General features: G+C 37.4%; 2 protein-coding genes across 3 annotated transcripts; both read right to left on the bottom strand.

The window, feature by feature from the left end:
* Positions 1–1767: 1767 nt before the first annotated feature.
* Positions 1768–15074, bottom strand: DNAH14 (dynein axonemal heavy chain 14). Of its 2 annotated transcripts, none has more exons than XM_072035543.1 (9): positions 14646–15074; positions 12584–12751; positions 11191–11303; positions 9906–10078; positions 8271–8405; positions 6751–6881; positions 5548–5712; positions 3411–3523; positions 1768–1870 (listed from the first exon to the last, which is right to left on the bottom strand). In XM_072035543.1, the coding sequence occupies exons 1-9, from the start codon at positions 14694–14696 to the stop codon at positions 1798–1800; spliced, it is 1122 nt and encodes a 373-aa protein (XP_071891644.1). In that variant the 5' UTR covers positions 14697–15074; the 3' UTR covers positions 1768–1797. The 2 variants fall into 2 exon arrangements, with proteins under 2 accessions (XP_071891644.1, XP_071891643.1); XM_072035542.1 differs by having other exon boundaries at positions 9879–10078; positions 14646–15069.
* An 8894-nt stretch (positions 15075–23968) lies between these two features.
* CNIH3 (cornichon family AMPA receptor auxiliary protein 3) lies at positions 23969–71734 on the bottom strand. Its single transcript, XM_027453063.3, has 6 exons — positions 71449–71734; positions 48411–48479; positions 47243–47290; positions 33894–34006; positions 31580–31723; positions 23969–29382 (listed from the first exon to the last, which is right to left on the bottom strand). Exons 1-6 carry the CDS (start codon positions 71527–71529, stop codon positions 29355–29357), a joined length of 483 nt encoding a protein of 160 aa, XP_027308864.1. The 5' UTR covers positions 71530–71734; the 3' UTR covers positions 23969–29354.
* Between the last annotated feature and the right edge of the window lie 355 nt (positions 71735–72089).

Genomic DNA, 72089 nt, shown 5'->3' with positions numbered 1-72089 from the left:
GACTCTGCAGGGACTACAATCTTTCACCATCTTTGTTTATAGGACTAGCTCACTCACAAATTCACTCAAATGCTTAAGTTTGGAGAGCGTTGACCACTTTCTAGGTAATAAACAGGTTACTGCTTAAGGATGTATGATTTCAGGATATAAAAACGTTTCTAAAGACATCTCATTTGAATTGTACAAATCTGATTTTGAAAAAAAAAAATCTAAGAATATTCCATTGTTAGGTCATTTAAAGTGCACCAACTGAATGTTGATGAACTTGCCACCTACAAAAATTCTTCTTTTAGGGAAAGTGCTACATGTCAGCATTAATGTATGAATTAACAAACTTATCTCTGACTAATGCAAAGCATAAATGATTTTTCTTTTTCAGAAGTTGACTCATCATATATTGTTTTAATGATTAATTTCATAAATGACAGCTTTCAGATTTTATGCTTTTAACCCCCGTACTTACTCTAATACCTTTCTTGTTTCAGTAACTTTAAAATTTGACACAGAATTACTTGACAATCTATACCTTTTCTGTTTGTCTGTTCAAACGGAATAGAATGGACATAATCTTTTCACAGATCCTAATCCATATTCTCTTAGCACAATGCTAATCACTTAGAAGTCTCTTTCTAACACAAGGGCTAATTAAAGATCTGCAGGAATAATCCTGAATATAGGATACATTTTCATAAAAAGGGGAAAACAAATTTATTGTGAAAAGTTAATAAGGTCTTTTTCATCATCTAACCTATACAATACAAATATTATTTACACACCAGTGTCACAGTATCACCAAATTAGAAAAATCACAGAATGGTTGATTTTGGAAGGGACCTCTGGAGATCATTTATGCAGGGTCACCTAGAGCATGTTGCACAGGATCACATCCAGGCGGGTTTTGAATATCTCCAGAGAAGGGAACTCCATAGACCTTCTGGGCAACCTGTTCCAGTGCTCTGTCACCCTCACAGTAAAGCAGTATTTCAGTAAGGAACGCTTTAATGGGAAAAGGTGAAATGTGAAAGGATTTTGTTCACTCACTTTAATATACAGACTGAATTCCATTATTCACTCCATGTTCAGCCTTGATTCAGTGTAGCCACTCTCATTTCACAATAGAAAAAGAATAATTATTTTAATCCTATCTATAGTTGAAAATCCCTATCACGGATGAGGACCCTACTGTACTTGTACAAATATTACATTGAAGCTCAGGTTTTTCCGTATTAAAATCCTAGGCTCCTTCACAGCAAGATAAAAGTCGCATTAAAATTTTATTAGAGTGAGTCTGTGATGCCGTTAACAACAGGTTATCTAGCATTTTATAATATTCTTTGTTGCCTCATAAAATATTTAAGGAAAATAAGATATATTGATGAAGTGTTGTTACGTTAAAGGGAGTTAATAAATGATAATAGTGCTAGCAAAAGCCTATCCTGGGTATTCCTCACCAAAAAGTGTAGGTGAATTTTATCATGAAGGCATCCCTGTCTTGGTGGAGGAGAAAGAGCACAGCCCATCGAATGCCTCTTCTAGCTTTCCAATTTCTTTTTTCTCTCCTCGCTCTTCTTTTCCTAACTTTTCTGTCACTTTGTCTAACTAATGCTAACACTAAATGACTCCCTTCTTCGGCAACCTCTCACACACAGCTTGTGGACCTCCATCCACAAAGTTTGTACAAGAGAAGTGAAATCAAGCTGCTCAGCTCCCCCCTTTGCACAAGGGTGGTGTTTATCAGTGACACTAAGTCTGACTATTCTCCACAAGTGCACACCAGAAGATTCTTTATTTTCACATTCAAACTGACTTGCTCTTTTTTGTCTTACTTCTTCTAGCATTGATTTTCCAGAGCAGAAAGAATTTCTTCATTCTAGAAGCAAGAAAAATAATTATTTATTTATATGTGAAATTGACTGTCACACCTGCTGTCACTACAGCTCATTAACAGTACTTATGTTGTTGGGAGACAAGCTACAGGACAATGAACCTGCTGCAGCCTGTGGGATTTTAGTGGGGAAAGCACACATTAAAATCTTGCAGCACCTAGCCCAGAAGGAGAGGGCAAGTGTCCAGACACACAGAACATTTAGTAAATGGGCAGGATCCCCATTTGGCTTATGGTAGGTGAAGAGGCAGGACATATTCACTATAGTTTCAGCTTCCTTTGGTGGACAGGTTTTAAATCTTCTTCTCAGTCTTCTAAATATTCCCATTGTAGCAATCCTTAATTTGCCAGTTGATATATATGTAATGAAACGATGACTGCCATGACTACTTTCATTAATTTTTAAATGTCAAATGTGACACAAACATAAAAGGCAGTTTCAAAACAGGTGTGAAATTTGTGATGCTGTCATTGCAGTGATTGTTGCATACACAAAAAAACTTCACACAAATCCTATATAAGATGCAGAGTCAAACAAAACAAACAAAACTGAATCACTGAATTGTCTAGATGAAAGCCAAAATTAAATCAGAAACAATATATCCCATATAAATAAAATAAAGGTAAAATATTGAGACAAACATGTAAGAAGTGAATATTTAATATTAGTTTTGCAAGAAGTTAAACTTAAGTTGCCATGTTTTTTTATAAGTTTCCATAACAGCCAACCAGAAGAATTTGACTACTTTACCACTAAATATTTTACTCTACTTCACACTATATAATTTGCTTTAACGCATTCTATATAAGGTGAACGGTACTTGGTTTTTCATACACTCTATATAATGTGAGAGAGAAGAATGACAGAATTAGTTCACCTCTTAAAATATAGTGTGTATGAAGATGTTACTAGAGATATTCATACTTTTTTCTAAGGTTGAATAATCAAAAAGAAGCAAACAAAGAAGGGGGGAGAAAAGAGAGAAGAGAAGAGAAGAGAAGAGAAGAGAAGAGAAGAGAAGAGAAGAGGAGAGGAGAGGAGAGGAGAGGAGAGGAGAGGAGAGGAGAGGAGAGGAGAGGAGAGGAGAGGAGAGGAGAGGAGAGGAGAGGAGAGGAGAGGAGAGGAGAGGAGAGGAGAGGAGAGGAGAGGAGAGGAGAGGAGAGGAGAGGAGAGGAGAGGAGAGGAGAGGAGAGGAGAGGAGAGGAGAGGAGAGGAGAGGAGAGGAGAGGAGAGGAGAGGAGAGGAGAGGAGAGGAGAGGAGAGGAGAGGAGAGGAGAGGAGAGGAGAGGAGAGGAGAGGAGAGGAGAGGAGAGGAGAGGAGAGGAGAGGAGAGGCGACTTCTGATTCTCTTAATGATTTAGATAGGAAAACAAAAAGATTTTGAGTAATCTTCAAATATTGTAATTCTTGAAAATACTAATGCAGGAATTAACACAATATTAAGGTGGCATTTTATCATACAAAGACAGGGAAAATTATTACTGTAATTGGTAGACTTCAGTTATTTTTTTCTTATTCCCTTACCTGAAATTGGAAAACAAATTCAAGTTAAGTAACCTGTAATACAGATGTCTTTCACGCAGCCATTGTGGTACTGATGTTGCTTCCATTTCTCCTAATTTCTGATTTGCAGGAAACTAGGGGAAAAAAAAAAAAAAAAAGAACAGATACATTTTACAACTGTCTGTTAAAAGAATTCAATGTTTTCTGAATCCTTACTATCAAAGACCAAAAATGTAAATACTGATACCTTAGTGGTGGTAAAATACCCATTACTGAATAAGAGTAAAATAGAATTAGCATTGTGGAAAGATTTCCAATACACTGTGAAAAGCCATGTCCACCTGGTGGGTGCTCATCATACCACTTTTTGGCAACAAATTCCAAAATACCTTTACTTTAACCTCTGCCATATCTTTCAGGTAGGAAAGCCATACCTTATATTCAAATTAATAACATGTTAAGCAAATAGCCACATCTTATACCCAAATTAATAACATTTTAAGCAAATAGATTTTAATTGTTCAAAGAGAATGTTCTTTCCTGTGTGGAAGGATATAAACATTCCAAATTGAAAATTAGCATAATTTATTTTCAAAATGTGAATTAGAATCTGACTGTCAAGAATACAGCAAACTGGCAATGGACAGATGCCAGTTAAATATGAATCCTTATTATCTTCATTACAGAGCACATAACTTCATTATAGGAGTATAAGAGATAGAAATTAGCTGCTAAGCACTAACAAATTGTTTTGAATGAATCATTCTGTGGTTTATACAAAGCAAGCAACAGATCTTTTATTATAGACTTTTTGGAACAACTCAATTTGGATTTAAATCAAGACCATATTTCAAATTTATGAAATTTATGTACTAGTGCAGGCATCTTGAAGGCAAAGGAACAAGGTTGCAGCCATTTTTCCCAGTTAGGTTCCAACATTTATACTCTTCTTCCAAACTGGTTTTATAAAAGCTTAGTACCTCCACTGGTAGCAAACACATCTCCTCCATTTTAACCTAAGTAATTACATCAGTTTCTAAGCTATACCTATAACTGTCTGACATTCAAATCATGTATCAACAAAAAGTTTAGCATCCGGCAACAATTCAATTATGTATATTATGCAAATTTTGCAATTATCACTTCTTCCATGCAAAAGTCATACTAGTGCTAAACTTTACTGATACCAAGGAGAACAAGGAATTCAAAAATTGAGGAAAAAATCCAGTCTTTGCAAAAACATTAAAGAACTGATGAAACATAATGCACATATTCCTAAAAGGTACTGTTTTTAGTACTTCTATTAGGTATATCAGTAGTATGTGCTTCTGGTGATATAATTAGCTCTCCAGTATGACTGGAAATTAATCTGGCAATAAAATAAATACAAAAAATAAAATACATATAAAGTATTTTACTTCATTTTCAGCTGAGTGAAATGATCAACATACTGACCATGAAACCAACAATGTAGAGGGTGGCTTAGAGGCAGGCTCTCAGCAGCCTTACACAGGTTTAAACCAACCATGGATGCTCATTCCGAGGTAGAGAACAAAGTTCCAGGTTTGCTTTTTGTTTGCTTGTTTGTTGTTTTTAGGATTATTTTTTTTAAAGGAAATATTGGTAAGATGGAAGAAAGGATAACCATTAAATCGCTGATATCTTGCCTATTTGCAACATAAAGAATAAAAGAGCACAAAAATCAAAGATAAGGCATGAACATTAGAGATTTCCATATACAACCATCAGCAGAGGGTATGCCCTTCTGTGAAGTACAGGCTATGCATTTGTTCCACCCTTCTGTGAAATACAGGCTGCGTGTTTGTTCCCTGATATGCATTGTTAAGCCTGGAAATGCAGATATTTAGTGGATTACAAAGATGCTAAACTTCAAGTTAAACTTAAAGATAAGCTTTAAGTCTTCTGATACACATAGTACACTACAGTTCAAGATCCAAACAAATGCCTGAGCAAAAGGCTGAGTTGTTATGGTCAAAGCCAGCAGGGGACTCATCTTTAGAAGCGACCGGTAAACTCTTTAGTGAAGAAGGTAACATAATTGCAATGGGAATGGGACATGATAATAAGTGAAGAGCAAATTGTTCTTCCTATGGAAATTTCCAAGTTCATGTTGTCTGTGTTTTGTACAGTATACTACCTTAGACACGAATGAAGCTGTAACAGTCCAATATTCTTCACTGTGCATAGCTGTATTTGTAGAGACAGCCTGTAAATCATATGGGTTGTAGGGAACTTGAAGATTGTTCTTGTTTCTTTGAAGACCATATATATATTCCCCACTATCTTTTAGCAATAAAGGTCTCTGTGAAAAGAAGAAAATATTTATATGTAGATGTATAATTTATTTTTCATGATTGCAAGTTATATGTCTACAGATTTTACCATGAGAAGAAATATTAAAAGTACCCGAATCTTCTAATAATAAGCTTAAAAAGTGAATTGACCAGAAAACTATTATTTTATTATCAAGTTCCTCAGTTCTATTATCTCGACTCTAAATAATTATTTTTTAGTTCTACCAACAGCAAATAAATATTACTTTCTTGTTGAGAAAAGTTTCATGTAACCCTATTAGCCTATTGCAACTTTTTAATACAAACAACAAACTTTTCAGTAGTTACATTTCTCCATATTATCTTTCTACATCTATAAATACTATGGTAAGCATTGTTAAGCTTAAAAAACACCATGAAGTAACAAATATCTAACGGTTTCCAGATTTTTAGATCTAGGACTGTAGATACTGGTGGTATCTAGTTATTTTGGAAATACTTCATTACTACTGGAAGATATCTTAGTTTTGTGAACAACTGGAATGTTTCTTAAAAATTTTGCAACCATGTATGAAATCAAAAGTCAAATGACAGAGATATTATTTTTATTGTGTATCCACAATATTTCACAACATTTTGCATACTGAAAGAAACATTTTATTTATTTATTTAAGTCATGAAAATGTATATGCAAAATTACAATGAAACCAGTTATCTGTCTGTCTTTGAATGCGCCAAGAGCAAGAAAATGCAGGAGGTGTCCTGTTTGGCTCCATCAAGATTAGACTGCCCAGCAGTAATCACAGTGAATACCAGCTTTGTACTTGGTATGTCTGATCAGGACAGAAATGGTCACAATTCTGCTTAATTCTAGAAAACCTCAGCTATGGGAAGCACTGGGTAAGTGCTAATTTACAGTGACTGCTATGCATCCAGATGTTCTAAAGGAAAATCTATCGTTTTCAGAGGCAAAAACTTCCAGAAAATAAGTATTTTAGATTTGTAACCAATGTCATTTCTAGAATATTCAACTACACAGGATGTGGAGAAGGGAAAGTGAAAATCACCGTAAGTGCATATTTCTGAAGTCTGGCCATAGCAGCCTCTCTAGCTAAACATTCACACGATGGTAACACCGTTTGCCAGCCAAGTTTGCCTCGAAGTCTCAAAATATGCATTATAACATCATCAATTGGTTCTGGTACATCAAGAAAAGAAAAAAGAATCGTATTTTTATTGGAATTTTTTTTTGTCATCCTTAAACATAAATTTTTTTGATTTATTGCATAAGCCTTTGTAAGTATGGAGAATTGGTGTAGGAGGATTTATACTATGTTGGAAGATGGTGAAAACATGTATTAGAAAGTCCTTCTCAAAAATAATGAACCATCATACATTCCAGATGTATTTTGCTGTAATTGAAGAACAGTGGTTCAATTGACTTAAAAGTGATCTAATTTTCCAGTGATTTTACTCTGACAGTTGGTGTAATGTACATAGCAAAATTCAAAGTACTCACTAGAAAAAAAAAAATAAATTACTGCCCAAAGGCTTTCTCAAGTGCTAGAGACCAAAAAAATAAGAAAGAAGACTGGAAAATTCTCAAGTAAACAAAAAGGAAGTTGAAAAATAAAAGAATAGCAATAATAATTTTAATAGTAATATTTAAAATATTTTTTAAAAAATCCATTAAAACAGTGTTCATTTAGAAACCAGACCAATCTAACCTTGCATAGGAGAAGAACACTCCAGTTGAACAAAAGACTCAGTAATGTTATGGAAAACAATTTGAGAAATCCTAGAAAACACTGAAAATATGTTCCCATACTTTTAAATCCCTATTAAGAAGTTCATTAATAAAAAAACTTGGAAAAGAAAGAGAAAGAGAAAGAGAAAGAGAAAGAGAAAGAGAAAGAGAAAGAGAAAGAGAAAGAGAAAGAGAAAGAGAAAGAGAAAGAGAAAGAGAAAGAGAAAGAGAAGAAAGAAGGAAAGAAGGAAAGAAGGAAAGAAGGAAAGAAAGAAGGAAAGAAGGAAAGAAAGAAGGAAAGAAGGAAAGAAGGAAGGAAGGAAGGAAGGAAGGAAGGAAGGAAGGAAGGAAGGAAGGAAGGAAGGAAGGAAGGAAGGAAGGAAGGAAGAAATCAGAATCCAATTATGATAGGAGTCCCTCCCAGTTTTCATGCTCAGCCACAGATATTTTTAATGAAGAAATGATGGTCAAAATCTATTTTTCCCCACACTAATCCTGGAAGATAAGAAGGAAAACATACCTACTGTTTAAGAAACTATTTAAAAGAAAAAGGAATTGTAGCTAACTATAAAATACAAACAACTTTAAAACAATTATTCAAATTATGTATGAAAGTAAATTTTGGTATGAGACAGGTATTAAAAAACAAACCATCATAAGGTGAATATGGAAGATAAAGTTGTCAGCATTTCCCTAACATGTACTCTTACTCTAAAGCAGGGGAGGGATGAAGAAAAAGAGTAGCAGCTGAGTAGTATAATATCATTGTAAATCTGACACAAATAGCTGTAGATGTATAACTAAGAACACAGTCTTCCCTATGGTGCTACGACTACCTACCTGTTTTATCATATGAATAAACTTTTGCTTTCATGGGCTTTTTAGGAGATCCTTCAGCTTTTGGTTGCTCACAAATATTTTTATGACAACTCGGTTCAAACACAGGCATTTGCATTTCAGTCCTTCTACTACTATCTACAACCAAAACATTAAAAAGGAAAATATTACTCATTTAAAGCAGATCACTATGCACAATCATTTTCTAATTCAAGTTGAACTTCTATAGGTTTACATTTCTGTAACTTCTACTTCTCAAAAATGCATTCTGATGATTTTAGAGGCATGCACACACAAACACACACAAGATACTATTACTTGTTGTTGACAATACATTAAAAATTGTACAAATTGGCATCACGTACTTCAGAATGGTTGCATAATAAATGTAACACTTATTTCCTGTGTATTCCATGAGATTTAGAGACTAATATTCATTTTTGTCATTTGTTTTACAGCAAGGGATTATTATCCTTGTTCATTACTAGAAAACCTTTTTATCCATTCTGAAATTTTATCTATTTAATCCATTTGGTGGTCCTGCATGAACAGGGAGGTTTGACCAGATGACCTACAGAGGTTCTTTACAACCTCAGACATTCTTTGATTCTGTGATTCTCTGGGGGAAAAAAAAATAAAAAATATTTAGCATTCCTTTTGCATTCCTCTTATATCACATTTACATGTCAGTTTACCATTTAATTTTAATAAAGCAGGTTCAGACCTCCAAGTATTATGTTCCTTCTTTCCCTACTTCATACAGGAGTAATCAATTAAGATTTCCTTTAGGACTCCTGCTCAGCAAATCATGTAAGAAATAATTAGTGATATGTATCAAGCTAAACCCTTGGGGTGCATTGTCCTTCCCCTGCAGGCTGAGGAGAAAATGGGAGAAATGTGAGAAGACTCAGGGATGGTAGTAATAGGGAAAATTAGTTAATTAGTAGGAAAATCAAAAACTGCAGGTGCAAGCAAAGCAAAAAGAGGAATTCATTCACTACTTCCCACCATCAGGGAGGTGTCCAGCCACTTTTTGGAAAGAAGGTCCTCAGATTAAAAATCCTTTCTTCAATTTTTACACAAAGCATAGTGCAAAAATTAATGAGGAAAGAGAACTCCAGCTTGCAGAGTTGCTCGAAACCCACTAAAATCAGTCTGAAGCTTGCAATAACTTTCAAACTGCAAGTGTGTGTGCAGTTTTATTTCCCCATACATCAGACTTTGATTTTGTATTTCAGAGAGTTGATCTCACACCATAATTTTTTAAAAAGTACCCATTACACAGTCTTTTCACTTAAAAAAACTTTGAACAGATAAATCTACTCCGAGAAGAAGCATAGAATAGATAACTGTAACTTTTAAAAAGTACAATATACATATATTCTTACGTACTTTGCAGTTGGCACACTGACTTAAAGTCATTGTTGCATCTCCACTAATTCATTAAAAAATAAATAAATAAAAGTGAAGTTATGCAGGTTTCTTCCTGTGGATTCACAGCGATGAGGAAAGAACATCATATTTTTTATTACTCCACTTTCCATCATTTTAAGTACTTTGAGTACTTTAAATGTACTTTAAGTACTTTTCCATCATTTTTAAGTACTTTACCATATACAGCGGAAGAAGGTGACGTACCGAAGACTTGCTGAACTGCTTTGCAAACGGAACTTGTTTCCCAATTCTCATTTTTTGACATTAAGGATGCCACTTCTGTTATATTCCTCTTTAGCTTCATTGTCTCGTGCTCAGATACTACCGTAGGCTCACAAGCAGATAATTCTCTTTCTTCTTGATGTTTTCCTGGGTGTCTAAAATCAAACAATTGTAGGAAAAAATCTGAAGGAATTCCAGCTGAGAAAAATTCCTTACAGAACATTTTCAGGAATATCTAGAAAAGGAGTGGAGAGGTGGACAGCACTGAGCTGGATGGTGCAGCCAGTTTCTGCTTCTTTTTTAAAGCCTCTGGTGTTTTGAAGAGTGGAAGTGGGCCATATAAATGCCAAGAGATTTCTTCCTTAAAACTCTCAGTCAGCATCTTGCAAATGAGAACAAAAACATCAGTAATAATGTCCAAGACATATCCTAGTCTGAAGGAAGCAGCCTAGCAGGTCACCTGCTTACTTGCACAACCAACAGTGGTTTGGTACAAGTCTTTGTCCACACTGTACAGATGTACAAAGCTTAAAATTTGATGTGGGCAAATTAGACAAATATAAGGTTGTACTGTGAGCACTGAAACTAATGAAGACAAGGCATTTCCTAATCTGTGTTTTAATACTCCCTAATCCCTCACCAGAAATACTTCCAGCTTCAGTTCCCATGCTTGGACTCCTCTCAGCATTCTCCCACATCACCTATTAATTGAATGAGACAATAAGCAGCATGCATTGCAGCTGGCAATACTAGCCAGAATGTAGTTCCTTACTGGTCAGTTACTTCCCAACAGCTGGGACAGATACCCTTCTGCCTGCATTGGGACTGAGGAAAACTGAGGTTCCATTAAACAAAACCTCGTCAATAGCTGCAGTTCATTTTTAATTTTTAAATTTTAATTAAATCTGAAATATACTCATATTTTTGTATTTTTTTTGCAGGTGACAGTAACGCTGTACATAGGAATACATTTGCACAGGTTCCTGTAGCATATAATTACCCCATTTTACCAGAATTAAAAATAGTATGTTACTAGACTGTGTTCCTTTTACAATGACTTTGCTAGCACTTCTCCATGTTTTCACTGATGTAAAAAAAATCACTCTATTGCAATCAGCCAAAATTACAAAGTTTGTGCTGAAGTGTTAACAGGTTTCACAGAATTCACAGGGAAAGAGTCAAATAATTTGGTAGAAGTCCAGTGCAGTATCAAGTTTTAACTAGCAAAAAACAAAAAATTATCATGAAGAAAAATATTTTTACCTACATTTTACCAAAGCACATGCCTTCCTCTTTTATTTCTGCTTCATTTCTCTTTTCTGTGCTTGGTCTGTAAACTGCTGTGCGAAGAATGGAGTATTTCTTCTTTAGTGAAGATGACTGGGAACGAAGGGCATTAATTTTAATAATTATAGAGGGGGAGATCACATGTTTTACTTAAAAAAAAAAAAAAAAAAAAAGCCAGAGAATAAATGTATCTAAAAACCATGAAGAATATTTCCAAAAGCACCACCTGATAGCTGAACTTAGCTTTCATTACAGAATATTTCCGACTTTAATTATACAACATTTTATGTGCATGAAAATTTACTTATAGAAAAGAATCTTGATAAAAGACTTAAAAATAATGGTGCTCAGAGCACTAAAACAAATGTATAGTATTTTCATATGGACTGTAACATCGTTTTTATAATCCCGTTTCCATCAACCTAAGCCTGAAATAGTTAAAACCTTCAGAAAAAGAAATTTTAAATTTAGAACGATGAATCGTTGTTTTGCAGGATACTTGAGGCAAACGCTAACTAAATGAACAGACTTCCATTAATCATGGAAATTAGATTCATTTAGTTGGATTTATAGATGAAGTAGTAGTAGGTTCACATATAAAAACCATAGAGGACTGAATTTGGTTATTCCAATTATCACCATACAATAGAACATTTCTACCTCATAGGAATGAATACAATAAAGAGTTTAAAATGCATAAGAAAGATAAAAGTATAAAATAAGACAGAACATAATGCCTCTGCTTCAAATTTGAGAGCTACAGCTTACTGCAGAGAGAAGTTATTTTAAATGGTGACTACTGTAGCATATTTGGTAACAGTAATTTGGTAATGTAAAGCCTTCCTCTGAACTCCACTTTGGAAAGACAGAGGGTAGTGAGTTATGAACAAATTCAGATTATACCAACATTTATAGAATTGTTTTTAAGGAAAAACAAAACAAAACAAAAAAACACTTTTCTGCCATATCCCCACATTTTAATGGTTACTGAATACCAAATCCTCCCTCCAGGAAAAGGCCTCACAATAAATGACAGTCTGAAGTTTTACATACAAAGCTCCTAGGAGGAAGACATTCACTCCTGTGACTTCACAGGTATTAAACATGTAATCAACATGTTTTTATATAACATTTTCCCAGGCAAAAGCCAGATTAAAAAAAAAAAAAAAAAAGCTGTACGTCAAAATATTGTAAATCTAGGACTACCTTATATATGTAACAAGGTTATCCATGCAAAGGATATCTGACTACTCACTTTTTTCAGTCTTGAAAAAAAAAACAAACCACAATATCCCCCAAAGTGCATTAGAAAACAAAATCGGTTTTATAGAAATTGATTTAATATTAACACTGCTGCAAACAGCCATTCTTACCTGCTCACTGCTGTCTTCCTTACTTCTACCAGCTGGTTCACACACGCTATACCTGCCTTTTACCATAAGCAGCACCTCTGTCCTCTCTGGTTCAAACCGGAGACGAGACACTAATTTTTCTTTCAGTGTTTTGGTTTGCCCTTCCATCTGGGTTTGGCATCCTTCATCCTAACAGCAAAATTACATCAAATAAACTAAATTTGCAGTAATGACTGTTTCCCCACTGTGTCCTCAGAGTGAATTTCACACTTGAGAAGATCTGCAGGCACCTTAGAAATCAGGTGGTGTGCGGATATTTACTTCTGCAGTGTTGGAATTGAAAGTTCACATTAAAAACAATTACCTTAGAACTTAGTTTTAAGAGGCTGCAAGCTCAGATGATCACTTTAACTCAATTTCTTCTCCAGTTTCTCTGGGATACACCCTTCACCCCATGCATCATGGCTCAGTCACTTAGTGGATCTTAAAACTAGGAAATGGGCAGAAGGAGGACTTGTCTTGTCCCAGTGGCAGAGATCTCTTCTGAAACCACACAATCTTCTCTAGATCTAGCTCTATCCACAGTAGCAGCAAGTCAATATGCTCACTGAATTAATGACCACATGCAAGGTAGTAAAGCATGTGCTGAAGATGTTTACTAATACTGGTCTAATATTAATGTGGAAGTTTAATCTATTTTTGAACATTTGGTAACTATTTTTTTTCAATGATATAAAATCAACTAGTGGTGAGAAGTGGCACTTTGCTGTTTCTTGTGGTATTACTTTATAAGCTAAGTTTCTAACAGTCTAAAGCATTTTCGACACGGAGGTGCTGTGACCTGAGAATTAGTTGCTGAGGATAGCTGCAAACAAATTATGGCCATGACCTATCCAAACTGCTCCTTACTAGACCCAGGACAACCATTCACACCCCAAGAATACAAAGTTCTGAGGTTTTCTTACCACTTAGTATCCTTCAGATAGTAGCTAGTATCCCCACAATCAATAAACTTTCAGAAATCACATTTATGTTCCTCAATAAATTTAGTGCAGAACAGATGTTTCAAACCAATGCAAGAACTAACTGTGCACCAGAGTCGGTCAGTACAGTTCACAGGCAAAATTATCTCAGCCGTGGAAGTGGAGAGCTCCCACTGAGTAGTGGTAAACTCTTTACCCATTACAGATAGATCCAAAAAGACTGATACTGAAGCAGCCATACTACCAATAGCTATGCTTAAGTAATCACTACCCCTAGCAGCAATATCTCACATCTCTTCTAGGAGTCTCCTGTTAGGGGTCTGGATGGATCCCTTCCAGAAACACCTCCCAGCTCCTCCTCTAGTCTTGAGGTGTAACATCAATGGGGAAAACAAAGAGAGAACTATGACCCACTGATTTCACTCTTTTCCTTAATTTTTAAAGTATAATAAGATGGAAGAGCTAATAAAGAAAGAAAACTGAAGAAGACTGAAAACACCGTTTGTGTTTCTTCAACAGAAACAAAATCAAAATCTACCTTCTGTTCTGTCACAGGGATTAAAATTCATTAGTCAAAATATAGAGTTAATAATTTATTAAGGACTCAACTGATCAAGCAATATAAGTACTTGAAATCCAGCTGATGTTCAATCCAAATGTGTGATCTTTTCAACTGTCAGCAACAAATGTTCAGAAACTACTAAAATGCATATCTGCTTCAAAAAAAAAAACATAGAAAAACACAGGATTTGTTAGAGTCCCTATTTGTACTGTGGACACCTTAGTATCCAAGCATGTCAAAATTTAGGCGTAAGTTAAATGAAAACCTGCATGTTTGGTGCCGTGATAAGGAAAGAAAAGATATCCAAGATATATCAGTGTTATCATCTCCCTTAGCACTTGAGCATTAGGACACCCTCACAGCAATCCATCCAACAGCTGGCCCATAGACCCCACTTAAACACGAAGTTGTAGAGATTTAGTAACCTTCAGCAGCTTTTTGTTCAGCTGGTAATTTATGTATCACAAAACCCCTCCATGCAGCCCATCTGCCTCAAGGAGACACCTTGGCCCTGCTCACAATCCCTGTGACCACCAACCTGGCCGTCAGGTCTGACCATGGGCAGATGGGTGGGATGGGCCAGGTCCATGGGGGTTCTTGGAGCAGCCGCAGCCCCAAGCCCCTGGTGTCCCTTCCTGCCCGTTGGGGGATCGTTGGGGCCTGGAGGGCCGTTAGGCTGCCACTGTAGGCTCTGGCCTGTGGGCTCACGGGTCAGCTGCCCCTTGGCTTGTCCAGCCCCGATATCCACATCCTAGATGTCAACTGCATTAAGCTATCAGTTGTAAACCTGTGTGTTGTGTATTTACATGTGTGTGAGAGTGTGTGTAAGTTGGTGTTGTCATTGCTTTTTTTTTCTTTTCTTTTTTTTTTGATAATAAGCTTTTCAGTGACTCGCTTGAACTTCCCAACAGTGAAAAAGTCACAGCTGTGGTTTTTCCCCTTGCACTCTGCTTGCATGAGGCAGTCACCACCCAGATCACAACCTACCTGCTGTGATTATACCTCTACTTTAGGATGCTCGCTCTTTAGTAGTCTATAAATGGTTATATTCAAAAGCTTATTTATCACAAGCTTGTAATATACTCTGTGAGAAAAGAAGGGTTTGACCAGATTGTTTTTACGTTGTTCTGATTTTGTTTGATAAGTTCACACTAACTTTTGGATTTCCACATACAGCACACTATTTCTCCTGCTTTCAGGCTTGATGTGAGTTGTTTTAGAGATGGAAGGGAGAGAGTTGTAAGCAGCAAATGTGTCTATGTCCAGAGAGATTTGTGCAATGATCATGGGTTGTTTTTTTTCACTTCTGAGAACTCCGACCAGAAGTTGATCAATGCAACACTCAAAACCAGCCTGTAAGAGGTCAGGCAAGGTTAATTTTTGGCCAAAAAACATCTCACTGTAATATCAAGTAAAGCCAACAGTAAATGGCTCAACTAACTTCTATTGACAGTTTCCTTAGTATGGCTCTGTGTCATGGGGAGATGCTTCAAGCTGTGGGATGTTCAAGAAGACGTGAGTAATGCAAGTACTTAGGTGAACTAATCAGATGTTACTACACCCTCACCAAGCTGAATTTTTTTAAGATAAAACTATTTTGTACTTCAGTAGTTTAAAACTCCGGTATCTTTCATATTTTAGTACTTCAGTAGACTTCAGTTTGCTTTTTTCCTGAGCTCTTAGTGTATACAAATTACATCTTTCCACTTGTATTTCATTAATCATAAAATTGTTACATAATTAAAAGAACAAAGTATATTTTAAGAAATCAAAAGATAGAAAAGATAGAAAAGATAGAAAGATAGAAAGTTTGAGCTGTCAGACACCATTGGAAGTCTGTAAAAGCAAATAAAAGTCTGCTGAGAACTAACTCATCCATTTGATTTGACCATATATGGCTTTCATAAAGATTTAAATGATGACTAATCCTTTATTTGCTAATCTGAAACAGTAATGCCCAAATAAAATATGATTTTTGACACATTAATACTAATAAGCCTGACTTAGTGAATCAGTAATGATTGTCACACCAAGGCAACGGAATGGACTTCTGAATTGACTGCTGAAACATTAACCTGCATCAACAGTTCTACTCATTTAAGAGACCACAAGTGATTTGTATAACAATTGCAGCTGAGCTGTATTTTGACCACATCTGGTCCAATTACTAAAATTTTTGGAGTCGATTTCCTCTTTTTACAGCTGGGGTTGGAGTTAAACTAATTGTGGTTGGAGTTAAACTAATTGTGGTGTGCTGAGGGGTGGTTAGCAGTATTGGTCTAATTTCCTTACATGTCACATTCACAAGTTTCAAGTCCTTAGTTGGTTGGTTCAACTTGCCACAAAGCTCTCTCTGCGCCTTCTTGTGATGGTATGTCTCGTTTCTCCTCTTCTGCTGGCTCTGATTTTATGTGGATGTAATGAATCCATGATTTCATCCCTTTTACTTTGATTGCAGTGGGGGTGTGGAACAAGACAGTGTAAGGTCCTTTCCACTTTTCCTTTAGGGAGTCATATTTCCACATTTGGATCTGCACCTGATGTCCAGGTCAGAACATCCAATGGAACTGGTTGTTGTTCCTGTATATATCTATGAAGAGGGACAAAATAGTAGACAAAGATGCCTGTAATTTCATCTTTTCCTTACCTCTTTTCTTTCTTTGTTCCTCAATTATTGTAAACTTTATAGGCTATTTCAATCAATTGTGAGATTGACATTTATTGAATATTATCTTTCCAGAACCTGCACTGTCTGACTTTTTGGGTCCTGATACAATGACAAAAATGCTAACATATTCCACCTGATCCCATTTTTCCCCCCTCCAGCTAAATATCAACTGCAATACGGTGTTATAATTCCTGAATCAATTTTATAGCAATTTATATTGAGATCATCACTGATCACAATAGTGCCTCATTTTACATTTCAACATAGAGTCACCACCAAATTTAGACCAAGTTTTGAGGTTGCATCCAAGGGTGAAGCAAGGGGAGATTTTGGACAGACTGTGTGCCATTTTCTTAAATAGAAATATTAAATAATAATTAAAACTATCACTCATTTAATACATAAAAACAAACATGCACAGAGTTCTCATTCTCTTTACAAGAATGTTGAAAAAATATTGAACTGAGAAAGACACTTACCTTTGATTATTCACGCCCATCAATGTTCTTGTTCCTCTGAGCTGAAAGATGGAAGCTGAAAGTGACATTGTGACTGATACTCCCTGCCCCTGATACCTGATGGTATGGTTAGAATAACCAACAATAAAACAAATATCCATAAGATGTAAGCAGGCTGTTAATGCATAGCCCTCCCACCTTTTCTCTTCCCCTTTCTGGTCCCTTTATCTGGTGATAAAGGGCAGTAGTGTTATCAAGATCCAAGTGCTGAGTCACCAAGATGGTATGGGGAGCACCAACTGACAGGGTGATTAAGCCCATTGCCATTATCAATATCCAGGTGCTGGGTTGCCAGGAGATGATGACATCTGTCCTGGAACAGGGAAGTGTAGCAACATGGGGAGCACTGTCTATAAAATCACACAGCAGCAAGTCCTAAGTGGGACTTGAACTGGAACTGCTGCTGGACAGCAAAACCCATGACGTCTGGTGGCCAAGATTGCCTCCACTGCCATTTTCCTCCTCTGAGGACTGAGTGAATGACTCATGTTTTTTTACATAACCTGAGTCTAGGTTATGATTTTATCATGTGCTGATTGATAAGAATTTGACCTGATCCTCAGAGGATCAGTCCAGGTGACTGAAAAGCCTGTTTAACTGAGAATTCCAGAAATTCTACACAACCTTAAGCTACGCAAAGTGCTGGAAATTATAGATGACAAACTATGTAGATTGTTAATCTCCTTTTTAAAAAAAAATGTAATAACAAACCTCTAATTATAACCGCAACTCTGTGGTCAGTCCTCAGTCTGCCAGGGATACCTAATAGGATACCTATCTGCCTGTCCTCCATAGTGTCGGGTGACAAACATCGTGAATAAAGTTTGTATTTTTAGACTAAACTGTGTGTTCACAGTGCATTGGAAACATTTTTGCTTTTGAGGTAGATCGTCCACAGGAAAAGGGAAGGATCTAAGGGAACGTGAATTAGTTTGGTATTAACAGTGATGATGATGATGTACTATTAGATTAATTGTAATAACTTGTTTAAAGGAAGATATTTTCTATTGTGCATCCAGTAAAAATAAAATAGATAAAGCTGTACAACTAGTTCCAATAAAGTGATTTTAATTCTATACCAAAAGAAACTGTCTCACTAAAGAGATTTCTTTGGAAATGTCACATAAACTCACTTGGCATAAAGGACATTTTGATCTTAACAAAACAAAATAAACTAAACAAGCAACCTCCCCTCATCCTCTGAATATCTAAGCACTGTGATATATTTCCATTAACTGTAATCATATTAGGGCATCATCTGTATTCTGTCAGTAGAAGACCATTAGACCACACATTATTTTAAGCATGACACAACCTTTGTCTAACATGGGGAAGAAGAGCTCTGCACAGCCGCAGCACAGCCACCATGGTTTCTGCACTGTGCATGCCTTTCTGTTAAGTTTCATCTCTTGCATGTCCCAAACTACATTTGGGCTAATGTTATAGATACCAAGCAACCAGTAAGAAGTCTCTCCTTCAACACTAATTACAGTCCATCCTTAGACAGCTGAACACAGATAACAATATTTACAGATAAAGAGTAGAAAAAATACATGAAAAATATATAATTATAAAGAACCACCAAGAGTCAACTCTCTCCCTATTACCTAGCAAAGTGCCTTCTCCTCAATTTTTCACGAATCCCCCCTCAGTTTCAAGCTGTCAGTTATATCCGTATCTTTCTCTTAGGTGCTCTGATACAGCCTGTGGTTTATCTGAGAAGGTTTAGTCTCTGCAGTTGTGACAGTGGTTAACGCAGTGGCAAAACGGTCTCATAAAAGACAGACCATTCTCAACTTTTATTTCTTTTTTTTTTTTCTTTCTTCCTTAAAGCGAAAACTTAAGCATAGAATGCATAGCATTTATTAACTGTGTTTATAAGCTTCTTCACATTAGGATATTAGTGGAACTAATTCCCCATATGCTCTACCATACCATATCAGTTTTTCTTGTCAGAAATGACTGACGACTTGAATTACTCTTCAATAGCTCACCAAAACCTCTGCAAATATTTTTAAAGTAACTTGAATTCTCCTTTCTGTGCCTGGTAATACAGTTGTATTCATCTAGCCTTGTGCCTTGAGCTATGTAGCTGTATTTTAATTAACCAATACTCATTTTTTCCCTGTACAGGGACAATTGTAGAATCCCAAAATGCTCCTCCTTCACATTCCATAACACGCCCCATACCCTCAGGGAACGACATCCTTCTCCATCTGCTGTTACATGGAGGTTAGCATTGTGCTTTATTTTGTCATTCAGCGCTACCATTCACTGGAAATGATAGTTCTCCTATCCAAAAAGCTTATCCTTTTTGTTTATAGTTACTTCATAAATATATATATTCAAAACCATTTACTTTATTGTTTTACACAACTTTTCAAAGAACAACATTTTATCTCCTAAATAGGAAAATAATATATTACTACTACCATGCAACTTCAAAGAAGGTTAAACTGGTGCAATATCACACTTTTTTAAAGTTACACCCAAGATATAAAAAAGTATCTGTTTTAGGAAGACCAGGAAAGCAAATACCATAGTAACTGAAATAATGCAGGCTTTTGGACTTATATCTTTTAGTCAACTGAAATTGATATCTCATTGCAGTTCAGTGCCAATTAAAGTATGAACAGGAACATGCAGAGCAGCAGCAGAAGTATATAACTCTTGAATGGCCCCCTTCAGAGCCACTGCTTTCTCATGCATCAATGAATGCAAAGACTAAAGGTCAGTTTTGCATAATGGAACCTTTGCAGTTAAAAGCAGAATGTATCATATGAAATCCATAAAATATTCTAGACCAGTGTGTGCCCACTCTATTTCTCACAAATCATTGTACGTTTTTTCTCTTCTCATTAAGTTGCCTTTGATAATGACAGAACCAAATGCAGAGTAAGGGATTGCAGACCTGGGCTTAATATGAGAAAATATTTTTACAGCAGATGACCTATCTGGGGAACTAATTTTCAGCTGTAATGTTGATGGATCAGGATATATTTATATGGTTAAAAAAAAAAATAAAATAAAATAGGAGCTTTATTAAGCCATAAAAACACTGAGAATTGTTCATTTGCAATTCGTGTTAGGAATAAAGACACCAAACCTGTAAAAAGAATGAAATAATTCTGTCAGTCCAAGCAAAGAGGAAATAATAGGAGAAAAGCATATGAATTCTTTTGAACAACAAATGTTGGCTCAGTGGTGCCCATAAGGACCTAATTAGAGATATTTAACAAAAGGAAATCTGCAATGTCAAGGCTCCTGCTCAAGAAACCAATAAATAGTAACATCAGATAGCCATAGCTGCAGAGAAGTTTGAAATCCCCAAAGAGGCAAACTACTTCCACTGCTTAGTACCTTCAATTCTCTAAAATTCAGGATACATTGAAGTCAATGTCAAAAAGTACAATAAAAATAAAAAATCCCCAGTGCATATTTGTGGCAGAGATAGGCCTCATTCTCTTATCCGAGTTGTTCTTTTCCCAAAGTTGTTTCCATGTACAGATTTCTCCCTGCTAGGGGAAGACCTTGTGAGCTCCTTGTGCCTGCACATTTTCTGTAACACTTCTGAGCTGTTAAATCTGAAATCAGAAATACACTCCTTAAAGGCTGGCAATTCTGTTATATTTTTTGTGTTATTTCAGGTATTCAGATACTATGCAACATCAGCTACTTCCATAGAGAGCTAATCAAACTCATTAAGCTTAATAAAAACAAGTCAAATATTAAGTCACTGTGGAATACACATTTCTTTGCTTCAATGCATGAATAAGTCTGAAAGGAACAGGCTGTTACAATAAAAATAATAAATATAACCACCAGCAGTTTTCCAGAGAAGAAAATATAGCAAAGCAGTGTAGGCTTAGAAACGTTGATTAAAAAGTGAAAGGAAACCAAATGAAGAACAACTTTACATCTTATCTTTAACATCATATAGTGTGGAATTTATAAGTAAACTTAAAGAACAGATACAGAATGACCAGACTTCAGTCATGACAGCAAAAAGTTCCTGCGGTGCTTATAAATTCAAAGTTGTTGGTTTTTTTTTCTTCTTTTTTTTCTCCATCAAAACAGAAACTCCTGTAAGGCTTCAGCTAGGGAAAGAAAGTGATTTATTTCCTTTTTTAATGCCAAAGCAATTTGTGTAAGGTGAAACAGTCATAGTGGGAGCATTTTACACAGCGTAGATAACTAACCCACATCAAACCCTGACGAGGTGGTACGAGGTATTATCTTACGTAGATATCAGCCAAAAAAACCTTAGCCAGATAGGCCTGCACGCATGTATTTGTTTGTTTCCCTAAAAAGTTACACAGCAGCATTTTACCTCATTTTACCATTGATCCAACTCTGAGACAAACCAACGCATATAATTCCTATTTTGACTCACCTGGCAGGGGTCCTACCTACTTATGCTGTATGAGGTAGTGACCTTTATCTCTTCCCTCGTCTTCGAAAAGCATTGCACACCATAGGTCACGGCAGCAGATGCTACTGGAGTGGCATGCCCTACTCATGAGGTCTCATAAAGCGACAACAACCAGACAGATGTCCCCTCTGACTGCCCATCTCCACCAGTCCAGCACCATACCCAGTCTAGTCCACATGAATATACGTGTTGCTTGTATTTGCTGTCTGCAGAGCAGGGTGGGGCTAATCTTTCTGTCCAGCTTCCACATGAAATGTCTCCCTTAAAATGCCCCCAGCACCTCACAGAATAAAACCAGCTTCACGATGAAATTTGAGCTACTGAAACACCAATTTCCTTTTCCATGAACAAGCAGATTTCAGGTTTTGCTGCAGCAAGTGAAAATGACAGTCTTTCTTGTGCATACAAGCAAGTTTACTGTAACATGGCTTCAAACATTGGCCAAAATTTTATTTGCCTACTTTTAAAAATAGTTTATATAATACAAGGAAAAATGATACTGAGAAAAAAAAAAAGAGGTGATTACTGAAGCCGCAGGGACCTCACAATTTCTCTCCCCCTCATAACTCAGAAAGTTCTGCAGTCTTCTCTGTTCAGATGATATCCACAGGGACAGCTCCACTGAACCTAGATCAGCCACTGAATGTCACATTAAAAACAAGGCACAGAAAAAAATATGAGAAAAAAGCAATGCTCATAAGTATACATTATTTAAAATGCTGTGTAGCTATGCTGTACATCTAATTAAAGTGCGTGATCAAGCCCGTGATATCTACTAATCAGAAGAGAATGTGTGAGAGAAAGCTTTTTCAGCTGTATATTCCGAGTTTTTTTTAACTCTTCTTGATGATAGTGAAAAAAGAATATTGTGGTTAATACATATAATAGATTACTTATTTATATGCTAACAGTTGCTTCCAAGAATAAGGGCAGGGAATCTCTTTCTACTTTTATTGAAGGGAAATCATCATAAATTTATGACCAAATTATTTAAGAACCACAATAAGACCTAGAAATTACCTTTAAATAGCAAAGCAATCTAGATATTTGCTAAAGAATCTATGTTTGCTGTAATTTCTATTTGCATTTGCATTTGTGTGTGTGATACATTTGTATTTGTTATATATTGAGAGTCAGGTAAAGTCTGAAAATGTGTTAAATATCTTTTAGAAAGAAACGTGGATTTAAAATTCTTATTTCAAAAGAAATGAACATACATATTGCTAAAGCTGCTATTAACAGCACAGTTTGCACCTCCAATAACTTCACATTGTCAATAACTGAAAGAAACAGAGCAACTGCTTTAAAAAAACTATGGCCAAACTTTGCATTCCTATTAACTGCAGCACCCTGGCTATCTTCTGTCTTGTAATTTGTACTGTTTTATACACCAGGAAAAATAAAAGTGCTACATTATAGATGGAGCAGAAATTCTGGTTTGTTTGGTACTATATATTACTTTGCATAGGTGAGAGCACAGCAGGACAGTCAGATTTCTTCAGGTCTGTCAGGACACTTGTGATATTAGGGATACTTCATTAGATAAAAAGGATCAACATCTATTCAGGTTTTGGATAAAATAAGTGGTTTTAGTTCTTAATTTTTCATTCAATTTCCATAATGTACGACCTATATATGTTACTAGAAAAATAATTTTTAAAATATGTGATTTGCCCCAGAGCTTCATTGAGGGTTTGATTACCTAGAAACTTTTACTGTTTTAACATTTACTGTTACATGAGACCGCCAATTTAAAGGTAAGAAAATAACTACTTTAATTGTCTAAGCACAAAATATTTCTAGAACTGTGGTTTATTAAATTGTAGTACAATATTGTCTGCAGCAAAGTGCTTCATTCTTCGATTGAGATGTACCAGTGAAATATATCATTTATAGCATGCTCCCCGGTTATCTGGGAGAAAAAAAAGAAAATGCTGTATTTTAGAGCAGAATTTTCCCTCCTTCCCACCTACAACAGCATTCCTGTGATGAATAAAAATAAATCAGAACAATGTGTTCATGAGTAATGAATGATCAAAAAGCTCACTAGAGCAGGAATATGGATTGAGATCACTGATGTAAGGCTTAGTGCTACATGGATAGGAGTCTAATATTAATTGCTTCCTTTAGGTTTTTTATTTCAACCTTCTGATCACCTGTTTTGTTTATAGTAATCCAAGCTTTATCTAATAAGTAGCATTTTTTCTATCCAATTATTTCTATCCAATAGCGTTTTTGATTAACTAAGCTTATTGTTACTTTCTTTTTTCTTCTTCAATTTTTCATTTCCATTGTCATCTTGGTGGGAATTGCACAGTGCTATGTGGGACTCATATAAAGAGGCAAAATTTCCATTAACTTCTGTTAAGCCTGATTTTCACTAAATTGGTCTAACTTTCTGTGACAGTCTGGCACTGAAACATTACACTTCTCCCTCTGATGTGTATGTTCCTCTTCCATTAATGTAATTAAGGTAAATGGATGTGATGTCACGATCTAAAAGACAGGTTCTCTACTGGCAAAACTCTAGAGACTTTCTAGTGTCGACGTATTTCCCATGTAGCTCTAGAGCAATTCATGGGCATTATCCAAAGTCCATTGGAAAAAAATGGAAAATCTCCAGTAAATTTAAGAATTTTGGACTATGCCCTGTAAGATTATTCTTATTATTACAAAAATACCTGTGTGGAGAAAGGAAAACAATAGAGTGCTAATACTCATACAAGTGAATGAGAAATCTTACCCAACAGCAGTGTCAGATCACAACAACCTCCATGCAGTTTCTGTAGAAAGGTGTAGGTTGAAGAATTTTTTATTCTACTTCCAGTGCCTTGATGTAAAAAGAGTATGGTCCAAGGAAACAGATGGAAAAACATTTATGACAGCTTAAGTGCTGTTAATTATTTGTAGGCGAAGCATTCTGCTATCAGCATTGACTTGCTTTATTTGAAACCAAAACAGTCACAGCAGCAATGGCTTTATCCAGCATTGCTGTAATTACCTGACTATAAATAGGACAGGTAGAAGCACAGAGCAACACTTCACCAACGGGGCTGCCTTTCAAGCATCTACCCCTTTTGCAAGCAGCTTGTTCAGATTTCATCCACTCACATTTTGTTGTTCTCCTACCCTTTTCCTTTACATGTATTCAACAGTTATAGAAAAAAAAGAGAGTATTGTATGTATGGAAAGATTTCACAAGCTAGGTGTTCTACAGATGGTACGAATGAAGACAGTGAATAATCATTTAAATGTGCACTTAACTGCACACCTGTTCAAGGGAGCAAAGGGAAATGACATGTTTTCTTATGATCTTTGTGTGGTTTGTCTGTATCACCAAAGCATGTGAGAGAAGCAAACTGCTGCTCCTAAGCAATGGCATTTACCTTTCAAGAAGAGATGGGAAGTGATCAGACTTGGGAAGGAAATCCGTAGCTTCCACCCACCAAGGAGGAACTGGAGACAAAAGGGGTAGCAGAGATTATTTCTCCCCTAAAAACATGACACTGGGAAGAGACCACTTTGTGTATGAAAATCACAACATTTTTTTTCTGTTCTTCACTACTGCCTCTACTTCCCTGCAGCAATACTTCCCTGTTTTCAGTCAAAGTGCACTCAGCTTGTGTTTAGCCAGCAAGATGTCCATTTATTAAGAGGGCAATCCATACCTTTTCTCTCTTAATTTTCCTTCCTCTATTCATGCTTCTCTTATAATACGTATGGCAAGCCTATCAGCTAAAATGACAAATCTGGTCTTGAAAATATCTACTACACATGGATATAACTGTTGAGAGAGGCCAGACCCCACAGATGCAACACAGAAGAATATAGGGTAAATTTCTGGACCTTTTACAACACTGATACACTTCCTATTACAGAAAAGGGCTATTTAATTTAAAAACAAACAAAGAACCCCCCTTTTTTTTTTTTTTTTTTTTTTTTTTTTTGTACCTGTTGATAAATCCACGGCTTCAATCCCGTCATTGTAAGAAAATGATTAATCTAGATACCACTGTGAATACAATATTGCAGTCTACTTGTCACAACAGCAGCACCGCCACATAATGATTTTGTGCTGTACTACAACCAAGTGCTGTTGGTGTTGGTCTGTTGGGGTAATCTAGCAAGATGCTGCAACCTGACTGGGTAACAACACTGAGCAATGAACACACTGAGGGCTGTATCTTACTCTGCTGTCTGTGAGGCACACAGTATCAGCAACTTCTTTATACTGTCATACACCTTGGACACTTACTACTTTTGAGTTCTGGGTTGGAGATAACAGCTTTACATTTACCACATACTCTAATTAATGTTTTTGCAACTTTCATTTGTTATTTCTGCTCAGTATTTCTGCTTCACTAAATTCCAGGAAAGGGAAAGTATTCTCATATTAGATGATTTTTCCATTGACTTAAATTTAAATTTTTCTTTAAGAGAAACAAAGTGTTATTAAGAACAGTGGGATTTCTTTTTTTGAACAAGGATTTCTGTTAAAAAATGAGAAAGTTAGCTTTCATTGTCTTTTCATAGCAAGGATGAAATGGGGTAAGACATTCAGAATTCTCTGAACAGCTTTCATTATCCGCTCTTAGGCAAAATTAATTTGACTGGAAAGACAGTAGAGAAATCTTATAAAGAAGACATGGAGAATGGAGAGCTTTTCTATGGGAGGATGAAAGAAGAGACAGATCACTTCTAACCAAATAGAGGCTGAAAAGGACTGTTCTCCCTGTGCATCAGGGTGTTAAATGTCATGAGATAAGGGGTATTTAGACTAATGTTGGCTCAAAAGCAAATGGATGAATTATGCAAGAACAAGTGTTAAGCTGGAAATGAAGAAAAACTTGTGATTATGAGAGCAGCAAGATCCTGGAAACACTGACAGCAGTAGTGGGATCAAACCAACTATTCTGCTTTCAAGTGATGATTGAGAAGTATTGATGAGGTTGCCTGAAACAGAGAATTTGTTCTGAGTGACCTAGCAGGTCCGTTCAAGCAGTATGCCTTTGCAGTCATCTGAAGCCACATTCAGAAGACCTGTGAATGCAAGTGCCTCTTTGTGTACAAAGGCAAGGATTAGATAATAATGCCAGTTACAAAAACTCACAGAGCCCTGTAGACAATCAACTGATCTGCTAGTGATCTAGTTCATGCCTAAAGCTCAGGATTTGAAAATTGTCTTTTCCTGCAAAACCTGATCATAATTTCACCCATTCAGCCTCACAAAAACACACCAGGACTTTTCATGAAACTGACTTTAAAGCATATATCTAGAATGTAGAAAAGCTGACTTCAGTTTTTTCTACCCCTGATGCATTCTGGAAAGATTCAGTCACCTACTCAGATTTGAGAGCTTTATAAGGTAGCGAGATGCTTAGAAGTTATCACTGTGATGCTGGTTTTCTCTTGTGAAGTTAGCTCCTATACTTCTGCAGAACAAGGTGCTTAAAGTTATAGTATGTACAAAAGAAATTCAGTTAAAGACAAACTACAGCTTTTGATCAATTTTGCATTAATTATATCATGGCAACAGAACTTTATCAGAGTTAGCTGTGTAATGACCCTGCAAAGTTTCTTAGCTCAAGTACACTCCAAGCAAACACAGCCATACAGATTGCAAGGTCAATGTGATTTCAAGAGCATACTTAGCCACTTCTGTAGTGTGTGCAATCCAAACTCATGAACCATCAAGTTCAAATTAGCTTCCTAAGTAACCTGAATTGGCAGCCTTGTTGTGTGCTTCCCAGAAGTGGGAATGCTAGGTTGTAAGAAGTTAAACTTCATACAGCAAGACTTATTGGCTATGTCTGTACTGATAAATTAAAGAATGTCTGTGTTTGGAACAAGTTGATCTTCTAAATATTGTTAGAATGACCCCAATATACTTCTTACACAAGCCAGTTAGCACTATTGCAGGCAATGCCCAGGAGTTGGCATGGGCCACAAGCAGACAGTTTTTAATTCACCAACAGTACTTTGCAGGCTAAAAGAATTTAATTTTGTTACCATAGTCTGATTACACCAACAAAAACCTTGTCACTGTACGTATACAGTAACTCCAGCACCATTTTGACCTTGCCAGACATGAGATTACTGCATTCAGCCATTGCTTCTCCACCACGCTCTAAAACAGGTTTTGTTAGTACAGGGATAGTGCTGAATATGTGAGACTGGACCTCTCCTTCTGAAATCCCATGCCCAAAGTCCTAAAGAACAATCTGTTGGATCTCAATACCCAGAACAAATTTGGGAGGGTGAACAATGAGCTAGTGCTAACAAGACCGTCTGTAACCAAGCTGTTTCCATACAGATGGGCCTCTTTGCACACTCTGCATCTCTGCTAGTAACATGTTTTATTACCTCATTGACAATGCAAGACCCAAGCAGTTTTTGTGCGTGTGGTGGTGGTACTAGTCTTATTAGTCTTAGCAGCAGTTCTAGACATATAATGCTCCTGACCTGTTAAATCAAACAGATAAACCTAAAATATGAATAGATTGTGTTTATATAGATGTTCATTTGTATACACATATATATGAAGATATACAGAACATATATAGACAAATATAAATTATATGGTAAAATAATAATAATAAAAACCCTTTTAAATTATAAAAAAGAACAACTTCCAATACCCACCTAATATGAGACAAAAACATTTTGTGCCTTAGTTTTAGCTTAAATTTGACAGCAGAAATAAAGCTGCACAATAGAATTACAGCCCATGATCACCTACTCCAGCATTTTGTTATCCAGCATTCTAAAGATAACATTTACATTACAATCCTCTTTAACATATGCAGCTTTTATCAGTCTTTTTTGCAGTAAGAGGAACACTACTCTGGTGAGTGCTTGACATACTTAGGTCAATCTCAATGCATTTACATATATTACTGTGCTATTGATTCATCATGAATGAAATACAGAAACATACTGGACATTCATCTACAGGAATAGCATATCATTAAAAACAGAACACTGTAATTTCTAAATTCTTCTGTTATTTTTGTTATGGGTGGAAAAAAAAAAAAAAAAAAAAAAAACACCTGGAAACGATTTCCCAAGATCCAATATCCCTGTTTGAGTAATGTCACAAGAACATCCCTGCAGAATGGGCACACATCTTATCTGAATTCGTCAATGCTCATTTTCAGAACATATTGTGTAGCTGTTCTTGCTGTGTATGATGATCTTGACCTCTGCTTCCTCAGAACAGAACAGTCATTAAAAGCAAAAACAACAACAACAAAACTTTGCTCCCTGGAAGACAGTAGGGGCTACAGTTTATGATGACTGCATTTAGCTGAGTAGCATTATCCCTGAAGAGGTGAATAGTTCTGTAACTCAGCCCACCTTGTTGCATTTTTTGGTTTTGCTTGGGTTTTGAAAGCCATTTACTGCAACACACTGAGAAACAAAAGATAAACACAGTTAACTCAGCCATTCTTCATGGTACTCTGCTTCTTCTGGATCTCTCTTTCACATACTTTATTTACTTCTTGGGTTCAAAGTCTTCCTCTCTTTTTTTTTTTTTCCTTTTTTTTTTTTTCTCATGCATCACTTGGTTCACTCACCCTTGTACCTCCACAGCCTTTGTTGTTTTCAGTCTTCAATGATGGTATTCAGTTAAGAGCTCACCAAAGTGTAGATCATGCTGAATGTAAAAGAAAAACACAATATGAAAGTATCCTTTTGAGGCATACAGAGCACTTTGATTTTTATAACTCTTTACTGTCTGTTTCTCAGGTCTGACTGTAATGGCCTATGCCTTCCTTTGCATTACTTCCATCTCTCTAGAACATCTTAATTATGGTGCATTCAAGATGGGTATCAAAAAGCTCTCAAGAAATAACAAATTCATTAGTGATATCCTACTGCACCACAAGCTGTGTTTGAGCTTATTAAAGTGTGGTCTGATGTCTGAATTTGAACAGTGGAGAAACAAAACCATTTTACTTTAGCACATTTGATCTTTAGAACTTCAACCAGCAACTCTCAGCAGGGCAGGTATGGTTTCCCATGAAACTAGACTGTTTTCTTTCCATAGGAAAAATTCTATGCAGTAGAACAAAAAAAATGCAGACACTAGCTGGAGTGAATACATAGCTGTTAAGGGCAACTTTGAAAAGTGAAGAATTCATAGTGTTTTTACTACAGTTCTAATTTTCTTAATTCTCAGAAAAGCACAGCAAAAGTGAATATAATTAATACTTTTTTATTTAGGATCAGGCGGTGACCTTTGGCTTATGTAGTCACATTCCAGAACAAAGGGAAGCACAGCTCAGCACAATAATTTAGTCCCAGCAGAAATGCCACACAGCTGTCTTTGATAAGAGTCTTTTAGCCTACAGAACATGGGGTTAAAATGCTCCTTCCTCTATTCATGCCTCGCCATCTCTTCTTGCCTCTGCAAAGAGGTCTGGCAGGCAAAGACACTCAGCCCAAACACACAGAGCTACTGTATGCAAAACTCCTGCTTAGATCCTAATGTCCCATCCATCTCAGTGTGAGTTAGGCACCTATCAGATTCTGTGGGTCTGGTCCCTTCTACCTTCTTTTTTCCCCTCACAAATATGCACGCACACACACATACATGTGCATATGTGGCCAGAAAACTCTGTTGTCAGTGGTATTTAAAAGTAACATTGAGAAACATCAACCTGCAGCAATGACTCCTGAAGGTAAGATGAACAACAGAACAAATAACAGACCAGTGATCAAAGGAGAAGTGACATTTATCTTTTTCCACCATTGTACAAACCTACCATATAGAAGGACTACTGCACACAGTTCTGGCTTGAAGAGGTGTTCTATGCAAATACATTATTAAAGGAGTAGAAAAAAGGCATCTTAAAAACAACACCTCCATCTAAATTGTGTTATTCTTTGTTGTCAAGTAGTTGTATGGTGTGATTACAGGGGTGACTAAAAGCACAGGAATTCTACCAAAGGTCTTAAATACGTTCCTCACATAGTCTTCCACTGGACATTTGCAACTGTGCATTAAGGACATCTGACAACTAAAAGGGGTAGGGGAATGACTGGGGTGCAGATCTCCAAGAATGTTCTTCAAGCAGGGTTTTGCAGCACACACAGGCTTAACCTCATCATGAAAGGGAGTTCTATAGAAATGACGGCAAGCATGGTGCATCCAGCACTCCTACTCACCATCTACCTACTCGTTTGCTTACTGTCTTGAGCATCACTACACAGGCAGCCTGTGAACTGCCTGTGAGAATATGCCTGGTGAACCTCACCTGTCAGACTCAGCACAGTCTGGAAGGCATGCTTCCAGCTGTACTGAACAGCCTGTGATGCAGCAATGGGAAATACAGTTTTCAGGTACTGCATTCAGACTGGCTTATAGAAACTGTGGGAAACACATCAGCAAATGCTCTGTGCTAAATTCTATGCTAACAAGCTGCGCCAGTGCACTGGTTAGCACAGGAGGACCTCATACTCTTTTGAAGTGTAAGAAAAAGAAAAATCACAACAGAGAAATTGATCCTAAAACTGTACATTATAATATTTATTTGATAAAATGTCATATCACAACACATATTCTATCACACATCCTAAGAGACTATGCAGAAGAGCAAATTGTTTTTTCCCTTGGGTTGGTCCTTGGGCCTGGCTCAGGCTTGAGATAAATGCTTAATATTCTGTACTGAATTGTTCACAGATTTAAGTATGTGTTGCTGTAAGCGGGTATGCTTTCCTGAATCAAGATCAGAAGCAGTTTTGTAGAACTAAGGAAACAGGCCCATTTTTTTTCCATCCATTCCTAAATGCAATTTCACACATCAAATGAAAAGCAGCTGCTGTTCCCTTAGTGAAATGACCAGACTTACCAGTAAAGATAGTAGAAGAAAGAAAGGAGATAGAAAGCTAGCTTACACCAGGCCTCTTTTTGACAGTAACTCAAGGTATCTGCATTCATGACTGCGGGTGGATCATATGCTAGTTCTGAACTATCTGCTGGGCAACGAAAATACCTGAAAGAGAAGGAGAAGACACCTGAAATGACTCTGTTACATGCTGAATTAAATATGTCCTGAATTAAATATGTCACTGTTCTGATCACCATCTCAGAAGAAAACAGTCTTCCAAGATACAGGAGGAACTTTCCTCTCTTTTTCAAGCCCCTGTTTCTGGACAGTGTTAAAATCAGGATACTAGTCTAAGCAGACTGTTCTTTCAGAACAAGTGATTCATGAATGCAGACTTTCTATACTCTGTTATTTTTTTAGATTGAAACATTCCCCCTGCCTATATAGTTCTTTCTGGCTTACTCACTCACTAGAAACTTACATATTGAGTGACAATATGTAGCAGTCTGTGATCACAGCATGGAGGAAGGATTACTGGGCTTTAACTGCATCTACACAACCGATTTCAGATATGATGGAAGGTGACAGCCTCAACCAATTTATAGCTCAGTTTCCCCAATTCTGAAAAGGAAAAAGGCAATGTGGAGTAATATGAGTTGGCTGACTAGTGTTTTCTACACATAGCACTGCTTAAAAATATATTATCCAAATAATTCTTATTGCAAAATGTTTTTCTTCTTACATAGGAGAAACTTTTAATTATTCTCAGTAATGACTGGATGCTTGAGAAAATCACGATGAAATGTTTTTTCGTTAGTGGTGTTTGTGGTTCTTTTGTTTTGTTTTGTTTTGTTTTTTTAAAGGGAGTTTTTGTCTCAGTTACTTTGCAGCAAAAAGCAAAAGCAAGCCATAAAAAGAAAAGCCTGAACACAGTAAATGAACTGCTTTAAGGTTTGCACAGATCAGATGAAATACTGTTATTTCTATTGCTTTGAAATGGTAATTAACTACTGAAAATTGCTGGGATTGCTTACAGATGGATAAACAGATATATGAACAGATAAATATAAAATCCCCATACAAGTCACCAGCTGCAAACTTTGAAATCAAAAGTTCTCCTAATAACCTTGCCTTCCTCCTTTCTTCCTTTCTAAAATTTGTCACATCCACTTACAATCTCTAATAACACTGCAAAGCTTTTACGCTACAGATGAAATCCTTATTAATTATCTTCATTGGAATGAAGGTATTACACAATTATCTTCCCATGGTTTTGTGTAGAAATTTACACAATGAACCGAAAACTGTCTGTGGCTAAAACCGAAAAAAAAAAAAAAAAAAAAAAGTGGTATTTATAGCAATACATATGGAGAACCACAGAAGTATATCCAAAGAAGCATATCCATTATTTCAAGTCTGACCATTTCCAGCTTGCACATAAAATAACTTTTTTTTTTTAAATTTCAAAACAATATTATTGTCACACTTCTGTTGTTAATCTTTGAAAAACACCATGAAACACTATTATTGCACCCAACAAAAAAGGATTCATAGCTTCATTAAGCTTTCTGAGAACTTATGCTGTCACTCTAACTTTGGGATGATACACCCCACCATACGATGGTGCATTACTACCAAGTTTTGCAGAAAACAGTGTAAAAAAGCTACTACTTTTCAGTTCCTAGCTAACATACTGGTACTGGCTTCTTTACAAAATTATTCTTCAAGCTACTTCACAACAGTAGTTGCTTCAAGAGTCTCTTAGAGAGCCTTCTCATGCAGAACATAAATTCTGTGCTATACAGCAAGAAGCAACTTACTTTATAATGCAAAAACATGTAAGGGTATCAGAGCAGATGAGAAGCAAAATTCTCTCAACTTTCCCAGTCTCTATAGCATGAATCCAGTGGAAAGGTTTCCTTGCCAGGGCTGAATGAATAGGTACAAGATCTTTTGGACATGAACTGTCTTACAGCTCCTAGCCTGTGAAGCATTTAGTGCGTCACTGAGTTAAATTTCCAGACTCCAGCCTATTTCAGGTCAAGTTTTTATTTGGTTGTGGTGACGGCATCCTGACACCACTGGGAATATCTAAGTGGCTATTTAAATGTGGCTATTTAAAACCACATTTGTGTATTATGACTTTTCACATCTAATCATGCACAAAAAATATATATATTTTTTTTTCCTCTGGAAACTTTAGTCTTAGCTGCTTTTAGACAAACACTTTTAGGCCTTTCTCCTATCACTGCAATTCATAGTTCATACAATCATCATGGGGGATGAGTTGGAAAATAAGGTTAACAAGCAGTCAGCATGTAAAGGGTGGGCTTACCTCCAGAAGTGATAAAAAAGCAGAGGAACATTTAACCCCAGTGTGAGCCATTCTTGGGCACACAAAAACATTATGCAGAAAAGGCTATGGATAGAGTACTCCGGCAACACCAGCTAAAAGGAACAGAAATAACAGATGTCAGTAAAACATCTCCATGATTTTACTCATTAGTTTTGTGGAAGACAAACCATCTCTGCAAATCTCCAGCGTGTCTGTCCCCAGACATACCTCAGCTGACAGACAGCGTAGCTAAGAGCAATAAGCATGAGGCACAGTGACAGGCTTGTCCTGGTTCTAATCCTGACTGTACACCAGGGGCTTGTTGAGAGGCATGGGACAAATCTTTTGCTGTCTTACCAGGTGCTCCACATTCCTGTCTACTGAACATACATCATGTTACTGCCTACCTCACAGAAGCATTGTGAAACTAAGCGAGAACATTTCTATCAAAGAGGTCTTAAAGAGATAAGTTTTATTACTGATGCATTTGAAAAGAAAATAATTAAACCATTATTGAAGCTTCACATCTACATTGCAGGAGTATCCTTGGAAAAACAGAAGGGTACTTCTACCTTTCTGATATGTTATAAACACCCTAAAGATATCAAATCCATTACGAGGTTAGTGTTGTGAGCTAAAACTCAGTAAGACAGGAAACTCACTTCCTTGGTAAATCCATGGCTCCCCACACTACTTGTTTCAGACCAAGATGATTCTTTCTATTAAAAGAGAAAGTGAGTGGGCAGCTGGCAGAAACAGAAATTCATGTGATGTTGATTCAGAGTACTTATTTCTAAAGGCATCTTACTTTTTCCACTCTTTTCCCCTTTCTTATCTGGCTTTCTTCTGTAGTTTTCTACTGATGCCTTTTTCTCAGAAACCTGTTCTTTTATGTCTTTGTTCAAGTCATCAAAGAGACCAACTTACAGCATTATACATTTCTCAAAGCTAGACAATCCCATACACAGTGCATCTGCATCCCTTGCTGTGTCTTGAAGCCACAGCAGCCAAAGTTAAACCACAAAAAGCATTTGGCAGGCTTCTTTTGATGTCAATGTATTTTTGTCTGTCAAATGGTTAAAGTAAGCCCTGCTACTAAAAACAATGAAAAGCCCACTCTACAGCTAGTCCCAGCTCCTACCTACTCCTGTACAGCTGTGCTGCAATGAATTCAATGGTTTTAGGACTTCTTCCACTTCCCATGGAACACATTTTTTCACTTTCATTTACCTTCACTGCTTGAAGTAGTTAATACATTTGGATATCTCTATGTCTATGCCTTCCACTTAAACATTCTCAAAAGCTTATTTTATGGGCATGACAAATCATGATACAATTACATAGTGTAGATTCCAGATGGCAGTTATTTATCACTGCTGCATTTTTTTTCATTTTCAGAATGTGATTTACAACATGACTATAACCTTTACCAAGACAATGATTCATCCTTGCCACAAATTGCAGATAAGAAAGGTCTTAAAGTTGGATGTCTACCCACTAAGCATCATAGCACCTAAGAGCCTGTTACATCGTTATCACACACTTTTGATTTTGATTTTGATTTCTGATTCCAATACAGCCCACAAACTTAGCAAAAACATAACCCTGGTGTTTGATCAGGGGGCTGGCTGGTAATAACAGGGAAGGAAACCCATGGTGGAAATTTATGAGGAGGTTAAAAACAAAACAAAACAAAAATTCAGCTGTGAAGCTAGAAATAAAAGAGGGGAAGCAGTGGAGAACAGACTCACTTTCCAGTCACAGTTTCCAGTGTCTATGAAATCTACCTGTACTTTTGACAGAATAACAAATTGGTCATTTTGTCACCCTTGTCTTGGAGTGATATTTTTGCGTGGACATAAATAAATACAGGATCAATGCTGATCACAGTTTCTGAAGAGAAATCATGGAAAAAAGCCATCAAACACCAGCCTGCAAGCCAATTATAGTTTATATTCAAGTGATTTAGCCAAGAAACTAAATCTGAAAGCAAGGGAAAGTGAAAGCATAAAGCTTATAAAGACACTAACAGCAAGGCTTGTGAGGAATAGTAAGCTGAATAGATGAATAACTACTAAACCAAAAAACACCCAGACCAACAGTGCCTTAGTTCTTGGCTGGAAGGATTATCCTGCAGTTCGACCCAAATGTCCTCTGAAATGGAAACTTTCAGTCAACTTTAGCAAATACGAGATTCAGCTCCTGGAGGGAAGGAAGGTGGTTTAGAAATAAGCAACAGTCAATCCTTATCATTTCTGCCAAGGTGGTCCATTACAATAGAAATTTATGTGATATGCAGAGCAGTGCAACAGGAATCAAGATCTTTTATTCATTTCTGGGACAGCATATGAAATTGTCAGATGGTAAATATGTTACGATATAAACAGTATGATTCTATTTTGAACCAGGAACACTCTGATTCAGATAACAAACTGCTTTTTGACACAGGTCAAGATAAAGTCTGCAGACAGCTACAGAATACAGAGTTGGAGGGGAAACTGGCAAAAAAAGACTAGTTCTCAAAAGCTGCAATTTGGTCACCTTGAGCCCCAAGCTAATGAATGGCTTTACAAATTAGAAATTTACAATTACAAATTTATCACTAGAAATTCTGCTGGCTGACATTTACCTGTGGGAAATCATGGAAAAGCCTGAAAAGGCAGTCAGTTTCCAGACCAAAATTCTGGTACTCACAAACACCTTTCACTACAATGTAAGCAAGGAAAAGAAACTACTATACATTTCTATGTATGCTCTGATGTGTATATTTAAGTAAATATTTATATCAGGAAACATTAAAAATCCTTATTCATAATCCATAATTTGCATTTCAAATGTAAAGTCTTAGGTAGATACCATATCATTATCATCCTACCATTAACTGGGGACAAATGTTTTCTCCCTTATTGCTTTCTGGAATCCTGCTATTCTTCATCCAGCACAATTCCAACCTAGATGATTCTGTGATTCTGTGATCCTATGATGTGCAATTGAATTAAGAACCATGTGGCATATTTGAAGAAAATGGTCTGAAAAAGCCTGATATTAAAGGGGATGTTTATTGTAGGAGATAAATGTTCTCTCCAGTCTCAGTTACCTTCAAAACTAAGTTAAAGGCAGTCATATCAAATACAAGCAAACTTTGCTGAGTGACTGCCAGCATGTCAATGGTCTTGTTGCCCCTACAGGCAGGACTGAGCCTTGCCAGCCATGCTTCAGGGATTGTCTGGCTTTATTTAGTCATGATTTTTCTTTCCTTCTTTTAACTTAGTAGTGTTGGGGAAATGCTTTAATCTACAAGTGCTCTAGGGCTGTAAATCAAGCTTTGGCACTAGTTCTGCTAAAAGGATCTTTTCAAGGGGTAGTGGCACAGTTCTGGTCTTCTTCCTTCTTGCATTGTAATAGAAATGATAAAATTGGGACAATAAATGAAAGCAAAGTTAATTCACACTCCGTGAATTGTGGAGAAATATATTATTATTCACTTGCTTCACTAGTAAATTTCAATTTGCAGATCTGCAAGAAGGAGGGGTGGGAACTGTCCAGGCATCTGTAACTAATACCTACTTGTGTTAGAGGTTAACTGTCAGGTTGCCTTAAAATATCTGCAATTTGTAATGTTTATTAAAGGAGAATGAGGCTCTGGGTTCTTATTTTAGATGTGATTATCTACCAAAATTCTTTATTTTAGTACCTAAAAATAATAAGTACTTTAGGTACTATTTTAGTACCTAAAATTCTTTATGTTAGTACCTAGTACTAACAATTAAGCTATGAGCTTTATAAAACATGTACTTTCTTACCAAGTTTACCAAGATGTTCAAGGGACTGGAGCACCTCTCCTGTGAGGAGAGGCTGAGAAAGCTGGGACTGTTCAGCCTGGAGAAGAGGAGACTCGGGGGGGGGGCTTACCTATCTGTGTAAATACCTGAAGGGAGGGTGCAAAGAAGATGGAGCCGGGCTCTTTTCCACAGTGCCAGGAATGCCAGGACAAGAGGCAATGGGCACAAACTGGAACACAAGAGGTTCCATCTAAACATCAAGAATCACTTCCCTACTGTACAAGTGACAGAGCACTGGCACAGGTTGCCCAGGGAGGCTGTGGGCAATGTTCAAAAGCTGTCTGGACATAGTCCTTGGCAGCCTGCTCTAGGTGTTCCTGCTAGAGCAGTGGGATTGGACCAGATGACCTCCAGAGCTCCCTTCTAACCTAAACCATTCTGTGATTGTGTGAGTAAAATTCAATATATCCTCATACACAGTAGTGTATGTGCACACATATCACAGAATTTCTAGGTTGGAAGAGACCTCAAGATCATCGAGTCCAACCTCTGACCTAACGCTAACAGTCCCCACTAAACCATATCCCTAAGCATATGTGCACATGTAGGTAGTTTCTAATTACAAAGAAAATAAGTCAGGCTTTGCTGTGTGTAGACACCAAGATTTGGCTGAACTAAAGCATGGGAAAATGAAAGCTGAAGCTAGCACCTCTCGGCAGCTTCTTTGTGTTTATCGGACTACAACGTCATCTGAAGATCTCAACTGCATGAGAGCATCTCTCAGGAAGCTCAGTCCAAAATAGTTTTGTTCAGTTTCCTATTCCCTGAATATATTGTGTTGTTCTTCTACAAAGAAACAATCACATCTTTTCCTGTAAGTACTCTTCCTCCTTATTCTGTTTATTACGTGTGACTACCTTCTTCCCAAATGCAATTTGCTCTTACAGAACACTATATATCATTTTCTCATGGAATGACTCCTACAGCTTGGCTCACCAGTGAATATGGCACATAAAATACCTCTCAGAAACCAAAACTGGGAAGATATAGCAGTATGAATAGTAATCAGTGCCCTTCACCAGTGCAATTACATTCTCACACTACATAAATTGTAACAAGTGAATCAAACTGCTTTCTCAGTCACTGTTAAGTAACTAAAACATCAAAAACTCATACTCCTGTCAAGTATTTCGTTTTGGCCCAATACTCCTGAATGCAAAATAATAATAATGCTCACAGAATCACTTTTTTTTTTCTCCAAGAAGTCTCCATCTATGTAGCCTAGCCTCCATCCTGTGTCCATAAATGTACCATTGTACCCATAGATTGGCAACTGTTAGACAAAGTAATGCTGCTTTACCCAGTAGTTAGTGCTGCTGCAGCTGCTTCTGCCAAAGGATGCAGCTCCTGCAGCTTGTCTCTAGCTAGGGTCATCAGCCTATCATCTTCATCATCAGTCTGTTCACTGGAACAAGTTTCCCAGAGAAGTTGTGGATGCCCCCTCTCCGGAAGTGCTTAAGGCTAGGTTGAATGGGGCTTTGAAAAACTTTGTCTGGTGGGAGGTGTCCCTGCCCATAGCATAACCATAGAGGATCCTGAAGGGTTCCTTCCAAGCCAAATCACTCTATGAAGTGGATGATAGAAAAAGCTTTTCCACTCTGGGACGTGAAGAGCATCAAGGAATACCAGTCAGTAAGGCAGATCTGCCGTGATCTAAGATGTGGTACCTTCACAAACTTTTTTTTTTTTTTTTTTAAAGTTAATTCAGAACCTGTAACAGAAGCTGGGTTAGCGACCCTGGAGTGCTAACCTCAAATTTTGACAACACTGACATGGAACAGGGTGACAAATTCTTTCTTGCCCTACCTCACTCCTATGTTTCAGATATAACCAGAGAGTACAGCCCACAACTGGGTTATTCAAGAGTTCATTCCATCTTTAACTGTTCTCCTGAGACTGGTGAGAATAACAATTAATACCACAGCTGCTCATTAGAATCCAGAAAACCAGCACCTCGTTTCACAGATAGGTCAATGAATGCAGAAATCTTAGTGATCACTAAAATGAAGCTCAGCCATCTGCATAGTACAGGAAGGGCCCTCAGGCTTTTTCCTTGGGGTCTGCCTAAAATTGACAGTTTTGTAAATACTGAGAACTAACTGTTCACTAAAGGGCTGTTTCCATATCTGGATTTTAAAGGCTGTCAGTCTGAGGAAGTAGATTTGGTACAGTGCAGAGCTGGTAAAGAAGATTCCTGCCCTGCTATCCTAACAGCTTTATTGGAAACTTCAGCATCTGAATGCAAGGTAGGACATTTAACTCCCACTTGAAACAGTTTCTATTCATACAACAGATAAAATGCAAAATAATTCCACTATATTTTTAGCTATTGTGGTGGTTGGTTTTTTTTTTTTGGTAATTGCAAGGAGGCTTTATAGGGTCTGAATCTGACTTAAATACACAGTGAACATTCTGCTAAACATAAGTAAATTTTGATTTAATCCCAATTTCTTTAGTTTCATTAAAATGTAAATATTTATTTTATTGCATACTAAATTAAAGAAAATATGGTCTATTAGGAAGTCATATTTTGCCAGTATCTTCAACACAGCTCTGAGAGGCAGATACCCTCAGCAGCTGATAATTCTCTTCTAGGCGTACATTACAGACAACTTTATTCACATACATTTTTGCTGCATCTTCAGTCTTATTCTACCATTTCTTGTGATGTTCAGATACTGTAAGGGCATATGTTTACATATCCTCCAGAGCAGTACTGGAAAGAAGTTGAATTGTAGTGGTTGTCTATTACAAGGTAATACTTTTTTAAAACTTTGGTGATTGAATAAACTTTCAAAATATGAAAGTAACAGCAAAATACAGTGGGTTAATCTGAAATAGTTTTATATGTAAATATTTTCTTGAGCAATAACATTAAGAGTAAACATGCATATGGATATATCCAAAGGATATATCAGTTTTCATCAGGCATTGCACTGGCAAATCTTACTTCCTCCCTGGAATAAAAAGAGAGTAAAAGCCTAACTGTGACTGAGGCTTGCAGTAGGCTTACAACTTTCCTTATCATCCAGTGCTGCTTTGAACACCTGTGCAGGCACAGCAGGATATAACTTTTCGTTATCCTCCATTGAGTGCACAGACATTCTTAGGTAATGATTACTAAAAATACAATTATTATGTTCTAACATTTGAAAAATGCTGAATTCCAGAACTTGTAAATTTGACTAAAGATAGTGCTGGCAAAATTCTCATAATAAATGAATGACACAATGAACATAATAAATGAATGTCAGTAGTGAATGAATAGCCTGCCAGAAATACTATACTTCCTCTAAGTTCTTAAGTCCTATATGTTTCCTTTTCCCAAGTATCACTCTCTATTCTAGCCTTTTAAGATGTCATAAGTAGGACACTTTAACCGAGATGGCAGCAGATAAGTTTATTCAGGAGGCTAAATGCCAAAACTCAAACATAAAGGAGCCTTTCCTACCATGGTATTGCATGCTGACTAGTATTCATAGAACAGGAAGAAGGAAAAAAAAAATAATAATAAAATAAACAAACAAGAGGACAATTTTGTGTATGCTGCAATTTTATTGCAAGTTTCAGGGAAGATCACTTTGTCCCTCATATTTCAGGATGCAAACAAAACTCCACCCAGGCCTGCTGATACAAATGTGAATCTGTATCAACATGTAAACTCCATCCTCTTTTAGGCAAGCTGCAGAAAACAATTAAACCAACACCGAGCTAGTGAAAGTGTGTTCAGTTCAAAGTATTTTATTTGGTTTTCCTATATCGCTACTTCCCCTGCCAAACTGCATTTGCTTTTGGAACCTGAGAACAGCCCCACTGTTTAATAAAAAGTAAATTTAAAATTTATGTCATGCCTCTTCTTCCAAGAGATGCTGTAGCAGAATTGTTTAAAAATAAATCATCCATAAGACATGATTTCCATAAACTAAAATGTGTTTACTAATATATTTTAGCTAACTTGAAATTTTGTTTAGAGTGTAAAAAGTTACTCATTCCTAATGTAAAAATACCTTGTCAATGACTCTGAGGGCCAGAAGAAAGCTAACTTTAACATGCAACAGCAATGTAGCACTATCTTCCAAATAAGTAGTGAGCACGGAAGTGCACACTTAGCAGTTTTCTGTCTCTCACAGACTCTAATGTACTTTAAATATTCCTAGGTCACTTCAAACAAAAGAGATCTTAAGTGAATTTAGTTTTATGAAAGTCGCAGGACAGTCCAAGTCCTCACTGACAGAATCTGCACAGCATGGCAGATCACATCCTAACTACATCCTAACCAATCTGCAGATCTAAATAATGCTTTAGAAACAACAATAACCTTTATTCTAATGCCTGTCTGCAATCTCTAGAATTTATTCTGAGGCAGTTTATGAGCTAAAAAATGGTAAGCAACAAACACGAAGTCAAACCCTTCCTAAATCCAGAGATGTTCACTTTCTGATATAAACCAGCTCTGCTTTGAACCACTGAATTGCAGTTCAAGGATGAGAGAGAGAGAGATGGGAGATGATTATGATAAAATAATTTTAAAAATACATAGCTATTACTTAAATCACTTCATATAGAGCAATGCCTGCTTGGGTACAAGTACAAGCTTCTACATTGCACTGAGTCACAGGGAGACGAAGTATTGAGTATGTATCTGATCACTGCAAAATGTTTGCTACATACATAATCCTATATTCATTCTTCAGAAGTTACCCACACTATCTTTTCATTAGGGTTTATGCTCCCAATCACTCAATAGGAAGGGTCTCCTGAAAGTTTTCCTACTGCCCAGATAATTAGTCAAACTCAGCAGTTCCATTGTATTGATGTGGTAAGAAAAGAGGGAGCATTAGATACATCAAGAAATACAATATGCATTCAGAAGACAGTAACAATGATGAAGTCCTTGGTCTCTAATGAAAGCGGACAAAGTTCATGTGCTCCGTCACTGCAACAGTCACTGCTAATGGACAAAATGTCACACGGTGCCATTTTTTGTTCTCTTTGTGATCTTTCTTACAGCAGCAATCATCAGAACTCTGGACACATGAGCCTCTTTGTCCTGTGAGGCAGCATACCAGTACTATTTCCACAACCAAAATACCTCTTGACTAGGCAAGGCTGTTTTCCTCTCAGATAATACATGCACATAGACTTCAAAGACAAAATGCTCACTACTGATTGGGAGGTGCTGAATATAATGCATAATGTATGCCAGTAACCTGGTGTATACCTACCCTGCAGAGGCAGTGCAAGTATCTTTTGCTTAAGCTGAGTTAATTCTCTAGTGTGGCTATACTGAAATGTTTTTGGTGATTTTTTTTTTCCATCAAGTCTAACCAAATGGGGAGTTACACCATCTTTACTGAAGTTGTTAAAAAAGAAAAAAAAAATAATAAAAAATAAAAAATAAATATATATATAGTACAATGAAAGGCACAGCTATTGCTGCTATTCCCCCAAATTTATTTTGTAACAAATTGGCCTATTGCTGCAGCCTCTTGTAGATGGATTTGTTCTTTCAAATCCGTGAAAGAAGTATGATTCCTTCTTACATACAGATGGTTACACACCACTTTAAAAACCCCATCAAATTTGCTGAATTTATTTATACAGACTTACATTAAGCATTTTGATGAACCATGCAATAGGCTTACTGAAGTACCCTGCTAATAGCTATCAGCATGGTGACTGGCTAAAAGAATGTAACAGATCTATAAAACCATAAATCCATGATGAAACAATCAATCAACATATGCAGAAATACACACTATAAATCTGAGACATTATCTGAAGCTTGTTGGTGACCACAAAGCAAAACAATGGAAGAATCGATTAATGTAATAACCAACAAATTTACCAAGAAGAACAGAATATGAACAGTCAATTGAAATCTGCTACCGTGACACCTGATACTCTTCAAAGGACTACGTCCACTACAGCTGCTGCATGCCAAGAATGTTATGAGCTACTGGTTGGTGAAGGTCTGGAACCTAACAAAGTCCAAGTACAAAAAATTATTTCATATAACAATTGCTGTAGTGCACATTGGCCAACCTCCTTCATCTAAACTATTCAGAAAAGGTGCCAGCAGCAAGAAAAGATAGGGCTACTTACTAAAAATGCTGACTTGCCATAATATTTTCTACATGTGAACCAGAACCTCCATACTCAGAAAATTATGTTTTCATTCATTAAGAAAATACTAAAACCAGATACAAACCTTGTTTCCTCTTAACTGCTCCAGAGAACTCAAAGTTTCACTGAACAATTTATTTTTATTTTTTCAAGATCTGAGTATGTGCATTCAATACTGACAAACAGGCGTGACACAGTCACAGCATCAAGTTTTGTCTTCTTTGACATGCTCCAAGTGCAGTTAATCTATGTCAAGCTCATAACCATTCAAGAATCTGATTACTTATGCTTCTGAATTACTTCTCTTTCCATACATTTAAGTTATTTTGACTTTTTGTTTTAAACAGAATACTTACATATGAAAGAATACCTAAATAAATTGTACACAGAGACTCAAGTGTTTGGAATTATATATTATGCTAAGTTTTACTTTTTACTTACTGTATCTCAGTCTGAATTGAATGCTTTCTGTAATTGCTCTTTAAGGTAACATTGGTTTTGATAAATAACCAAAACCTGTAAATACAGTGAAAGATGATTGTGATACGTACTAGGGAGTATACTATGGAATATAAATTGAAAAGATAGATGCTGGTTGACAGCCAAGCTAAACATGAGCCAGCAGTGGGCCCAGAAGATCAAGAAGGCCAATGGCATCCAGGCCTGCATCAGAAATAGTATGGTCAACAGGACAAGGGGAATGTCTGTCCTCTTGTACATGGTGCTGGTGAGACTGCACCTCAATTACTGTGTTCAGTTTTGGGCCCCTCACTGCATGAAGGATATTGGTCTTTTTATATATAATATTGGTGAAGGATATAGGTCTTTTCCAACCTAAATGATTCTATAATTTTATTTTTGCAAAGCTGTAAAAAACAGAATTGTATCTAGTAAACACCACAACATGTACATGATACATTTCCACCACTAGTACCCTAGAAATGTGACAGAGGTACTAGAAGCTCTACTAGAGCTTCTAGCTCTACTAGAAATGTGACAGAGGTACTAGAAGAGACCAAGCATTGGCAGTTATCAGCCTCCTGACTAAAATAATAGTACTTGCTTCAAAAGGCATTAAGTGAAGATATTTTTATTTTTAAATACCCAGCTACTGATTTACATTCCACTCTTGTTGTTGCTCATGCTAGTAATGGAGTATTGAACAAGCTGTAAGTTTTGTTATTCAAAAGTTGTCCTTGCATATTTTTTTGTCTGCCGTTTTTTATTTTTTCTTGACAGTTGAAGTTCATCTGAAACATCTTTGAGATTAATATCAGCTTGTCTATCATTAGATTTCTTGATGAATTTGCTCCTTTCCACTCACTCCTTCAGGACAAACCTCCCCCCCCCAACAAAGGAAAAAAAAAAAAAAAAAAGACACCACCACAAAAAAAAAAAAAAATATATATATATATATATATTATATATAAATAAATATGGAAAATGTAACTAAATTATACAGTATCTGGTAACATATCAAGTACCTGGTCACAGTTTGTTAATAATCTTCTCCAAGTATTTTGGAGATAAAACAAAAAATCCATCCTTAAACTCATTAGTATCATTTGTATGGCATATTGTACCCCTATTTAGTAATTTCAATGAGCCCCTTCTAAAACCAGGCTATAATGAAACTGAACATATTTTTATAACCTACCTATAACCTCTTTTTTTTTTTTAAATTTACAACAGATCTTCATCATTAAGTTCTAATGTCATAAATAGTAATATAACACTATTTCCAAAGCCATTTAAAATAATTATCTGACTTCGTGACAGGGGAAAAAAGATATGTTGCTTTTTCATAGAAGGAGAAACAAACCTAAAGCCACACAATTTTATAATGAGGGATATATTTAGTGCTTGTAGATAGCATCTTAACTGCTGTCTTCCTGTATCTATACAACACTCAATTATTCACCGTTTTTGCCAGAATTTATCCCCAACAGTGAATACTTTATGCTACATAGTCTAAAGCTATTTTTAGTGACTGTCAGTTTTAAAGACTACAAATCTCTGTAGTTATTCCACCACCTTCTTCTTTCATATCATCTCTCAATTAAAACAAATGTATCCCCAAAGAACTTTGAAGACACTGAATTAACAAAATATGAGAACCAGAAGCAGCCAATCCCTTTTGAATACAGAATCTGTAATTAGTCAAAATGCTCCATTTTGCTGTTCATAAGAAGGCCGAGTCTCAATATTAATTAAATACTGATGAAGGCAGGGCACTCCCATGGGCTCACATATATTAATACATTACCACTCACCAGTTTCTTTATGGCAGATAAACTGTGACACAGCTTGAAAATGGCTGGCTGCCAATATGACAAAATGGAACGCTATTGGTGATAAGCGTATTTTCTCTTCTTTTCACATCCCTAGTGTCTTAACCATGCTAAGTTCTTAAATGTGGCTTGCTCATAATGGTGCCAAACAGATCTGTCTCAGGTTCTGACTGATCTGAGTCATTTCCTACATTCTGAGTGTGGTCACAACTAGATCTTTGGGTCATTCCAAGTGAGTATTTCCTAGCACTGGTTTTCCAAAAACTTCTAAGGATGGGGCCCTCAGCTTATTAAAAACATATCTGAATTTAGTTCTTAGCTTGATTAGGATGCAGTCAGCAGTCTGTACTTCAGTGATGACCTTTGTTAAGCAAAAACGCTGAATGATTTAGATGGCTCCATTACTATTCTGGTGAAGGCAATTTAGAGAAACTTGAATATATAAAGTTAAATATTTTGGAACTATGATTGTTTTGACTTCATTGGTACAGAGTCAGGAGAACAATGAGTGTTTAAGAAAGCCCTCTTTCAATCTACAGAGGAAAGATGTAACCTGACCACATCAATCCTACAATTTATCAGCTCCTTCAACTCTCTCAGAAACTGAGGCACTCATCATCTCTGGCCAAACTAAAATAAATGGTGTATCAACTTTCAAATTCAGCCAAATAAAAAATGTAATTATTAAATATGTAGGTAATAAAATATTTAATTTATTAAATACCAAGCCCCTGTTAAAAAAAAATAATAATCTAAAGCCTGTATTACAACACTATAAATCAAATGATAGGGCTATAAGCACCTCAAGCTGCAACTGCAAAATGATTCACCACCATCCAAAAGCATGTTCCAAAACTAATGGGCAGATGTTCTCGGGATTTATTTCTTATCTAGAAATCCTCTACTATGTCAACTTTTTATAATTTGTCTTACTCCATTCTAACAAGGTCATCATGACTTCCACTTCTGCAGTATAACTGAACCTTTCAACAGAGAATGAGGATTATTCAAAGAGCAAATGAATGTAGATAACCACTCGTTGGCTTTAATTCTCATGCAATTCACAAATCCTAGACTATTTTACACTCACTTTTCGCAGGAGGAAGCAAATACGCTCAATATTTCTCAGTCGCTCTCTCTGTCAAGAAAAAGTGGGGAAAAAGGTGGAAGATTAGGTAGTGTTATAAATTAAAGACAATATATTACAAGTACAAGGGGTCAAAATCATATTTTTTCGTTGCAGAGAAGCAACATGTTATTAATCTGAACCAACAGTATTCACTTCTAATGTACTGCTTGCAAGTCAAAGGATCTACTCATTTCTAAGTTCCAATGTTATTTTGTCATGTTACTGGAAACAGCAGTATAAAAAGGAGGTTCGTGTCTATGTTAGCCTTGAGTCAGAGGCTTCAACTTTTTTTTTTGAAGTCAACATTTGTGACTGGAGCCAATCTACATCACAGAGACTCAGCCTTGCATTTTCACGTATCCAACCTCTAGTTTTGAGATAAGTCTGAATGAAAAAAATAACTGAAAAGCTGATATAGCTGCACTTCCACTATCACTAATAGTGTGTCTGAGCAACATGTGATATTATAATTTAACCCATTAGTGAATAATACCCATAATGTCCTAGAAATATCACTTTAAACAACAGATTTATTCATAAACACTAAAAGTAACTGTAATTAAGTACTTTGAGTCAAAAGATGTTCTAAGCTTGATCCACAGAAAGAAAACAAGTCAAAGTATGGTCTTCTTTAAATGGTTTATAATGAGAAATTCACTAGTAAAATCAGATTTCTCTCTGCATAACTGGGGTTAATCATGAGGGTATGTAGAAGGACAGTGGCCACTCCTTTAAGGGTCAAAGGCCCTTTTCCGAGGCAACAAGATAGTAAGGAAGGGAGGAAATGGTGGGAACCAAGTTCAGTCAGTCATACTAAGTTATAAGAGCATGTGAAAATGTAGGAATGTTTATTTCTACATTCTAAGGTAGGAGATTCTAAGGACTTCTAAGGTAGGAGATAACTGAACTTCCAAATATTTTTTCTTTTGCCTTCTTCAGCAAAAAGGAAAGCTATTAGCATAAAAAGCTTCTGTTTTCCTAAGACTAGCCCAATAAATCAATTTTCCAAACTACAACTATCTTCACAACAGGCTTTACGTTCCCTTCCACACTCATACTTTCACTGATAGCTCAGTGCACCTACCCATCTTTAGTAGCTGTTGCTTAGCACATCACTGGATGTACTTACTGCGTGGACTGGGTTGCATTGATCTATAGGGCTTTTGAAGTCTGTCCGTAGCTCATCAAAGGCAATTATCTGAAAAACAATTTTTTCAAACATTGTAATGAATGTTAATACAAATGCTTATTTTTCTGCTAGAGGCTAGTTAGATGTGTTGCCTCCCTTCCTGCCATTTCCTGAGAAAATTAGGGAACCTAGAGTCCTAATACACTCCTTTCGGAAACAGTTAAAACAAAACGTGGGCTACTTCTAAATATCAAACCTAAAATCCATTAATCCTTCTGTCTTTCTGTAAAACCACATCTGTATCCCTTTCAGCATTATTGTTTTCCGGGTTTCTTCCTTCCCATCTTCCTTCTCATCAGCTGGAATTCTTTCTCAAACTTTCAAAAGATGTAAAACTATTTTACAAATACATCTTGATGCTTGATGGAAATAGTTACTAGCTGCTTAACACACAGAGAAGCATCAGATGCACTATTCCAGGTTTAATGCATGCACAACAGATCCTTTTAAGAAAGTTATTAAAATTACTTCAGACATTAATTCAGAATTAAGCTATATGTTTGCAAGCATATTCCTCAAAAGGTTAACTACTCTAGAGCAAAATATGTCCTTCCTAAATTCCAGTGGGTCTTAGAACATTTGCCTCAAATATCATTAACAGAGAGAGGTCTTTTGCTCAGGTCCTTTAGTTTCATTCATGAGCTGATCGATTTAGATACACTGGTAATTACTGCCTGCTTTTAAAACACAGCAGATAAAATTGCCCATAAAAATAGCAAAGTTTCATGATGCTTTCTTAGAAATAAAACAGACGTAATAGCCTTCAGCATATTTAATTCAAAGATCTCAAAGCATGTTCTTAACTTCATTTCATGTTTGTATTCTAGCAATACCTTTGATTCTGATGGCTTCACTCAAGGAACGAAAGCTCACGGTGATAAGGACTACATAAACACACAAAGTGATTCCTTGTCAGACAATTTACAACCCAGGAAAGTATTTGTACCTTTTGTAGTATTTGCAGTAAAAATATGAGAGGAGTACAAGGTAGTAGTCAGGTAATTAGTATATGAGTGCAACAGCCATTCTGTAACATATTACAGTGTACCTGCTGCCTTGCTGTTCAAACAATAACCAAGTGGGTATCAACACAGACCTGCTGTATAGTTAAAACACGTTCATTTTACAGGTATGAAATGCATACAAAGCAGAAAGTCTACAAATGATTCAGCTAATAATCTGCCAAGAGGTTTGAGGATAAAACCTAGAGCTACAATCCACAAATCTAACTACTACTCTGCATCACACTCTAATGCTGCATTCATCATGCTGAAGCAGATTTAAAATCAGGAGTGTGGCATTTTCTAAGAGCACACTACAAAATTCAATTTATTCAACCATGACAAGTAAAAGTGCCAGAATAAACCAAGGGAACTATAAAAGCATGATTATAAGTGAAGTGTTTCTCCCCATGGATGCAGTATCTCCACAAGTTAGGGATTAGGTCTGCAATGAGCTGTTTAGACTAAGGTGAAAGAGCAAATAACAGATTGTGAGGGGGTTACAGTACAACTGTGAGGGATAAGGTTGGGAATAAGGGAATAAGGAATGGGTCAATTGTTAAGAGGGTAAAGACCATGCAAGTCAGACACATGGTTGTGTTCATAATTGGATATCAATGTCAGCACTGGCTGCATCAATATAAAGGAAGAAGGATGTTCTTGTAACAGGTAAGAGAGTTGACGCTGTTCACTGATTTACTTTGGGATCCCTTAAATTCTCTTTGTCTAACTGCACCAGTACTTACAGATGTGCCTTAAAGATAGAAAATTATTAGGAGCTTTGAGTGACAACTTTATTTTTAATAATGTACTATAATGGCAAGTGTTACAAACACAGAAGTGAGCTAAAATTTTGTTGAAAAAGTAATAATAATAATAACAATTAGTGAATTTGCTGTGCTCTTCCTTTTGGTAGTCAGTAACAGCAATAAGGAGTTTGAGATAATAGTAACAGACAGTATGGAGCCAGCTCATGCCATAGCGAAGACTGGTATGAGACAATAACTTGGAGAACTGGAAATTTTGGAATCATGAGAAGAACTCTACTCTAAGGGAAGACCAGGAAAGCCTTTAAAGATTTGCTGAGCACAAAGGGTTGAGGATAGCACTGGAACATGTTTAGATGGAGAAGAATTAGGTCACTTTGAAAGACAGAATCATTAAGGTAGGGCTCTGTTGAGCTAGCTAATGCAGCTAAGAGAAGTCTTGGAGAAATCCTAAACAACAGTTTGGAAAAGAGATTAGCCTCAAATATACTATGCATTTAGATTTCCTCAGCTATCTCTCTTACCCCATCCTTCTCTCCCCCAGCATCCACAGCTCTGTAGACAAAATAAAATCTACTCTTTCTACTACTACTTTCATAGAATATCTTGAATTGGAAGAGACCCACAAGGATCATCAAGTGCAATTTCTGGCTCCACACAGGACCACCCAAAAATCAGACAATATGCCTGAGAGCATTGTCCAAATGCTTCTTGAATTCTGTTAGGCTCAGTGCCATGACTGCTTCCCTGGGGAGCTTGTTCCAGTGCCCAACCACCCTCTCGGTGAAGAACCTTTTCCTAACATCCAGCCTCAACCTCCCCTGTTGCAGCTTCATGTCCTTATTTGCCACCAAGCAGTTAATTTTGTGTTGTGATGGCATAATATCTAAGTGCACTGAAATGAATCTGAAACAATTAAGCACATTGTTTTCATGGAAACAGCGGGTCTAAATACAATAGTCTCACAGGCATCCTCCTGGGATGACTGCCAGTTACAACAATTTTGAGATAGATTTCTATTACACTGCAAGAAATAGACTGAGGACTTGTACCAAAGCACACAGGATGGTAGGAAAGTTTCTTCAGAAAAAGTTTCAATATCTCTCTGGAAGGAGGTAGACAGAAATAAATCCTCTCAAACCCTTAATATTTCATCTCCAAAAAGGTTCCGTAATAGTTTGTATTTTGTTAAATCCAAAGGACTGGAAATCCAGTGCTTACATGAAGGTATCTCCTTTCATTCATGAGAAAGTGCATTTCTGTTTCTCAGTCATAGTAAAAAATTTGGAAGTGTAATATTATGAAGGCTCCAATTAGAAGGAATATAAAGAAACTCCTCAGTTTTTTTGTTGGTGGTGGTTGGTTGAGTTTTTCAATTTCCCTCTCGTGCTGGATTTTTAAAAGTGCAGATAAGAAATGATGGAAACAAAGCTGTAGATTATTAAGATTGGTGGTTGCTCACCATAGAGTACATTACTGAGCAACAAACCGTATTGTATTACAGCAGATAAGGGAGGGCTGTGCTGCTGAGTGCTTTACATAATCAGTAAGGAAACATCTTCCTCTTTCAGTTATAACTAACCTTGTGTAGCAGTTTAATGCTCTAGGGAATTGTGTGGCTGGAGTTGCCATTTTTTTCTTACAGAGAAAAAAAAGGGGAAAAAAAATGAACTACTTGCCACTATTAAGTATTTCACAGTGCTTTCACAGGAAGTGCAGACTTCTGGCCATACTCCAAAGAAACAATCTGCTGTCCAGTTACATTTCCTCTGGATGCAGTATAGCTACCTGCTTCCCATACATCAGCCCATCAGAGATGCTGAATGCTCTGGAACAGCATTCAAGTGTGTTCAATGTCCATTTCACTTCAGAAAACGTCACACTCATCAGTATCTAGACAGAACAGTTCATTCCAAGGAAAACAATGTAATAGGTCCCAATCAGGGACAGCCAATCATTAAACCTTTGTAAATGAATGCATTTTAAAAACCATTCAGTATCTTTTTGTTATCCAAACTAATTTGATCCAGTGTGGCAATAAAGACTGCAAAACATACATATGTGTGGACATCAGTGACCCCATCTCCCCAAAGGCCAGACAACGAGCAGACTGTTCCAAAGAAAAATGACCAGCCTCTAGTCATGGTTCTAAGCAGAAAGCCAAATGCATAGCACTTCGGAAACATACACCCCGGACTGATAGCACACAGAAGATAAATTTACTTATATTAGTAAATAGTAATGTCGTATACAGCTTGCTAGAAAGAGAATGAGGACCATTTTTATTGTATTTTATTGTATTTTATTGTATTTTATTTTTGGATGGATGGTTGGTTGGTTTTGTTTTTTTTCCCCTTGGGGTTCCTAAATAAAACAACCCCCCCAAACTTCAAATCTGTTTATTTGCAGACCTACATCACATAAAAAAATCATATCATGTTTACCAACAGCTTTTATCATTACTGTAAAAAGGGGACAGAGATTGAATGAGCAATGGATGCTGATTTACCTTTTGACTTGTATAATTTTCTCTATGATCCCACACTTCAAAACTTCAAAACATCACAGGAAGTTTGTTCTTCCGCTGCCTAGCTGCACTTCTTTCTGTTGATAGAAATGTACTTGTGGGTGTTACCCAACTAATAGAACCAAAGGTCTATAAAATTAATGGTAGCATTCCCTGGTGATTCACACCATCTGGAAATCTCATAGCTACAACTGTAAATCAACAAGGAGTTTGCCTGGTTTAAGCATGCACTCAACAGATGAGATTGTGATGACATCGTATGTTTCAGTATACCTACAGCTGCAGTGATATTTATAAAAATGTGCCTCCGTTACTTGCACTCTCTGTGCCCATCTCTCCAGACAACAGCTTTGGACGATGAAGTACATACGATTGAACCTGAATTTTGTTATCTTTCTATATTTATACACACATCAGACTGAAAATGTTCACCTATTAGTGGCAGGAATGGATTTATGACCTCTCAATTTGAAATCACTGAGCTCTTACAGAAATACATTTTAATTTAGAATGTGATATTTGGGGCTAGTGGGTAGGGTTGTTGTGTGTGTTTCAATTCAGTGACAGCAAAGAAGTGGGAATTATTGCTTATTGGTATCTTAGAAAAGTTAAAATAAAACAGAACTTGATGACAACCACACTAACCACAGAACAGAACAGTAACACTTAACATATGCTTCATTGCTACCACCCTGCCAATCCTACCCTGAAGAAACTGTCTTTGATGGCTTGTTCAAACAGTTTGTCTACCCCTCTGCTCTGCTTTCACAGCACCCGTACAGGCAGTTCCCAGGCTGTCTCTGAGTCAGCACATGGACAGCAAACAAACAGGTTTAGGAGCATGCTGTGCTTGTATTCATTTCATGCCTGCCCATCAACTGCTGTATAGACATATTTACAGTGTTGAACCTTAATCATGTTTAAACTATGTTGGTACAAGCTGGGTTGGATTTTGTTGACCAAAAGCAGCAACAGACAAAATGTATGAGTGTCAGACAGTTACCAGTGCAGAAAGAGATGAAATTGTCACTGTCTTGATCTCAATGTGCATGGGGAGCCTATAGGGAGATGCACAGAGTGGTGACATTGACAAAGTTATAAACTGAGAGAAAAACGCTTGCCACCCAATTCTTATCATGACATTAAATGAATCTGAACAAGAATTTCAGCTTTTTGGCAAGCGGCAGAATTGCATTGTGTTCAGGTTCACAAGTTCAGTCTATGACCCACTGGAAGAGCACAGAATTATTCACCATGCCTACAGTTTTACCCATAGTAAGCTCTATTTCAGCAAGCCAGACACTAAAGCTTATTGACTTTAAAATGCTGGAGTTGTGCAGTGTTACACATTAGAAAGCTATTCTCATACATTCCCCCCAGTAGACATCTTTTTGAGTGTAAAAAGATCTACAATAAATCAATAGTTCATTGCAAACAAAAACTTCAATATACGGGATATCCAAAACATATCGTAGCACAAGTTCACTAATTACTAGTTACACACTCAGGGGCTGGGGAGCATACAGCTGTATGTGACAATGAATATCAGTATAATATAAACAGTTTAGAGAAAAAACTGCAGGATTGGAGGATTTAAGGCAGCAGAAAGCAAAACATAACCTAGTTTAACCAAGACATGGAAGTCAGAAACCGTACAAACTTCCAGGGAAATGTTTTAAGTCTATTCTAATCTCCTATTTCATAAAGAAAGAGCATCCATCAATGATTCTGCACAGTTGCATTTTATTGACTAGCACAAGCAACAGGATCCTCATTTTTAGTAAAAAGAAGTCTAAGGGTAAAAACTGAGTTTTCAAAATTACATATTTTCTCACGGTCAGAAGAATAAGCGTTTCCAATATTTCCAATAAACTAATCCTCAAAGAAATTCCAGACGTAAGGCAAAAAGAAAAATCTTGCTCCAAAATTAAACATTTGCTTTGAAATTTATTTTGGTTTTAGAGAAAATACATTATATGGCATAGTTCAATTTTCTATTGTATTTATTTTAAAGCAAGCACACTGCTTAGTAGAGACTGAAATCTTTTATCTTATTTTCTAGATCAAAGTATCTCATTTGTACTACACTGAAACAGCAATGATTGTAAATAGTATTAATTTATTACCACTTAATTCTCAAAACAGAATCCAGGAAAAAGTACTGGAGTGGACATCCTGGGCCATCAAGTTCAACCCCCTACTTCTGCAGACACCACAATAAAATACTAGTGATAAATACACCAAGTTTATTTTAAAAACAGGGAGGAGGCATATGGTTTCTTCTTTCACTGTTCCTTTTGGAAGACCACTTCCAAATCTGCTGTGAAAGCTGGGAACCTTCTCCTAAATTAAATTTGTTCACAAATAACACAAACAGTTGCCAAGACTGCTTCATTACAACAGCTACTTAGTAAAATGAGAAAGTTTTATTTTGAAGGAACTCACATCAAAATTGGCATGATTCCAAATACATTGCTCTTCAATTCAGCAGAAAACTCCATCCCAGCTCATGCTAGCTGACATTCATACAAACCCACTCATATACATGCAAATCTTGTGCATTACAGTACTTACACAAGAATAAGAATTAATAACAGAGCTAAATGACATTGGCACTGTATCTCTACTTCAAGTTTCTCCTTAAATGAATGAATTAACTCTTGGATACCTGGAGCTTTTTGTCCTGACACCTGCCTGATAGAAACTAAATTTAATCAATCAAAAGTCAAAACCTCTTTCCTGACAAATTTCTGCAAGAGCCTTTATACAAAAGTTACATGTCTAATTATCCCCATATTATTAACCCTTCACTTCTAGGAGCAATGAAGGAAGGTCCTTATGAACAAGAGAAAAGGGCCATGAACTATGTGGTAGCACAATAACGAGTGGCAGAGAAATTTAAAATGTTGAAATAAAGTTCCTTTTTCAGGCTTCACATGGCTATCCAGTAGGCTAAGCACTCTCTGGGTGAAGGGAAATCACACTCTCCCATTGCTGATGTAAGTGGGGACTGACTCCAAAAATAACTGTGTCTATGGCTGAAGAGGAAGAGGTGTCCCTAACAGAGAAGCACAGCAAGAATTTAATCTGAAGATGCCTCATAAGGCAGAGAAATCCACCTTGCAAGTCAAGCTGTGGCAAAAAAAAAGACAAGAAAAGCTGCTCCTTGATACACATATGACTGCATCTTAGAATCATAGAATCATACAGGTTTGATTCCCTAGAGATCTTAGAAAAAGACCTCTAGGATCAAGTCCAACCTAGCACATCCAGATCTACCACTAAACCATGCTTCTTAGCACTGCACCTACATGTCCTTTGAATACTTCCAGGGATGGTGACTCAACTACTTCCCTGAGCAGCCTGTTCCAGTGTCTCACAACCCCTACAGTGAAAAAATTTTTCCTGATAGCCAACCTAAACCTCCCCTGGAGCAACTTGAGGCCATTTCCTCCAGTCCTATCACTTGTTGCTTGGAAGAAGAGACCAACCCCCAGCTTGATACAACCTCCTTTAAGGTAGTTGTAGAGAGCAATAAGGTCTCCCCTGAGCCACACTATTTCTGAACCAAGCCAAGATGCCATTGGCCTTCTTGGCCACCTGGGCACACTGCCAGCTCACATTCAGGTGAGCATCAATCAGCACCCCCAGATCATTTTTCCTCTGCACAGCTTTCCAGCTGCTCTGCCCCAAGCCTGTAGTGCCGCATGGAGTTGTGCCCCAGGTGCACGACCCAGCACTTGGCCTTGTTAAAATTCATACAGTTGGCCTCAGCCCATCAGTCCAACCTATCCAGATCCCTCTGCAGAGCTCTCCTGCCCTTGAGCAGATCAACACTCCTGCCCAGCTTGGCGTTGATCTTAACAGCTTTAGTTTGATTAGAAACTGCTTGAGCGGAGAGACCTGATGCAGACCTGCTTTCTATCCCTGCATCAAACCACATTGCAGGAATTTACATATGGGAGGTGCAGGAACAGTCTCAAAAGTCAGTGTAGCTTTTGAATTAGTAACAGAATTAAATACATTATTTAGAAACTGGAAAGAGTTTTATATTGACATATAACGCCACTATTTATGGACTTCACTATCCCTTATTTAAGGATAAAGACACCCAAAGATAAGATGAAATCTGATTCTTTAGACAGAAGCTCAGATTCAGGAGAACAGGGAAAGCTCCACAAGCCAAATGCCTACACTATTTGTACTTCAGGGTTTGTACTTCAGACAAAGAACCTAGTAATGGAGTTAATAAATATTGCCTTCCTAGTTTGTAGAACAAGCTTTCAGAGTACAGCTTTAGCTGCCAGTGTCAGGCACAAACAATGCATCACCTGTGTCTTTTTGCAGTAGGCAGAATTCTACAAAATCTGTGCAAGTTTAAACATGTACACCTTGAAAATGTAGTAGATATATTCAGGAAAAAAAAAAAAAAAAAAAAGATTGTTAAGCTTAGATATTACTAATGTTGTAATTTTACATGGATATATTATCCAAATAGGTGATATATAACTCCAAATTGCATGTTAGTACCAAAGAATAAACCTTTAATACTTGCTTATCCGTGACAACCTTTCCTTTATTTGACTGTTTTTAACTGCTTATCTCTGAAGCACAGCAAGAGCTCTCAGATTTGTAACAGCGCTTCCCCATTAGCCATATGGGCATTTCAGTCAATGTCTCAATATTATCTCATATGATTTAGTTCCCTGCCTTTCCCTGTATGATCTCAGCTACAAACCCACCTGCTATTTTAAGTTGCCATATTGGCACACATCTGCATCTTAATTTTATTTAAAGTGAGTTTTATATCTCTCTGGAAGTTGCAATTACATGTTCAATGAAGCAAGGACAGGACATAAAGTAAAATAATTTGTAGTGATCTTTGCATTGTCAAGTATAATTTTAGTGGAAACCACCTTCCTGACTTTCAGTTATTATGAAGAGCTTTTTTCACCTTTAATAGAGAGTGACAGAATGCAGTTTCTTAAAATGATTATTCAAAATTGCGTGAATGGATGGGTAATGTGCCACAAAAGTCAAATAGTTTTATCTTTTTTTTTTTCTTCATATTTTATTCTTTGCTTGTTAAAGAATTTGCTTATTTTATTCTTTGCTTGTTTCTTTTGTTAAATATCAATATCTTAAAAAAAAAAAAAGCTCACATCTTAGTTTTCATCATATCTGCCCATGTAACTCAGTAGCTTCCCAGACCACTCCATCTGAAATGTTGGTTTTAATGAGAATCTTAATGCTCCAGCCAAGCAGAGTGCAGAGAGGAAAGTGAGATGAGTGGAAATCCTTTCTTCTTATACCTCTCCCCCAAAATATTTATTTTTCTGAATGTTAAACTTATTGATTCACCACATTTATCAGTAAAAATAAATGATAATAATTAATAATCCTTTGCAGTTGTAAATCTTCCTGCAAGGCGGTGAAGGCCTTAAATGCTAGGAAAGTATCATTTCCATTTTTAATACAAGGGGAAAAATGAATCTTGGAAATTACATGATTTACAGAAACAATGGCAGAAGAAACAGAGCCTCCAGATTTCTGCACTACATCAAATGATTGGGGAAACAAAGAATACTGTCAGTGGACTAATAACATATGAGCAGTGAAATTATGCATTTCTGGCTGATTATTATACTGTCATTCATCTCTATAGCACTGTATTGCTCTAAGCAGTGCCTTTCTAGATTAAGATTGCAAAGGGTTTTAAATCACTCAAGGGTGGAAAATTGTTCTATTCGTCAGATTTAGCAGTAATAATCGTATGGCATTTCTTTGCTCTACTTAACTTGAATTTCATATGCTGCTACTATTAAACAACTCTCCATGCAGAAATCTGAACACATTGCTAATGCAAACAAAGCTCTTGTGGCTCTATCCAGGGCTGCACAAATATAAACTGAGCAAACAGTTTTCATTTTTTTATTGAAATGTCATTAGTAAGGCAGTATTACATTTAGGCCAATACAATTTAAACTATTTAAGGTCTAACTGGATGTTTAAGATAACAGTCATTAAAATCTTACTGCAACTTCTGAAGTATTTAAACCATATCCTAAGCCTTTTCCAATAGAAATTCCTACATGTAAAATTAAAAACATGCAGTCTCTATTCCACAAACACAATTGAAAACGCTTTCCCATCTACCTATGGAAACATAGAGACATGATTATACTATTGTAGTGGGTTTATATGGCAAGGTTTTGGTAGCAGGGGGGCTTCAGGGGTGGCTTCAGTGAGAAGAATCCAGAAGCTGCCCCATGGTAGGTAAGAGCCAGTTTCAGCTGGCTCCAAAGGAACCCACTGCTGCCCAGAGCTGAGCCGATATGGGATGTTGTTTGCACCTCTGTGAGAACATATTTAAGAAAGGGAAAAAATCTGCTGCACAACAGCAGCTGGGAGAGAGGAGTGAGAACCACCCTGCAGACCCCTAGGTCAGTGCAGCAGGAGGGCAGGAGGTGCTCCAGGCACACAGCAGCAGTTCCCCTGTGGCCTGTGGAGAGGCCCCTGGTGGAGCAGGCTGTCCCCCTGCAGCCCATGGGTCCCACATGGAGCAGATCTCCACGCTGCAGCCCCCCCATGGGTGGAGGAGCCCCTGGTGGAGCAGGTGGATGTGGCCTGGAGGAGGCTGCGGCCCATGGAGAGCCCCCGCAGGAGCAGGCCCTGGGCCGGAGCTGCAGCCCGTGGAGAGGAGCCCCCGCAGGAGCAGGGGTCTGGGGGGAGCTGCTGCCCAGCCGTGGGGGACCCGTGCTGGAGCAGTTTGCTCATGTGGCACAGAGCCATGTGGGAGCAGTGCTTGAAGAGAAGCAGTCCACATAGGATCAGTTTGGAAAGGATGGCATCCCATGTGAAGGAACCCACATGGAGCAGGGGCAGAGAGGGACCATGAAAGAGTGGTGGAGACGAAGCGTCAGGGACCAACCACAGCCTCCAGTCCCGGTTCCCCTGTGCTACTTATGGGGAGGGCACAGAAAAGAGTGGATGGGGTGGAAGGTGTTTTTAGTTTTGTTGTTGTTTCTCACTTACCTAGCTTGTTAGTAATAGGTAATAGATTTCATTAATCTCCCTATGTTGAGTCTGTTTTGCCCTTCACAATATTTGTTGAATGATCTCCCTGCCCTTATCTCAACCCTTGAGCCTTTATCATCATATTTTTCTCCCTTTTTCCCTTTGAGGAGGGGGAGCAAGAGAGCAGTTGTGGTGGAACTCAACTGCCCACCTAAGTAAAAACCACCACAACTACGCTAATTAAATATTGATAAAAATCCGTAGAAGGCTCTCCTGCCGAGAGCACATGCACAAATATCCCGGTCTGCATTTGTATGGTCATACCACTGTGTTCCCCTGCACAAACAAAAACTATGTGGATGGACAAAAACTAGAAACCATATAGATGGACAAAAGTAGTAGCATTGTTTCAGTGATGGCAAGTCACATTTCCAAGCATGCAGAGAGGTGCAGAGAAACCACTAAGAATAATCATTTGGCAGTCACCTGGAAGTCCATGTATTAGTACAAGAAAGAAAAACTCCATGTTGTAAAAAAGACAGAGATTTATCTTCAGGAATACAAGCATACTGTGCAGGGTTTTGAGTACTTCGAATGGAAAGTTACTATCTCAGTGCATTACTGGTTATTATAATGGCAACCCTGCAGACAACAATTTGAAAAAGTAAACCTCATTTCTGAATGTTAAGAATAAATTTGTTTTTATTAGTTTTGACAAAACCACCAAGAGAAAAAAAAAAAAAAAAAGAAACAAAGAAAAAAAGAAAGAAAAAAAAAAACTCAGTAGCTGCAAAATTCTGTTGGGAACACAATGTTCCCAGAAGGATGATTTGATAAGCATCTATTGACAGATTTCTACAACTGCTATGAAATGTTTTTAAATCACCTCATTCAACTGCAAGGAGAAACAGTTTTACTAACAACAAGATTCTGGACACAGATTTGACTTTCTCATCACAATCACTGAAATATGTTACCCTGCTATCCTGAAACTGAGATGCGTCAACCCTCTCACATTCAGGAAAGAGAAAGACATTCCACCTATTCCCCACTGACAGAGTTCAGAGATTACCTGTGCTTGTATCACAATTGTAAATCCACTCCCTTACTTTCAGTCTAGACCAGCTGAAACTCAGACAGGAAAAAACAAAAACAAAACAAAAACAAACAAACAAACAAAAAAGAGGAAAAAAAAAACAGCTTTGTGCAGATAAACTGCAGTTCATTAAGAGAAGAAAGACAAGCAAGCAAGCTGTACAGGAGAGATGATGCTAATACAGCTGTACAGAGCCTGTTTCTGAATAGGCTAATAGTTTTGCTCCCTGCAGCTAGTACACGTTTCAAAACAGACCTCAAGTGGAGGAGGAATTTTTAAGGTGAAGAGTGCCATGTTTCCCCCACCCCCTCTATAATTTCAGTATTTTGTCACAGTTCATTTATTTTAAAACTTTGGTGCTGCTTTTGGTACAGTGAAACAGAAAGCCTAAGAAAAAAAAAAAAAAACACAGTTCAAAAAGCAGCAGTATTCTATGAACGAAACTCAACTCTTGACATTTTTAAGGGACAAAAAATATTGTTAATAATATTAAGCAAAAAATAAAAAATAAAAAATAAATCCATTGGTTTCAAAACTGATGAATACAGCACATTGTTCTGAGAAGAAAAAAAAAAAAAGTTTACATGTATTTTACCTGGAAACGTATTATTTAAGTTTAACAGACATGTTAAAGTCACAAGGCTCTGCTTCATAAATTATTCTTGAAAGGAACTGAAGCACATTTTCTATTAATTACCAGCACAAAGCTGATAATCACAAGGCTAGGAATAAACAGGATGTCTTTGCAGAATAATTTTAGGGAAAGGGTAGTAAACAGATGGAAAAATATACCAGAATAGATACGATTAGAAAAAATATTTGTTCCAAAGAAGGAGGTAAGAGAATGAGATCAAAAGACAAGATTTTTTTTTTCAATATGAGTAAGATAAAAGTAATAAATGAGAGACTTGTGAGTTGGCTACTGCTGTCTCTACCAAGTTTCCAATCTTATCATCCCACTCCAATGTATTGTATTACTTAACTTTCAAAGATTCATATATATGGTTACAAATCATCATGTTGAGATTTTTGTTTTCTTACACGCACTCTTTTTCAGGTCAATTTTCTCCTCAACTGTGTCAATTTATTGTGCAAAAACTGTTGTTTGGGAGAAGTATCTTCCCCCACTCCTTATGTTGAGTTCTCTTGCATTTCCTCACAGGTTTCATATTGCTGCTGCTACCTCTTTTCCCTCTGTCATGTTCTCCATTCTCACCAGCAATGGTTTATGTACATTCACCAAAACCCACAAAATGCATTTTTCGTGTTCTGTCCCTAGTAAATCTGTTCAAGTATGTCATGTATTACACCATACCCACACAGAAGACTCATTACACAGGCTGCCCAAAAATGTCCACCATCTGAATTCAACCATACCTTCTGGATTCAGTCATCCTTCTCTTCTCTTCTCAAATAATTGTTCCCCAAGCAAGAATTTTGCATTTTCAATCATCCTTCTTTTTGTCCCTTACTCATACACACACCATCTTTCTCCCTTGAGTCCTACTTCCCTTAGTCCCACCTTCCCTCTTCCCACACCATTCTTAACCATTACCTACTCAACCATGAGGTCCTACCAATTCTGTCTCAGAAAGAAACCTATTACAGGGTAGCAGGCAGAAGTGCTGATGATCTGCATTCCCTGCCTCCAAATGGCACAGCAGAAGCCCAGCTGGACCACCAAGAGGCAGGACAAGAGAATAGGAGGTTTTCGAGCAGGTGGCATCAGGCAGGAATGACCAGGTTCAAGATCTCCCCTGATTTTCTTTCCCAGAAAGAGGCCAGGCAGAACCTAAAGGAAGTAACTCTGAAGCCCAGACACGTTTGTGTTTGCAGAAATAAGGCATGGGGAAGGGATGCAGTAGTAATGCACTTGTTTTTGCAGAAATAAGGTGAGGGGAAGGGGTACAGCAGCCAGTAAGAAGGATCAAGCTTTTAGAGTAAAATAATCAAACAGCAACACTATTATCTTGCCTCATCTGTTCACATACCTTCCTATGACACTGACTAGTTTAATTATAAGAGCATGACTAAGGATAAGGACAGATTTTAGCATAGATCCAAACACACCTGCCACTTAAAATTAAAAAAAAAAAATCAACAAATCAGTTTTCTAAAGGATCTAATAGTGTTTAGGTAATAGCAGACCAACTCTGAAGCACATGTTTTTGATTAATTTTTGGTTGAATTGATCTTCATGGAGTCTTCATTATGCTTCCTTATAAATACCCATTCTGTGAATGTACAAAGTAGTTTATATTTACATGGTGATACAAATAACTTCAGCAAGAACTCTTAACAGGATAAAATAATAATGCAACAGAAGATTGACTAAACAATCAAACACTTGAAACAGTGACTCACAGCATAAAGATGGCTGGCATTTAAATGCATTCAAAAATCAAATGTCATTACAACAAAAAAATGGCACGTTATCAACAATACCTGGCATTTGCACAGCAACTGTTATCAGATAATTACAAAGACTATAACTTACTAATTCCCACCATTTTACTGTAGATCTTCTGTTACTGGACACCAGTTACTCCTATGATGTGCTTAGTTTTCCAGCTGTATTAAAAAAAAATAAAATCTAGCTCTGATAGCTAGAATTATACACAGCCTCCAAAAGCTTAGAAATACGAAAGGACCCACAAACAACGCAAAAGTATTTTATGATCTATTGCATAAGTGAGGAGCTCCAGGCAAAGTTCTATGGAACAACTCCTTGACAGCATCATTTTTTCATCACCTCTGTGTTCTGCTTCATGTGCTCACTTTATCAAAATGGTAGGTGCAAGTTCAGCAGTCCTTCAGAATCTTAAAGAGAAAACCTGCTTCCATTATAAATGTTTTGTGATCTTCCAGTGCCTTTTAATGTAACTTTTTACAATATTCCTAAAAATAAATCCTTGCTTTATACAGTAACTTTTTTTTTTTTCAATGGGAAGTGAAGAAAAGAGACCCTTGTCCTGTCACGACAAGGTACATTGATGTTCCTTTGAGTTTATGTGGGCACACAATGAAACACTAAGCAAGATGGAGATGCTGTGTCCCCACAAAATATTTTGTACCCAGACAGGGGTGACAGGGAAAGGATAGGCAGATTACAAGGTGAAAAACTGGCTACACCATCAGGCTGAAAGGGTAGTGGTCTCAGGTTTGAAGTCTGCCATTAGGGCTGCCCAGTTAGGAGCTACTGGGGGATCAATACTGCAGCAAGTCTTGTTTGACATATTCATTGATGACTTGGAAAATGAGACAGATGGAGCAAATTTGCAGGGTACACCACACTGGGGGGATCAGTTGACATACTGGAGGCTATGGCTGCCATTTAGAGTGGCCTTGACAAGCTGGAAGAATGGGCCAGTGAAAGCCTCATGATGGTCAACCAAGGCAACTGCAAAGTCCTGTTCCTGGGACACACTGTCAACACATAACATTGCAGCCTTCCAGCAACTCAGCAGAAAAGGATCTGGCCATTCTGGTGGACAAAAGAAGGTTGGGTGCACAAGGAGAGACTGAGGGAAGTGGTTTTGGCTGTGGGGTAGGAGATCAAATTACTGTATTCATTTTCTCGGGGTGGGTTTGACAGAAATCAGCACAAAGGTTTTCTCAGGGGGGTGCACCACTAGACCAAGAGACAAAGTCAGAAGTTGCACCCATAGAAGTGACAACTGTGTATAATAAAAACTATGTTCACAGTGAGAGTGCTCAAGTACTGGAACGGGCTCCTGGAGAAGCTGCAGAGTCTCTGTCTGCAGAGGAACTCACAACTCAACCAGGCAAGGACTTGAGCAGCCTGGCCTAACTTTGAAATTAGGCCTGCCTTGAAGAAGAGATGTGACTAGGTGATTTCCTAGGTCTCTCCCAATCTAAATCTTTTTATGAACTTGGTATTGTTTCTTTGAGCAGGAAGGAGACATTTCTGAAGGTGTAATTATTACCTAAGGAACACAGGAACCATCCTGTTAAAATTGCATCTTGCTCTCTGAAAAGCATCATGGCAACAAATAAATAGTAATAATAATAAAATGGAATTTCCAACTGTAAAACACTGGAACAAGTTGATCTTGTAAATAAAATACTATTTGATGTCTGCTTTTGCTTCATGAACAGACTCTGTCCTGTGACTTTAGGTGACTATCCCTTTGAAGAACGGCAATAATAACAGTACTTACTTGTTTCATATTGGAAAGACTCTTTGTTTCCATAGAAAGTGGATGTGTTTTCAAAACCACCAACCTACAAACCAGTTAGTCCCTCAGTATCCCCTAATTTTAATTTCTGTGAGACAGAGTTTGCTTGCCTGACGGAGTCACTGCTAGCTGTCAGCAACAACACTGATTATAAATGAACTGCATGTCAGAGACACTGAAGAAGAGGAATGGGTCAAAGAGATATCTAGATTCTCATTCTCTGCTCAGCTTCCTCCTCTTCTTTCTGAAAAACATTCTGATAGAAGGGCATTCATGCTGGGAGGGGTGAAGGGGGCAAGGGAAGCAACTCAGCCAGAAGTCTGAGTGTTGAATTTTAAGGGTGATTGAACATAGTATTTGGTGACTGAATATACAAATGTATGTAATAAGAGCTAAAACCTCATGCCTCAGACTCAATCAAGAGAGTGGCACTCACAGTCTAATGAAATATGACAGCTATATTGCCATGCTTATCAACAAACGTAGCAGTTGAAAAAAGCACTACAAATATATTATTTGCCAATTTTGAGATAAAATCCCTTTAGTAAGTAGATTTTCCAATTAACCTTATGATTAACAACAAACAAACAAAAAAGATTGGATATGTGACAACCAAATAACATTGAAACAGTTCTCTGCACATTGCTGAAGGAGGGAGGCACAAGACTCCATAGAGTAATTTATTGTACGTTGATAACAGTGTCACTGTGACTTGTGAAGCATCTGGAGTTACAACCAGTGGCAACCATTTACAATGTAAAACCCTTCTCCAAATAAATCTCATCATGACAATTCCAATATATAGAGAGATCCATTTTAATCTTTTTACAGCTTTTAAATCTGTGGCACAGCCAAAGACTTATACCATTTTTTAATTAATACTTAAGCATGACAAGGCAACTAAACTGAAATATATTTACTTTTCAATACATAAAGTATATTTTGTTAAGTAGCCTAAGCTGCCTGGCCTGGTATCTGTCTGTCAGCATTAATGTGACTAACTTCTGAAAGCAAAGTGTACGGGAGCTGTCAAGCTATGTTATAGCCAGACACATCAGACTTACTCCTTAAGCTGTCACGACTATGAAACCTTCAGGGACAATGTGCTCAGTCGCTTAGAGAAGAAAAAATCTTCCAGAAATATGTATAACATAACAACAGTGTTTGTGTTCCTGCTCCTCAAACCTTAATTTCATTCTATTTTTAATCACGTAATTATCCAATATTCTCAGAAAACTGAATTAATGACTCATTAAAGTACAGAACTGAACTTCAATGACTGAAAGAATATTCAAGCTCAACCAAGTCTGCAAGGAAATTACTTTCTTTTCAAGGCAGGCTCTAAAGTATTGTACGGAGAAATTGAGCTGACCAGCAGCCTTTGCTGAAGAGAAGTACAGGTTCAAGTGAGCTTACAGCTCTTTTTACTGGACTCTGATAGAACAGCCAGCTATCCTCCAAACCACAGTTACAGATAAACTAAGCTACTGATACGCAGAGAAAACTGATAGACTAGCCACCAGTTTGTGGCCAAAGTGCTTTGCTCAAGTGATTTGCCATCAGCACAAGCCTTAAATAATTATCTTGTGTGCTTTTGACTTATCTTTAAAACTAAGGTTAAACAATTTATCAAAAATTAGGCTAACAATTTTATGAGGAAGCCTAACTGAGATGGATACTGAATATTCACCAAATTCCATTTATGTAACTCTTGGAGAGCTTTCGAATTTTTCTACCTACACTACTGCAAATTGAGTACTGATAAAATACAGTCCACATCAGCAGGACCATAGTGAAAAATAGCAGAAGTGGCAAGGTCTTCTACGTACATAGCACCTTCTGTTGGAAAGCAAAGACATTTTAGGGATATATGTGAAAAGATGTCATGCAGTACTTGGAGTTCAGTTCCATTATCCACACATAGTAGATGAGAAACAAAGAAAATTTAAGCCATCTGCTAAACATAACAAACAAAGCCAATAGAGGAAACAGCACACCACATAGTTTCCAAAGGCTTCCTTCCTTGGTATTCTCAAAAAAAGTAGCTAATTAGAAACTAAAAGTCCATCTTAGCCTACAATACTTTTTTTCAGTCACTGCCTCCCACTGGTTTTAAATAGAACTGTGATCTGGTAACTGTTAATTCAGGCCAGTGTCATATGAAGGTAGTTTATCATCATTAACACTGTCTTCAAACTCCGAAAGGATAAATAAATAAAACAAAAAATATATACTCTGCTATTTTATTCTTATTATTACATTTAGGTAACTACTACAGATTTCAGCTCATATTACTCTTGCCATGACACAATTGTTTCTAGAATCAGTTGAATTCACAACTATATTGAAGAACTGCATAAGCCCAGCTGATGTGGTACAACTCCTTACGCCAGCACCATTCATTTTTTCTCTGGCCCAATACTCCTAATACTTTCTGGCAATCCTTAAGTATTACTGGTTATTAAGCAATTGCACACATTCACAGATACACTGGTATTAGTTCAAAGAGATGGTCCACCATTTGAATTAATTTTTCAAACAGTAATGTCCTTGCTACTTTGTTTTGTTGTGGTGTTATAAAATGGAACACTTTGAAAAGCTCTTTTCATAAAACTTTTCTTAAAATAACAAATCTCAAAGCAGTTAATTTCATCTTAAAATACAAAGTAAGGGAACGACTGTCTTTCATGTAGTCAGATTACCCCCAAAACAATGTATTTGTAGAGAAAAATAGCACTGCAGGACTTTATACAAGCACGTCATATATTAAGTGACAACACATAAACCAGAATTTGGTCACTTTCAGTCAACTTCAGTTCAGACATAATTGAAATCAATGGAGCCATACTAGAAAAGAACTTGGTATGTCAAATCTTACTGGGAGTTCAAAAAGACCTGACATGGCTCGCTTAAATGTTAACAGGAAGCTAAATCTTAGTTAAAATAGTTTAGGAATTGAGTAAAACAGCGTATGTAATTAAAATGCTGTTTATAAAGAACAATGAGAATAGCTGAAGATAGCAAAACAAAGTGTCTATGATATTTAGTAAGAAGACCATATGCTCTGTTTTTGAGTTTATAGCACGATCAGATGCAGATATAAAATTATGCAGTTGACAGACCAAATCCTGCTGTTAGCTGTACCATGCAACCCCACCAAAATATGCTCAGCTGTATTAGTCCAACAGAGAGGACACCTTGGTCAATATGCATGTAGATGATACCACAGCTAGTAATGCAAATAAAGTGCTATCAAAAGTTTATGTCTGAAACAGCTTACAGTCACATGCAAGATATACATATACACACATAGAGATATTTTTTTTCCCCATAAGATATTTGCTCACTGAAGTTTTCTTAACATTTTGATGCTAACTTCTTTTGAAGACAAATCTCATTTAACTGATACACATTTGGCAAATACTGCTTCAAGCAAAATCAACTTTACTAAACTGTGTACCTATGAGAATCCAAACACACTCAACACATTGAGACCTCAGATGAAAAAGTTTTATTAAATTTAGAAACATCTAATTCACAGAGTTATGCAAAGTTTACTCCAAACACTAGAAACAGCCTATATAGTGTTTGAAACAGCCTTTGTAATTCCATAATGGGAATATAAGGCTTTATTAAATTCCACAGGATTGTTAGAAGAAACCAAGCAGAAGGATCACCATTCTCTACTAAATTCTCTAGTACTTTTCCACAACAGTGACACACAATTATACATTTCTACATAATGTTTTTAGTGTTGTGTCATTACAGATGGAAGTAATGTGATCATTGAACAATCTAAACGTTTAAGAAATTCCCATGCCACAGAAGCTTTCATTGAACCTATTACATCTATAGTAATGAAAACTATCACTCTTATAGAATCCACCTGGCTACTGAGTAGGAAGAAAATGAGATTTTGTCTGAGCCACTGTTAATTCATTCCAAATAACTGCCCAAATTTCAGTCAGATTCTGGTCTGAACAACATAAAGTCCAAATGTTGCATTTTATACTCATCCTTTAAAATAACATACAAAATGTAAATGCAGGTTCAGCCTTAGAACCCTGTAATCTTTCAATGTGATGAGATGCTCAGATTAATCAACACTTTGTTCTTAGTAACAAAACATTAAAAAGAAAAAGAAAAAAAGCATTTTAGCAGAAAAATGTAATATTTAAAATCCTCTGCTGCCCTTATAAGAAACTATTTAAAATGTGTCAACTGTCCCTTGCAAATATATTACAGCAAAAAATAAAGATGAAAATCTGGTTGCAGGGAAGGAGTAGGAGTTTTGTTTCTTGGGAAGATTTTCACAATGAGATGTTTAAGGTAAAAGAAACTCCTATGACTCAATACATAAGCTACATGTCAGACTGCATTTAAGAAGAAATCAGGAAGCAAATTATAACAGTTCTTAGAGAAAGGACGATAGAAATTGCATTGTAATCGGTATGCTTCAAAATTTGTTCTGGCAGGGTGTTCCATCTGTTATTCTATGACCTTCACACAAACCATGCACTTCAATAGGATTATCTATTTATAACAGGAGTACCAATTCTTGCTCTATTACAGTAGAATGGTGTTTCCAACCATTTTCAATTTCAATCCCTCAATAATTTTACAATGGATGTGAGAAACAGGCGCCATACACATAAGCCTATTGACAAAGGGTTTCTTTTCTTCTTTGCTTCTTACAGATCTCTATAAATAATGGATTGCTCTCCATGGGTTTACAGACTGAAAGTTGAAAAATGTTTCACTAAATTTGCAGTGACTACACTGACTTATGTATGGAAAAGTAATTTGCACCATTTGCTAGACATACCGTATGTCTTCAGCCAACAACAACTTTAGTCCAGGAAAAAGACAACTACTGAAACACAGTAGCAGACTTCAAATATATAAAAAATGATAAAATTGTGGTAGTGATTACAGAAATACCAGTGCAATTTGTAGAAGGAGATTCAGCAAACACATAGAAAACACTTCTGAACTCTAATTGGTTTGAAGAATCTGCAGAATTATCCCTTTGGGAGACCTTATGGTTTGGGGAAAAGGAAAGAAGGAAACATGAGTAATCATCTAAATTGTACTACCCCTTTTTTTCTAAAGAGTGGGAGTACAGTAGCTGACTCCTAGAGATCCTTTTCAGTCTTTGCTGTACACGACATCACCATCGCCTTTTTTGTCATTTCATTAATAAGAAAAATTTTGTAACTGCACCATTAACTGTTCAGAACAATTAGATTTCAAAGAATCCTCTCAGCTGACTGCTTCCTACCTCTAACGTGCTTACATACAGCTAAGCTAACAGCTTTACTCATGTCATAAGAAAAATACATTCTCTATCTCCCTTGCTTGTTAGTTAGAGGAGGTTTTGTTTTGTTCTGTTTTTTTTTTTTTTTTTTTTTTTTTTTTTAGTCTTATTCTATCAGGTACCTGCAAAGGCATTCACAGAATCACAGAATGGTTTGGGTTGGAAGGGACCTTAAAGATCATCCAGTTCCAACCCCCTGCCATGGGCAGGGATGACACCCACTAGATCAGGTTGCTCAAAGTGCCATCCAACCTGGACTGGTTGAGCTCTGTTTCAGCTTATCCTGCTCCAGCCTGAACGTTTACTGCACAAAGTTCTCTGTGTGATATACAAAGATGTACAAGGCATAGTGCAAATAATTCCACACTATGTAACCACATAAAAGAATTTTAAATTATGCATATGGATAATTTCATCATTGTGGAAAACCGTATTTTAAGTTACACACTTAGTCCTATCACAGCCCCCCTGCATACAGCAGGGAGTGAACACCACCACTTTCAAGTGAAATTGGTGAAGACGGAATCAAGACACCAGCTCACGCATCACAACGACTGATGAAGTTTCAACTTCAAACGTGACGCTTAAGAAAGTTGTCGGCGTAGCACTTATTGAAGGAAAGATCAGCATCACCAGATATGTGGAGGCTTCTTCTTGACAGCGCTCAGCTCCTGGGCAACAAAAGCCACGTCCCTCGGAGAGCTGCGGCGTTAGCAGGGTTGATGCTGGGTGCACGGCTGCCTTCATGCCAAGGAAAGTCAACGCCGTAGAAGTTCTCCACATGCACAGCGCTACCACGGCGCTCAGGGTGCGAGCCCTTCCCAGAGGCACAAACCAGCGTGCTCTTCACAAGCTATCGCTGAAAGCACTTCCCTCGATTTACGTTTGTGAAAACTTAACGGGATGCAGATATACGTGTACACAGCCCCACGGCGCTCTCGGGGGCCCAGCCCACGCCGCAGCCCCCCGCCCCTGCTCCCGCTCCGCCTGTCAGGGACCCCGACGGCCCCCCCGGGGCTGGGGCCGCTGCTGGCGGCCCCCGAAGGGTACTCACATGCCAGATGGCGAAGAAGATGAGGGCGGCGCAGAGGACCAGCGACAGCATGTAGCAGAAAGCGGCGAAGGTGAAGGCCATGGCGGGGAGCCGGCACGGGGGAGCCGCGACCCCCGAGCCCCCGGGGGGCAGACGGGCGTCCGCGCCCCCAACGCCGGCCGGGCGGAGTTCGTCGCCCTCGGACAGCACAAGGGAGGGGATGCTCGGCCCCAGGACAAAGAGCTCCGGGAGGCTCCGCTCCTCCGAGCCCGTCCCGCCTCCCGCAGCGCCGTGCCCGGCCTCCGCCCGCCCCCTCCACCTGCTGCGGGCGGCGGAGCGAGCTGCGAGCGGCCCCTCCGCCGCCCTCCCCTCCCCTCCCTTCCCCTCCCTTCCCCTCCTTTCCTCTCCGCCCCGGCGTGTGAGGCGCGGGGCTGGCTGCCGACGGTGATGGAGGCGGCCGGGGGGCTTCGCCGAGGGGTGGGTGTGTGTGTGGGGGGGGGTCCTGTCACCTGTAAGGCGGTGCCTTCCGTCACGACCGCGTGTTTCTGATGGAAACCGTATCACCACATCACGACAGCGTGAGCGTGGGCTATGAGCTGAGGTCGGCTTGGGCCAGATCTTGAAAACATGACTTGCCCAAACTTGCTTCTTTTTTTATTTTT

The sequence above is a fragment of the Anas platyrhynchos genome, chromosome 3 (genome assembly GCF_047663525.1).
Source record: "Anas platyrhynchos isolate ZD024472 breed Pekin duck chromosome 3, IASCAAS_PekinDuck_T2T, whole genome shotgun sequence".
Taxonomy (NCBI): domain Eukaryota; kingdom Metazoa; phylum Chordata; class Aves; order Anseriformes; family Anatidae; genus Anas; species Anas platyrhynchos.
The sequence above is the reverse complement of the archived record's forward strand: the minus strand, read 5'-3'. Positions and strand labels throughout refer to the sequence as shown.

Bases quoted from the DNA above. Each gene is read 5' to 3' on its own strand.
- CNIH3 (XM_027453063.3), bottom strand. From the start codon at position 71,529: ATGGCCTTCACCTTCGCCGCTTTCTGCTACATGCTGTCGCTGGTCCTC. The intron at 47,291-48,410 runs GTAAGTACATCC...TTTTCTTGACAG, and splicing joins AATGCAACCCAGTCCACGCA to AGAGAGCGACTGAGAAATAT. The intron at 31,724-33,893 runs GTAAGCCCACCC...CTTCTCTTTCAG, and splicing joins CTTTTTTATCACTTCTGGAG to GTATTTTCGTTGCCCAGCAG.
- DNAH14 (XM_072035542.1), bottom strand. From the start codon at position 14,696: ATGGACCTGGCCCATCCCACCCATCTGCCCATGGTCAGACCTGACGGC. The intron at 11,304-12,583 runs GTAAGAATGGCT...CTTCGTTCCCAG, and splicing joins AGGAAGACAGCAGTGAGCAG to TCATCTTCACTAAAGAAGAA. The intron at 6,882-8,270 runs GTAGGTAGTCGT...TTGATGTACCAG, and splicing joins TTATTCATATGATAAAACAG to AACCAATTGATGATGTTATA.